This window comes from Myodes glareolus, chromosome 19 (assembly GCF_982192425.1).
Source record: "Myodes glareolus chromosome 19, mMyoGla1.1, whole genome shotgun sequence".
Taxonomy (NCBI): Eukaryota; Metazoa; Chordata; class Mammalia; order Rodentia; family Cricetidae; genus Myodes; species Myodes glareolus.
This window is the reverse complement of record NC_142044.1, coordinates 17812264-17884352: the sequence shown is the minus strand read 5'-3', so window position 1 is coordinate 17884352 and position 72089 is coordinate 17812264. Positions and strand designations below refer to the sequence as shown.

At 40.8% G+C, this 72089-nt stretch overlaps 1 protein-coding gene and 1 pseudogene across 1 annotated transcript; both read left to right on the top strand.

Moving 5' to 3' along the window:
* Positions 1 to 4446: 4446 nt before the first annotated feature.
* Positions 4447 to 4636, top strand: LOC148118900 (Nuclear RNase P; annotated as a pseudogene).
* Positions 4637 to 43862: 39226 nt separating this feature from the next.
* On the top strand, positions 43863 to 71631 carry Tnfrsf11b (TNF receptor superfamily member 11b). The gene is made up of 5 exons (XM_048457344.3): positions 43863 to 44288; positions 62313 to 62679; positions 66254 to 66445; positions 67958 to 68182; positions 69880 to 71631. Exons 1-5 carry the CDS (start codon positions 44256 to 44258, stop codon positions 70266 to 70268), a joined length of 1206 nt encoding a protein of 401 aa, XP_048313301.3. The 5' UTR covers positions 43863 to 44255; the 3' UTR covers positions 70269 to 71631.
* Positions 71632 to 72089: the final 458 nt, after the last annotated feature.

Below are 72089 nucleotides of genomic sequence, written 5' to 3'. Positions count from 1 at the left end.
ATCCAGAGTATCTCCAGCAGTGTTTATATTGCACTCCACAGCCTTGTTTCTGAACACAAACTATGAGCATCAGAAACTCTGCTTGTTACCATGGCAACAAGGCCAACGAGCACTGCCTGGGTTACACTGGCTCACAGCCAAGACTCGGGGTGTATTTACTATACCTTCAAGGTGTGTCTGCTTGGGGCTGGGAAAATGGATGCGTTAGCACGAGCTCCTGCTCTACAACCGTGGGGACCAGGTTCAGATCCTCAGCATTCATGTAAAAAACCTATCATGTAAAAAATGGCCTGAGAAGCCTGCATTCCTAGGGCAGAGTGGTCCTGGAGTTGGGAAGATTTGTTCAACCGGTTTGCTGGGGGCTTGGTGGTCATCAATCAAAGCTTACAGAGTGACAGGTACAATGGCAGGCCTGATGCAAGAGAATCAACTGAGGCCACTAGAAACCATCTGAAGGACTCTGGCCTCCAAGTATATGCATGGACATGCATATCTGTCCACACATTTGTAAACACCATACATACATACACAGTTAATAGACAGTCACAAAGTGTTCTGCTCTTATAGAAACATAGTGGCTTAGCTATAGAAAACAAAGACTTTTTTTCTATTTTCCTATCCTCATTCCTTAGCATAAAAGTATCAAATTTGTATGTATTTGGATTGTATTGTACTAGAGTCTTGATTTAAAGGTGCTGTTTAAGTGGATGACTTGAGTTTCTTCAAATCATTAAAGAATATTGGTTTGAGATTAAAGCTAAATTCCTGTCAATCTCTGAAGTGGCCCAAACACATGTTTGCCATGTTGTATTATATACATATGTTAAGAAAAGCAGCTTCAGGGCTAATGATTATAAAATCAAAATGTCAAATAAAAGTATCAAGCATGCAGTCAAGTCTGGATTCTTTATATAAAAGGAAGAAGTATACATACCTTAGTCATTTGCAAATTTGGTTTTTTCTTTAATATTAAGTAAAATTATGTGTGTGCCAAAGCATTGTTTTTAGGGATTTATCTTCACAATTTATTATCAATAAATATGTGATTTGTGTTCCACTTTTATGCTTCACTTGCCTGGGATTGCATTCAAATTTCTTGAAGGAAAAGGAATTGCGGGCAGGAGTCGGTTCTAGGCAACATCTATTGAAGAATGTTAGCATCATCTACCTGAGACTTTGGGAAAGGGTTAAATGGACATGTACCTTGTCTTGGCACCCAGCCAGAGTGCTCAGCAGATGTTTCCCAAGTGTGTTATAAATGTCATTTAATAGCACATGTCACATGTACCTTGGTACTGAATTGAGCTATTCAAAAAAGCCAAAAGTAAAAGAAAAATCACCTTGTTTTCTCAGGCCTTGTGTCCAAATAGAGAGTCATTAAAAAACATGAAAAGTTTACAAAACATGTATTTTAGTGGGTTCATAGACCAGGTATTTGAGAGTCAAATCCCAGTGAATTGCATTTTGTTTTTGTCCTTTCCACATGTAATCTGCCAGACAGTGACTAATCACTGTCTCTCTTCAGAGACTCAATAGCATTGTCCATAGGAGAGATCCTAATTCATGGGGTTGATTTTTTTCAGTGGCTGCTGTCTGTGCTACCCTGTAGTAGGAAGGTCTGTGAGAGATCTATTTATGGTATCTTAGTCAGTCTTCAGAACTTGGAAAAATGAGCATGGCCATCTGCTTTAGAGTTGAGGTGGTCAACACCAAGGAAGAAAATATATGACAAATGTCATGTGGACAGAGAATGGTTAGTTGTGATTTCATACGTGGCAGAATAGCTTCATAGTGGCTGCTCTCTCTCTTGTCTGTCCTCTTTCTCTCTCTCTCTCTCTCTCTCTCTCTTTCTCTCTCTCTCTCTCTTTCCCCCCTCCCTCTCTTTCTCTCATTATCCCTCTCTCAAAATTAATTTTCTGTAATACAGTCCCCCACTTCCACCAATTAAACAGTTGAGTTTTCTTCATTTGGAGAAATTCCAGGGGTCAGCAGAATGTAATAGGTAAAACACTGGAAAAACACCTCTATAGTTATGCTGTTTTTCCTGCTGAGTGTGCTTGTGTGTGTGTGTGTGTGTGTGTGTGTGCATGTATGTTTACGTATGTGCATATATGTATTTAAATTTATTCATTGAACATTCCATACACAAATGATTGTGTCTTAAGCTTATCCATTCTCCGCTTTCTGCATCCTCCTGATCATGAGTCCCCTAATTTCACATTCCCCCTTTTAAAATAACCCACTGAGTCCGATCAGTATATACACTTGAGTGTAGGGCTGTTTACTTGAACTTGGAAAATCTTTTATTTGTCATGTGTCCAAAAAAAATTAATTTTACACCCCAAAGTCATTAACTGCCACTCGCTCCTCATCTAGGTTGGGGACTCAGGAGCGCTTCCTCCATACATGGTATGCTTTTTAATTTTTAATTTAGTTTAATCTTTACCAACTCAAGGTTTCTCTGAGCAGCCCTGGCTCTCCTGGAACTTACTCTGTAGACCAGACTGGCCTTAAACTGAGAAATCCACTTGTCTCCGCCTCCCAAGTGCTCCAATTAAAATGTGTGCCATCATCACCTGGTAATGCTAGGTTTTTTAACTGGCTTGATCTTCTGCAGACCATACCGACACCATATCCAAAAGACAGCGTTTTCCGTACCCCTTCCTGTCCTCTGCTCTTGCATTCTTTCTACCTCTTCCTCTTCCTCAGTGTTCCTGAGCTTTGCTGTAGGAACGACGGGGATGGCCCAAATAATTCCTTTTTAGTATTTTGGACAGTTATATGTCTCTGCATTAAATACTACCCATGGTAAAAAAGGAGCTTTTCCAACCAAGATGGAGAACCTGTTTAAATCTCAGTTATAAATACAGATATTTAGAAGGCAGTTTGATGACATGAACATTTCATAAAACAGAAGGGAGGGCCTATGACAGGCTAGCCAGGTGTTTTTGACAAGGTTTAAAGCAACTGGCATAAATTCTTTCCTGTTACTTTCCTTAAATCCAATCAGAAATAAATTTGTGACTTTTAACAGCCATGCCACCAGTGTGCCAGCGGACACATCTTTTCCGTATTGCAGCCTTCAAGGTCCACGACTGGGTATGACCTGTTGGGAGCCACCTGGAGGCACAGGTGGTCCTGCAGTTTGGAGGTAGCCACGTGGGGCTGAGCAACCCTGCCTGCACCCTTGCCTGCACATGCTCAGACCAGCAGGATGGCATTAACCAATCAGGACAGTGTTCAAGCCGCTCCACCGTTTAAAAGCAGCTGCCTCGGGGCCCAACGCTCTCTCTCTAAGCTTTCTCTCGTCCCTGCTCTATCGTCCCTTCCCCCAATTTTCCTCAAGGGAATGCTCCAAATAAAGATGTGACCAGAGAAGGAATTCTCGTTTTTGGTGGGGTTCATTCCTGCTGGACAGGATGGCGCCCCGCAACTGGTGCTCGAAACTCCGGGACGCTGAGGGACCCTGACAACTACGCCGGGGGACCCTGAGAAGGAAGCGCCCAACAACGCGCTGAAAGCCCAAGATCAGACACCAGCACAGAGAGCCTTGAATTTCAGAACTCTGAGAACATGGAGCGGTGAGTGACGTCGGTTGAAATCCCCAGAAAGGGGAGGAAAAGAAATGTAAAAAGGAATTTCAAAGGATAGGCCTAAATAGAAAAGAAAATACAAAAAAAAAAAAAAAAATCAAAGTTAAGGTATCTGAAAGAAGGTACAGAAAGCAACGGGGAAGAAAAATCCCTTAAGTTCAGTGCAGGAGGAATGTAAACAGCAGCAAAAAAGGCGAGGTAACTAAGGCGGGACTTTGAGGACGATGGGGTACGGGAGACCGCGGCTTCCGCTCCCTCTCCGTCCACCTGCGTACTCGCTGTTAGAGACTGGAGGCAACAGTCTCGTAGGGAGGCGAGCTTGATCACTGCCTTCCCTGTTCTTAAAGAGCCACAGAGCTTTTGGAGGTGATTTTCGCCTAATTTTGATAAGAGAGCTCAGTCTCTGGCTCTCACGTACAAAAAACTTTAATTTTTGACTGAGAAAGACAAGCTGCTTGATCGTGCTGAGAGTGCTGGCGGCAGCCGGCCCGCCTTTGAGCGGTAATGCCTGATTAAAAACACGGAAGTGGGCCAGGCACGGTGGTGCACACCTGTAATCCCAGCTACTCAGGAGGGAGACGCAAAATTGCACTCTCCAGTGCTAGCTCGTTCGGGAGGCATGGCCATGCTAACCAGTTGCTGGCGGGAAATTTGCTGGAGTCCGCAGAGGCCTGCGAATAGCCAGGTCGCGGGCAGGCTAAAGTCCGTGTGACATCAGAGGCTATATGTCCCGGCCTTCTGGCGGGGCTATGGTTTTTGGAGGACTTTTTCAGCACCTGAGCGGACTCGCCTGACTGAGGCGGAAGCTGCGTGGTGAGCAGCGGCGCCATAGAAAGCAGAGAGGAGCTGAATCGGCTCTGCGGAAAAACTGTGTTTCTATAGCAACATGGGCGAGCGGGGAGGTGAGTTCCCAGAGAACGGGGCTCTGCGCGCGGGCGGACCGGGCAGGAGAAGCCCCTCCACGGGTGGGCGGATGCCCCCCCTCGCCGGAGCTTGAAAAAGACTCACAGCCGGTGGTGCGAGTTCATTGCCTGAGGTGAAACGGCGAGCCCGCGCACGGCCCGGGGCGGGGCCATGCGGAGCGCGCCACATTGGGCTTCAGAGGCGGAGCTGTGGCAGCCGCCGTCCGCTGCTGCCGCCGCCCTCAGCCAAGGTCGCCAAGAATTCAGTCAGATAAAAACATTTGTCGCCAAGAATTCAGTCAGATAAAAACATTTATCCCCCAAACATCGCCCCTTTGTCAGCAGGAAGTAGCCAGATGATCGACGTCCATTCTCCCTCAAAGAACTGGTCCTAATTATCATAATAAAGGCGCGGCAACCTGGTTATCATTACCTATTGCCCCTGGCAACGGGTGAAATAAAAAATGCTACCTAGAGGTTTTTTCCATCTGAATGGGGGAGCTGGAGAGATGGCTCAGAGGTTAAGAGCACTGACTGCTCTTCCAAAGGTCCTGAGTTCAATTCCCAGTGACAACTGCTTTGGTTTTTAAACAATAGAGGGGGACTACACTACCAGTGACAGCTTCCCCCAGAGAAAGGATTTCTCTTGCATTCTTTACACTTAATTTTAATTCAAAATTTTGCTGGTACAGGCAAACAAGATTTGCTTTTTGAAGCAGAGACCTGCAGATCTCTAAGTTCAAAACCAGCCTACTTCCAGTACTGATTGTGCTGAATTTTTACACTGAGAGTTTTTAGTACTCTTAAATGTTAATTTGGGAGGAGAGTTTTGTTTATGTTTTTCTAGGAATGCTGACATACATCTGGATGCCAGCGAGACCGACCAGAGAGATAAAGAAGACGACCCAGTGGATGCTGAGTGTCCTGCTGTGGAAGATTCGTGCGGAGGCAGCAGAGATGACCTTCTGGGCAGTGCCAAGAGCAGCTGTTTCACAACATCGACTTGAGCAACACCCTGTGCAACCTCTTATCTCTTAACAATTTTCTGACTGACTCTATTTTGCCTTTTCCCTCCTTGGGGATGGGTGGGAGCAGATATCCTTGGCATGCTGCGTCTAGGTGGGGACCAGATTGGAAAATAGTTTTGCCTTATTGCTCTTAAAGACAATAATTAGGGGGAGATGTTGGGAGCCACCTGGAGGCACAGGTGGTCCTGCAGTTTGGAGGTAGCCATGTGGGGCTGAGCACCCCTGCCTGCACCCTTGCTTGCACATGCTCAGACCAGCAGAATGGCATTAACCAATCAGGACAGCGTTCAAGCCGCTCCACCGTTTAAAAGCAGCTGCCTCGGGGCCCAACGCTCTCTCTCTAAGCTTTCTCTCGTCCCTGCTCTATCGTCCCTTCCCCCAATTTTCCTCAAGGGAATGCTCCAAATAAAGATGTGACCAGAGAAGGAATTCTCGTTTTTGGTGGGGTTCATTCCTGCTGGACAGGATGGCGCCCCGCATCAGGTCAAGAACTGAGTTTGGCTCCTAATACCTATGCTGTGCAGCTTGCAGCCTGCAACTCCAGCTGGAGAAGAATACAACTCTCCTACCCTGTTTGGGTACTTTCACGCATGTGCATATACCTACAGACAGACAGACAGACACATAGATACACATAATTAAAAACAAACATTTTAAAAGAGGTATCTCACATACCTCTCTTCCTGCTTCCTGGAGATCTGAATGTGGACGATCCCCAACATTTCTCCAGCACCACGTCTGTCTGTGTGTCACCAAGCTCCCTACTGTGAAGATAATGGATTGAACTTCTGAAACTGCAAGGAAGCCCCAATTAAATGCTTTCACTTATAAAAGTCCCCATGGTGGAACTGAAGAGATGGCTCGGCTTTTAAAGGCTGGGCTCATAACCAAACATGGAAGAGTTCCCATGGTCATCGTTTCTCTTCACAGCAACGGACAGTGAGTAAGACAGTAATTTTGAAAAAGCTCTTAGACACTGACTCTGACATACCATGAGAGTAAGTGTTCTGCTCCCTGGGGAGATATGAACAAATGTGTGTTAGCAAACATCGCAAAACACTACTGACCAGCATGGCAGGACTCCCTGACAAGGTACACGGAGCACAAGGAAACCATGTCAGTAGGAGTGACAATAGCAAGGATGGGTCAAGAATCTGAAATATCTCATGCCCACAGCTACAACAAGCATTAAATAAAATCTCCATCTAGGCAAATTTACAGTCAGGTGGAAGGACCATTTCCTTCAGTTCCTATTGCCCATTGTGGTAAATCACAACACAGGTCAAAGGATGTGGGAACGGGAAATAGAGACAAGTTTGTAGAGACAAAGCGATTATGAGAACCAGACACAAATGTAATGCAGATAATTGATTATCAGGCAAGGAATTTAAAATAGCTACAAGTCACGTGCTAAAAGTGCCCATGCAGAAAAGCGGAGCGGATGGGTGGTGGAAGCAGATAGCTACTCTGAGGAGAAATACCAGAGCTAGAAGGGTAGAGACACAACACACACACACACACACACACACACACACACACACGCACACACACGCACACACACATCTGGAGCACAGCATATGAAAAATTATATTGACAAAGACAAAGATAATATTTTGAAAGGACAAAAAAATAGTCTGTAAAATAGCTGGGTTGCATCAGTGTGGCTAAAAGTGTGTGATACAGGGAGGAAGGCAGGCGATTTTGTTTTTGTTTTCTTTTTTGAGTAGTTTTTATACATATGGGTTAAACCTATACTACAGGAAATTCTCTCTCTCTCTCTCTCTCTCTCTCTCTCTCTCTCTCTGTCTCTCTCTCTGTGTGTGTGTCTGTCTGTCTGTCTGTCTGTTCTGCCTCTCTTTATCTCTTTCTCTGTCTCTCTTTCCCCTTCTCCTTTCCTCTCATTCTCCCTATGTGGATCCATACTATATGCAACAAAACAATAAGGGTAACCATGGGATTTGAAATTTAAAATAAGGTATGGAGTTTCTGAATCACTGTATGAACAAAGACAAAAAATTTAAAAAAATATTGTTGCTTACACTGATGATTTAGGTCATTAAAAACAAGTTAGATATATTTTCAATAAAATCACATTTTTCTCATAGTGTCTAGGATAAACAAAATATGTATATTTCTATATAAAACATATGTACATTTAAATGCATCGTAAAATGTGCCTCTAGCAAAAGGAAATGAGTTGAAAAGAGAAGACAGAGAAACATTTTCCTACCTATATTATTTGAATGGATACTCACAAAGAGCTGGTGTAATTTGAAAAATGATTTTTTGTGAAATCCCTGGCTTCCCCTAAATAGATTTTACTTTAATATTCAAAACAATGTGATTGATCTGAATTTCTCACTTTCCACTGTACATGTAAGGACACAGTTAATGTTAATACAAAAATCCAAATTATCTTTCCTCACAAAAACCTTCAAATGTCACATTAGGAGACAACGCTTTCAAGTAAAATAATTTGTTCTTGGAACACAATTTTTCATTTAAATCCAATCTTCGTTTTGAAGTGGAAACAAACGGGTCCAATGTGACCCCGCTGGCCTTGTGTCCACACGTGAACCATGAGCGCCATATCCAACTATGAAAGGAACCACATCAAAGCAGGTTAGGCCACTGGGAACTTCAAGGCAACTGCCCCAGCCACATGTGACTTCTCTGTGGACCTTTTAGGTGCAAGTAGAGTATTACAGAACTAACAAGAAAAAATCAAGTTAGAAGCCATCTCTTTTGAAAGGACATGAAGGAGCAGAACTTTGAAAAGCCCAGACATGCCACCAATTCCATTTTCTTTTTGGAAAATTTCTTTCCGTGAATTAAAACCAACATAAAGACCTGCCCATTATAATTCACGGCATTATCCTCGCAAGCTGGGAAACCTTTTGTGTTCACATTTCAATAAAAATAACTCCGTCTCCACTTTTGATCATTATTAATAAGATAATAGTTACATTAACTTGAATGTTTAAAGATACATACTTTATAATCTAGAAGTTAGTGTTCTGACAAATGTTAAGACACCGTAAAATTAGTCAGAATGAAGAGTTTGTGAAGAGTTGTATGGAAATCTATGATTTTGCAGCTCAAGTAAAGAAATATAAGAAGAGATATATGAATGTTATATTAAAGAATACTGGGGGGATACCAGGAATTAAAGGTGTAAGTGGGGTGGAAGCAGGAAGAGTGAGGTAAAGGAGAGGTGGAGACAAGTTAACCAAAATTTAGGATGTATGTGGATGTTTTATGAAAACCCACTAGCTTGTAAGTTAATTTAAAAAGAAAACAAAGATGTCTAAACAGATGTACTCTGCATGGGTGGACAATGCTGCTCCCAGAAGATATGAGTTATTAAATGAAAGACTCTGGCCAGTACCATTCAACTCCTTAAACGTTATTGGCCAAGGAGGCCCTAGAAGTACACGAAACAATAGGGTTATTGCCTGTTCTTGGTTGTCCACCACAACTGGATGATAAGACCAGTTCAGATAGCTAAACATAAACACACTTTAGACAGAAAAATCAACCCAGAACAACCCAGAGAATCTCCCTGGGATGGCTGCTATTCATGTGTTGTGCCTTATACGTGCGGCTGGAGCAGGAAACACTAAAGGTCATTGCGGGGCGCCATCCTGTCCAGCAGGAATGAACCCCACCAAGGTCCCTGGTTCGATCCCGGGTTTCAGCACCAGTTGCGGGGCGCCATCCTGTCCAGCAGGAATGAACCCCACCAAAAACGAGAATTCCTTCTCTGGTCACATCTTTATTTGGAGCATTCCCTTGAGGAAAATTGGGGGAAGGGACGATAGAGCAGGGACGAGAGAAAGCTTAGAGAGAGAGCGTTGGGCCCCGAGGCAGCTGCTTTTAAACGGTGGAGCGGCTTGAACGCTGTCCTGATTGGTTAATGCCATTCTGCTGGTCTGAGCATGTGCAAGCAAGGGTGCAGGCAGGGGTGCTCAGCCCCACATGGCTACCTCCAAACTGCAGGACCACCTGTGCCTCCAGGTGGCTCCCAACAACCTGACTCATGTTCTTGACTGTGATTGCTTACCTTCTTGAACTCAGTTATTTACAGAAAGAAGTTTGCCATTTCTTGCTTCTGTCTGAGTTATTCACTTGTAAGTTTTTAGAGTTTTTTCTTTATGAACAAAATTCTAAAATCCCACTTCAAACTATGGTGAGTTCTGTTTTGTTTTTTATTTCACTTTCTAGAAATCGAAGCCCAAATAATAAAAACTCAGAGACAGACATTGGAGTTCAACTTGAAGATCAGGAAAGCAAAGTAGGCAGCCATTGACTCTTACCTCGACTTCAACCTGAAAATGGCAATCCTGCCCCCCCCCCCAGGAAACCTCAGAATGAGACTGAAAGTGAGAACTATCTCCTCTCATCTTGTAATCATCTCTAGTTTTGGGACTAAGGGTGTGCATTACTACTGCCGGTTTCTATGGCAGTGGTGTGGATATTAAGATTAAAGGTGTGTGTCATTGTGGTTACTGGGATACAAGGTGTGTGTCATTGCCGCCTGGTCTGGAAGGCTGACCAATGGTAGTTGTTTTACTTCTCTGATCCTAAGGCAATCCTTACTTATTAAAATACAAATGAAATGACACTATAAGAAATAGTTTCATGTGAAACTCTGCAAATGTCTCAGGGATGGGATGTAATAGTCTTATGTTCTCCTATTCTTCTAAATTAAGGGGGCAGTGGCAGAGCACTTGACTAGTGTGTATGAGGGTTTGGTCAAAACTAAAAAACAAGAAGACAATAATGACTGACTTGAAATAAACCAATGTTAAGACATATAGTTCAGCAATACTAAGCAGGCTTGCTACATCATGTTGCTGGATCATCCATATACTTCCAAACATGTTCGTCACTCTAAAAGAGAATCCTATGTTATCCTATTTTGGGTTGGTAGGATAGAATACTAGGGACTATGCAGTTTTAAGGAAGCACATTAATGTCCCAGAGTTCTGGAGATAAGGCAGTCTAATGCTGAGAGGGCAATATCTGATGAAGGCTTTTTTTTTTTCCAGAAAGCAAAATAGCAGGTCAGTATGAGAGAAGGTGAGAGCAGGCCAAAGTGAGTAGTATAACAAGCCTTCTCTTATAATTAATAACTCAAACCATAGTCATGACACTAATGTTTTCATGTGGCAAAGCTTTTATGACCTAAGTATGACCTAAGTACCCACACTCCAATACAGTTCCACTTAAGATTAAGTTTCAAATGCATGAACTATGAGGAACCCATATTCAAATCACAGAAAGACTTAATACAGCAGCATCTGGAAAGGAATAATTGAATTTTTTTAAGGCCAGCACCACCACCACCTGGCTTTTTTTTAATATTTATTTATTTGTTATGTACCATGTTCTGCCTGCATGCATGCCTGCAGGCCAAAAGAGGGCACCAGATCTCATTGGCAATGGTTGTGAGCCACCCTGTGGTTGCTGGGAATTGAACTCTGAACCTCAAAAAGAGCAGTCAGTGCTTAATCACTGAGCCGTTTGTCCAGTCCCCAATAATTGGATTTTTGCCCACATGGATTTACCTATTTTAAATATCTTGTGTAAATATTGAATCATTAAAATATGTGGTCTTATTAATGTTGATGTCTTTAATCCATTTGGACCTGAGTTTTGTGCATGGTGATAGATATGGATCTATTTTCATTCTTCTATAGGTTGACATCCAGTTATGCCAGCACCATTTGTTAAAGATGCTTTCCTTCTTCCATTGTATACCTTTAGCTCCCTTGTCAAATATCAGGTGTTCATACGTTTGTGGGTTAATACCCGGGTCTTCTATTCGATTCCATAGGTCGACTTCTCTGTTCTTATGCCAATACCAAGCTGTTTTCAATACTGTTGCTCTGTAATAGAGTTTGAAGTCAGGGATGGTAATGCCTCCAGAAGTTCCTTTATTGTATAAGATTGTTTTGGCTATCCTGGGTTTTTTTGTTTTTCCATATAAACTTGATTATCGTTCCGACCACTTTGAAAAACCTGAAAGAAGAGAAAGTGGGAAGTAGTCTACAAGATATAGGCACAGGAGACCACTTCCTAAGCAGAACCCCAGGAGCGCAGACAATAAGAGAAACAATGAATAAATGGGACCTACTGAAACTGAGAAGCTTCTGCAAAGCAAAGGACACTGTCAGTAAGACAAAAAGGCTACTTTCCGACTGGGAGAAGATCTTCACCAACCCCTCATCAGACAAAGGTCTGATCTCCAAAATATACAAAGAACTCAAGAAACTAGACACTAAAACTCTAATTAACCCAATTAAAAAATGGGGTACTGAACTGAACAGAGAATTCACAACAGATGAACTTCGAATGGCCAAAAGGCACTTAAGGTCATGCTCAACCTCCTTAGCGATCAGGGAAATGCAAATCAAAACAACTTTGAGATATCATCTTACACCTGTCAGAATAGCCAAACTCAAAAACACCAATGATAGCCTATGCTGGAGAGGATGTGGAATGAGGGGAACACTCATCCATGGTTGGTGGGAATGCAAACTTGTGCAGCCACTGTGGAAATCAGTGTGGCGGTTTCTCAGGAAACTGGGAGTCAACCTCCCTCAAGACCCAGCAATTCCACTCTTGGGAATATACCCAAGAGATGCCCTAACATACTACAAAAGCATTTGTTCAACAATGTTCATAGCAGCACTATTTGTAATAGCCAGAACCTGGAAACAACCTAGGTGCCCCTCAATAGAAGAATGGTTAAAAAAGGTGTGGAACATATACACATTAGAGTTTTACTCAGCGGTAAAAAACAAACAATGACATCTTGAATTTTGCATGCAAATGGGTGGAAATAGAAAACGCTTTACTGAGTGAGGTAAGCCAGACCCAAAAAGAGGAACATGGTATGTATTCACTCATAAGTGGATTCTAACCATAATTAAAGGTCTTTGAGCCTATTATTCGTGATCCTAGAGAAGCTAAATAAGAAGGTGAACCTGATGAAAATCATGTAGCTATCCGCCTGGAGATTGGAAATAAACAAGAGTCCCAGAACCTTCATCCGACGATGGATGGCGATACAGACGGAGACCCACATTGGAGCACCGGACTGAGCCCCCCAAGGTCCAAATGAGGAGCAGAAGGATGAAGAAAATGAAAAAGGAAATAAGGACTGCGAGGGGTGCGATCACCCACTGATACAAGGGAACGGATCTAATGAGAGTTTACCAAGGCCAGTTGGACTGGGACTGAACGAGGACGCGATCCAGCCAGATTCTCTGAATGTGGCCGGATCCTCTGAATGTGGCTGGCCCGGAGTCTTTCTGAAAAGCCATTGACAATGGCACTGGGACTTGTTTCCTCTGCATATACTGGATTTTGGGGATCCAGTCCATCTGGACACTCACCTTCCTGGACCTGGAGGGAGGGGGGAGGAGCTTGAACTTCCCACAGGGCAGGAAACCCTGACTGCTCTTAGGGATGGAGAGGGAGGAGGAGAGGGAGTCGGGGGAGTGGGGGGGTGGAAGGAGGGGCGGAAATGGAAACTTTTATAATTTAATAAAATTACTTTCAAAAAAAACCAAACACAAATAAAATATGTGGTCTTTTGTGTGCAGCTTACGTCACACACTAGGTTTCTAAGGTTTGTGTTTTTATTGTAGCATTGGTTAATTAGTGCTCCATTCTTTTCTGTAGCATTCAGATTAGTTTGGGTCTTTTTTATTTATATTTTCACATTTGGTCATTACATTCAGTTCTATTATCTTTCTTTATTATTTAGTCCATGAAATTATTTCTCTGCTTTTTGTTTATTTATTTATTTATTTATTTTTGAAGACAGGCTTCCTCGGTGTAGCCCTAACTGTTGTGGAACTTGCTTTGTAGACCAGGCTAGCCTTGAACTCATAGAGATCCACCTGCCTCTGACTCCCTAGTGCTGGAATTAGAGGTGTGTGTCACCACACTTAGCTTCTCTGATGATTTTTTAAAAATATTTCCTTCCACTTTGTGTTCTCCCGAAAGTGTAATTAGCTCACTGTCACTCCGAGATTTGGGGATTTCTCCTCCCTCCTCCCTCCTCCATCATATTGTTCCCCTTTTCTAAGCATAGAAAATACACAACTCGATTTCCAGTTAGTCAAAGACTTAGCAGTTGTTTGCGTTCATCTTTTTTTGCTCACACGATCGACTGAATTGTTTTTATAAATTATAGAAGCAAATCGTGACTTCGAATCTATCCATTTGCTGTTTATAGACACCTCTTTTCTCCACATCTTACTGGCCATAAACTCCTTTAAAAGTTGGATCAGCATTCAGCTTCTTCTCTGTCTTCTCAAATGATGAATTAGAAGAAGATTGATCTTAAGAAATATAAGTAAAAATTATCCCCCCTCTAATTGGGAATCTGTTGAGTTTGATATTTGAGATCTTATTAAATTTGTGTTTCTAACTTCTCTGACTTGAAGAAATGAAGTTCTGTAATAAATTGGGGGTTTGATACTATGTCAATTTATTATAATCATTTTATTGCAAATTATGTGGATAAAACCAGATATGATATTATTTCTCTCCCCCAACAACTATCTGAATAATGGAAGTTAAAATTGTTCTGGCCAGCTAGTGGTGGCACTTGCCTTTAATTCCAGCACTCGGGAGGCAGACACAGGTGGATCTTTTTGAGTTCGAGGCCAGCCTGGTCTACAAGAGCTAGTTCCAGGACAGGAACCAAAGCCACAGAGAAACCCTGTCTCAAAATACCAAAAAAAAAAAAAAGTTCTGAAATATGCATTAGAATACTTGGGCCATGAGTTTCATTCTTTATTTGGCTCTGTGCTGAGATGTATTTGGAATGAGACAACTCTATATTGAAATCTGCTAAATCAAGGCATGGATTGTAGTTTTTTAGGTGCCTCTCTTTCTTAAAACTTTTTGTCAAGTACCTTAACTTGAGACTAGAACTTTTTATTTGACCCTAGAAGCATTTCAAGGGCCATAAGAGGGCAGTATTCAATTTACAAGACTGCCTGCATCATTTCCTGTAGATCTTCAGTGCACTGAAGTTGCAGGATTCTGAGATTGACACAGCATTTGCTAGCATTAGCAACCTGAGGGCCATGCCAGGAAAAGCAATTTGTCTCTTTTAAGTATAGGAATATAAATGTATTCCAACTGTAATCAAAGGAGAGTCGCTTTACTGTTTGCATGACTGTCAAGTCTACATTCATTTGAAGCAAGAGGCTCTTGTTAATCCCATCCATACTGTGGCATGTGAGAACAAACTTGTCAACTGAACGAAGCAACAGCACCCAGGAAGATTGGCAAAGTGGTAAACTTGAAAAGAGGCATTTTAAAAAGCATTATAAAAAAAAAACAAAAAACAACCAAGTATAGGCCTACAACTTAATGCTGAACAATTGCTGCAGGGTAATCCTTCTGTATGCTGTGAATATGTATTACTCTCATTAGTTAGTAATAAAGCTGTGTGCCCTTTAGCAAGTCAGGATAAAGTCAGGTAGGACAATCAAACTGAGAACTCTGATGAAGATGGGTGAAGTCAGAAGAGATGCAAGTGAGTTGCCCAAGAAGGAAGATACCAGAGGACCGGTAAAGCCGTGGGTCATGCAGCAATACCTAGATTAATAGAAATATGTTAATTTAAAAGTAAGAGACAATTAATAATAAGCCCGAATTATTGACAAGGCATTTTGTAATTAGTATAAGCTTTTGTGTGTTTATTTGGGACTGGGCAGTTGGGACAGAGAAGCCCCAGCTCCATTTACAAGCAACTCATGGTTTTCTACATCAGAAATGCATTTTAGTATCAATAGGTAAGAATGGAAAATAAAATAAGAAAGAGAATTATCATTATAAAATACATTACTTGGGTTCTATATAGTAATCAATGTATTTTGATGGTAAAGGAAGAGTTAGAAATTGTGAATATGTTTAGGACAACTGAAATAACTAGTTGTATATATATATATATATATGTACATATATACATATACATATATATATTTGCAACTCAGAAGATAATGAAAGATGGGTTCTTTTGCAAACATAGAATGCAAAGTTTTTGAATCAGTGTTTCTATTGTTAGCTACCTTATCAGCCCTATAAGCCCGTCATTTGTCAATAACAGAAAGTCATAGAAACTTGGCAAGCTCTAGATTACAATATGAAATTTATAATTTTCTGAATTGACTATCTTCTTCTTCCCCCTTCTGTCTGCAAACAGTGGCCTCAGTCCTTCCTCTACCTGGGGGTTAAAAAGTTCTCCTTTTTCTCGTCTTGGTGCTCAATTCTTCCTTCTTCATACAATGTCCAAGAGTCTTATTGTTCTCTCAGGAAATTACCTTCATTGTACATAATAAAAGGGGGGGGTGTGTATCATAGGTTGGAAAGAAGAGTGTAAGCCACTGGGAAATTTGGAAAACTTTACTGGTGATAGGCAGTTGTCCATATTTGTAAGACAATCTGTCACTTTTTAACCTTCATAAGGATGTTAAAAAGAATTCTGTTGCATCGCTTCAAATGACTGGGTTTATTTAATTCATGGCCATATATGGGATCTCACAACAATGGTTTGCATGCACAGATACCTTCTCTTCAGAAAAAACATATACAGTGGAAATAAACAGACTTAAGATAGTATCTGAGAGAAGGCATAGCTGAACTGAGGAGCAGAAGGGACTTACAAGTGCTGTGTAAGTTTGGACCTTACTCTGAAGCTAGAGCAAAAAAGAAAGAAAAAGGCATTTGATTACAAACCCTCTTCTAATTATGCACAGACTCTATTTTAATCTTTAAGATCTATTCTGATGTAGTGCTGAGATGTTAATAAAAAGCAAATTGCTTTCATCTTGACCTTCTGTTTTATTGTTTCTTCCCCGGATTTATTATAGAACTATTATTGCTGTGGAAAATGTTAGCTTCCTGTTTGTGTTTCTGGAACCCTGAAGGGTATGGAAGTTGGCCAGTGTAGGCTCTATTAGGGAGCTGCCAGAAGAAGAAAAAACATTTCAGCACGTTTGTTTTATGTTGATACAGTTCGCCAGAGGAAAGTCTATTCATTAAAAGTAAACTTGGAAGGTCAATACTCAGAAAAAAGCTAACTTCAGGCTAATTTATGTTAATTTCAAGAACCCGCAATGACTGCGTCTAAATAAATATGAATTTGAATGATCTCAGTGAAAGAAAGGAGCAAAGAAACAGGGCGGGGAGCTGGGAAGAAGCACTGAGGAAGAGGGTGATTGAAAATAAAATTTATCACCACATATATATGAAGTGCCATAATAAAACCTGATTTTACATGCTGACTTAAAAATTAATCTAAACATCTCACACTTCCCCAAATCACTAAATTCCCCCAAAGAGAATGTCTTAAAAAAGAACTGCATCAAATCATTCTCCAAACATTAGTGCCTCTCAACAATACTAGATGTCCATGATGGACAATTTCAAATATTTGCTGGATGCATTTGTTTGTGTACTGCCAATTCTTGGAGAAAAGGTAAGAGCAGATATGGCTTTTAAACTATAAATTTAGCCTATAATTTTGATTCTATAAGTTTATCTAATGTAAAAGGAGACTGCACTTTAGTCTCCCAGCTGTCCAGACCCAGATAATCACACAGAAACTATATTAATTACAACACTGTTGAGTCAATGGCTAAGGTGTCTTTCTAACTAGCTCTTAGATCTTAAGTTAACCCATTTCTATTAATCTGTATATCACCATGAGACTGTGGCTTACTCCTAAGGTTCTGGCATCTTTTGTTTTCGACAGCTACATGGTGTCTCCCTGACTCTGCCCACTCTCTTTATAGTTCTCTGTTTGTATTTCCTGCCTGGCTATATTCTGCCCTGCCATAGGCCAAAGCAGCTTCTTTATTGACCAATGGTAATAAAGCATATTCACAGTATACAGAGGGGAAGCCCACATCAATCTAAGGTTAATCAGACTCTGATACAAGCTTAGAGACCTGAATTTTACCTTAATTAATTCTAAGAGAGATTTAAGAATGGACATTTCTAATGACCAAATCCCCCATGCCCAGTAGCTCACCACTCAAAGACACTCTTTCAAGGTATTGATAGAGGCAGCAAAGGGAGCTGAATGTCTTTGTGGGAAGTTTGATCTAAGTTAAGTTCAGATATGCCCCTCTGAATGGTCAGAACACTGTCCTGGGTCTGCTTGCCTAGATGACTACAGGGGAAGGAAGAAACCTACAACTGCAGCATCCTTGTGTTTATCCTACCAGATTTCCCCTTTATTTTACCAAATAGGTCACTGTGTATTTCATGAATGAAATAGGACATCATAGCTCCATGAAGCCTTCCTTTAAGAGCTAAATAGGGATGACTGTGTATGGTATATAATGTTTCACAAGGTTAAAAATGAACACAAAGAGTACAAAGTGGCAAGGGTTAGGAGGCCTCCAGAGAACAATGTTCACATAGTGTGGTCCAGAAAAGCTTCTCTGGAAGGAAAACATGAGGGCAGAGTCTGAATTCAGTGGAAAGTAAGACAGGATATATCTGGAGAAAGGGGGTCTGAGCAGAGTGAATTGCAAGGAAGCCCTGAAGTGCGACAGGTTCTTCTGGGTGACATAAAGAAGGAAGACAGTCCCAGCATACAATTCAGAGTAAGTATAGGAAGCAAGGTACCAAATTGGACAAGACTACAAGTGAGGCATATGGAGTCTATTATGACCTAAATAGGAGACGGTTGGAAAATTTCAGAAGTGGTATGACATGCACTGCCTCTGATTTTGAAGGATTTCTGCCCCCACTGCATACAAATAACCTAGGGACCATAGTAGACAGTGTTCCAAATGGCATTCAATAATTTCTGCTCTCATTAATCCACTGCAAGTAACTCTTAGCAGACTGTAGCTTGCGTTTTAGCCAAGAGAATCCAGTGAAGATGATAGGGTATTGCGTCTGTGCTTAGGGTGCAAGACTAAGCCTTCATTTTGTTCTTGTCTTGACTTTGAAACTATGTTGGAGACCTTCACAGAGAAAAGAGCCGAGGGCAGCAGAAGTGAGTGCTAGCAGACGACCAAGATTGAAGCCCTCTGTTCAACGACTCTTGAGGAACTGAAAGTTTGTTTACATCAACGATGCGGGCTGGAAAGTGACGCTTTTCCAGATGTGATTTCAGGTGCGATTATAACCCTGGAACCGACCTGGATTCCAGTCTCAGGAAATCTTGATGAGGAAGACTCAGATAAGATCGCCCAGACTTGCGGCCCATAGAAGCTACAATAGAATAAAAGTGCACAGGCTACAATATAATGCAAACACTCCCTTTCAACAAAGCAATGTGATGGCTTGCTATTTGTCAACCCGTGATTAGCACAGACAGTAAGGACAGATGGTGGGAGAATAGTCATCTAACACTATAATCAATGAGGCAGACATCACTGACTTGGAGAAAGCATACAGAAATGATTATGCTGGAAAAAAGATGGATTATAAACTCAGAGCTCATATTTTACTAATATATAAAATGTAAACTGTGCAAGAAAGAGAGAAGTGTATGATGGTTGCAAGATTTATGGCTAAACCACCTCAAGATACTTTCTACTGACCTGTGGAGGACAAAGAGAGAAGTAAGAATATTGTTTCTTCTGCTTTTTTTTTTTGAAGCAATTTATTGGGAGGTACGGCGGCAGATTGGAATCGACTGGAAACACATGTTCTATCTTGGATGTGCCATGTTTCAGATGTCGACCTTTCCAAGGAGATATTCTGGCTAGAATCCAGGGAGAAAATGCAGGTTGGCTATACAAGCATGGTGCTTACATACCCTATTCTCACCCTTCCCACTGTGAAATGGTAGGCGTAGGTACATTTCATCCTCCAGGACCAAGGAGAAAGTAAAACAGGAAGGGAGAATTCACACAAATCCCTTAGAATCAAGAGGGAGGTTAGTGAGGAGTCACAGAGAAGACCTCCAGGCCATTGCCGAGGCCAATTGTTCCTTCCAGGGAGGGCAGAAAAGAAGAAAGTGAAAAAGTGCAGCCTCAGGAATTTGCTTCTAATGCATTCTCTTATTTGAGGAGAACAAAGCTACTGATGGATAGATAAAAAGTGTTACATCATGCCTGACATCAGTCTGTAAAGAGACATGTAAATAAATGGTATTAGCAATAAGCTCACGGCTTTATCGTGAGCCTAGAGTGGGTGTGGGAGGCAGCAAAGTACTAAGTCTGAGATGACAGGTTGGATGCCTGGGGTTGGGTGATGGTGTGGATCAGAGTTTCCAGAAGCTCCAGATGTACTACCAGGAAATCAATTTTCGCCTGAAACAGAGGGATAGGCTGCTGTTATCTTGTAGAAGCTAGAACCAGGAGCTTCCCCGGAAGGGCTCCATTTATTTCTCTGGTAAAAGTCCCGAGGAGGAGCTGAATACAGGAACATAAAAGATGTTTCAGAGCAGCAATGAGAGGTGTTCCTCGTTCTGTGAAGCAATTGTGCATGATCATTGCCATACTAATGACAGGCCTGAAGCCTCCACTTCATAGTAAAGGAATGTTGTGTGGTCCTCTATAAAAACTCAGAGGACTTTTGTGCTTTGATTTACTTTCATGTGGGTTGGGTAGTTGCCTCATCCCTGAACATCCATCTGCAGGAATGCTTTTATGGGCACATATTAACTCATTTCATTCTTAGAATGACTCAGTAGAGCTTTGTTTTGCTTTGTTTGTTGTTGTGTCTGCCTAGGGTTGAATGAAAGACTGCACATTCTGGGCAAGGAACCTGTCCATTGGGCAGGTAGAGTTTTAGTAGATGAAGCTGAAAGGAAAAGAAGTTAAGCAAATTAGGATCACACTGTTGTCAAGTGGTAGAGCTGAGATTTCTAACCGAGATGAACGGACTCCAATATTTCTCACTGTGTGATAGTCTACTGCTTCACTTGAGCTCTTTATGAAGGAGGTCACACACTCATCTGAGCACTAACTGAACTTCCCCAGTTAAATCTGAAAATGTCTAGGGATGGTCTTAGACCAAATGTTTCTAATGGCGGTAAGGCTAGGAAGACTGGTAGACATTTTAGTCTGGTTTAGGATATGGCCATTACAGAGTCATATTCCAAGAAACTTTCAACATTACTGGACTGTAACTTCACTTACGACAAGCATCATCTTTATTTTCACTGAGCAAAGTAATTACTTTCTTCGAGTTTTAGTCTCTTTACTTGTAAAACAGACACACTTATACCACTTAAAAAATTGTGAAGAAGACAAAAAAGAGAGATGTTCGGAAGGATGCACCATTCAGAGTGATAACTCTTTCTGATGATCTCCCCCAAGTATAAAAACAAAGAAAGAAGCTTCCTCATATCTTCTTTTGAGGAAAGGAACATTGAGAGGATACCATGCTCCAGACACAGTTATATGCTCAGCATATGTCACTCATTCAATCTTCTGAGTGCCACCAAAACAAAAACAAAAACAAAAAAACAAAACAAAACAAAAAAAACAACCAAAAACCCAGATATTGATGTTACCATTTACAGTTAAGAAAATATAGATCAAACGTTTCACCCAGGGTCATGTTTTCTGCTAGCTGACAGGCAGGCATTCTCACAGAAACACTGTGATTCCCACCAGTGTTTTTCCATCTCAAGCATCCTGTTTCACGATGCATTCATTTCACAGCAAGAACACAAAAAGACTGAGCATTTGATGTCAGGCTGTTTTTCATAACAGAGAAGAGGCTCATTCCTTAGCAGTTAGAATTCTTCACTCCTCTTCCCAATGAAATGCTGCAAAGAAACTCCTAGACTCCCAGAGCCGAGGGCTAGGCAATACTTACATGACACATGCTGAATCCAATATGAAAAGGTATTCATTCCACTTTAGTTGTCAAAACCCAGCATTTGTGAAAGCAGAGAGGCCCACAAATGATGGGGTTAGAGAAAGCATGCCAGAGAGCTCAGGTCTTAGCCAGGAGACTTATTAGGATCCTCACCAAGAATCCCCGAAGTTGTTTTTTTTCTTTTCCAGAAAGGAAGGAAGTAAATGACCTTCATGTACATTGCATCTCAACCTCTCTGATTGCATTTTGTTGCTATTAGGATTTGGCAAAGTTGGTGACGAGGCGACATGGTAGAACTTTAAGGATATCTGAGTCTAGAGTTGCCAAGGTTTGTGTTTGGAACTTTTCAGTTCAGTCCCAGATGATCTGTGCTCTTACAGGCAATGCCTCACTTGTCCATTGTACTCTTCCTCTCTTTACTGGAAAAACTTGTGACTATTTAAGTAGGGCAGGGCCTTCTTAATTAAATTGGGATCCATCTAGTGGCAACCTAGCACCCATCCCATGGCCACTGCTAACAGATCCCCAACAAATTTACCTTTCTTATTTGCTGATAATAGAGAATATTCATAGACATTATTACAGACTTTGTATTCATAACAAAGCTATTTTCTCCGTAACAACTTTTAGCATCTCAGTCACCTGAGATGCAAATTCATTTGCTGGCTCACACTCTACTTTCAACATAGATGAGTAAAGTGTTTCCCAAATTCTAACATAAAAAATGTGCAGTTAGCCTGTGGAAGATGAAGCCCACTTTTCTAAATGGAAGGTAAACAGTACAGCCCCAGGGGTTGGATATACCATCAAGATTCAAACAAAGCAGCAGTCCACATGTTGAGAACCACTAATTTAGATTGATACCTATAAGGGCTGACTTCTTTTGGAGCTACCAGTGGAGAATCCATTCTGTATTTCTCCAAGCTTCTTTCTAGAGGCTTCTGGCATTCCTTGACTTAGGGTTCTATCTATGATTCTATTTCATAATTCCTTCTACTGACTTGTGCTCTTGCTTTGATCCTCTAAAATTTCTGCTTATTAGATTTGGCTCACTAGCTAATCCAAAATTGTAGCTCTAATACATGACATTGGTTTTGAACAAGCCTGCCAAATCTTTTTAACCATAACAACCAGTACATCCAGCAGTTGAATATTTGGAAGTGAATGTCCATGGGAACCACAATTAAGCTTTGCCTAAGATCCTTGAAATTCTGTCACTCTGAAATGCTCCCATTATTGATGCTGAGATTGGTCACCCAAACAGACAGCTATTTTGGATGGGAGGGGGTCTATGGAAATTATATTCCATTATAAGCAATGCTGAAAACAAACTATTCCATAAAATCAGTTACTGAGAGAAAACGTATGTGTTAGGGGATTTATGTCTGTTTTATGAACCAGAAGATTCATGTCAAGAATCATTTCAAGAGAACAAGAGCTTTATTTATAGAGTTTCTATTAACTTCACCTTCAAAATGGCAGCGCTGCAAGAGAACACTGTCTAAGAAAGATGGTTAGGAAGAACTCAAACTCTGATGAGAACCATTACAAATCCCAAGCCCTAAGAGTATTATGTCTCCCTCTGTCTCATTTGTAAGTAAGAACCACAACATGGATCTACAAGATGGTCCAGCAGGTAAGGCCTTGCTGTCAAGCCCAACAACATGATTTTGTTCCCCAGAATCCATATGGTGAACCCACAAATTGTTCTCTGATTTCTACATGTCATTGTGACACCCTCCCAACCCCCAGCCCCTCCCCCAGAACAAGAATTAAAACAAAACATGTCTAGAGCTCAGCAAATATTAAAGGCTACAATAGATATTTCATATTTTCTTTAAAAAAAACATAAAATGTTCATTTAGTTCATGGAAGAAGTGCAGTGGGCATGGCTGTAACTGCCTGCCAGGCATCTATTCAAAATAGAATTAATGTCCTTTATAAATACTTACCTGAAATATCTTCTGGTTGCAATAAATGCTGGAATCCAGCACCAAATATTTCTAGCCTACACAAACAAACAACAGACAAACATCAACATGAACAGCCTTTCTTCTCACATCTGTAATTTCTGAATGTCATTTATGATACCTTAGTGCTTCACTGATGTCATTGAAGACGACTGTTGTATTCTCAATACTAATACACAAAATTTAAACATGAATACAGGGTCAGGAGAGATGGCTTAGTAGTTAAAGGTTCTTATTGTTCTTTCGGAGGCCTCAACTTTGATTCCCAGCACACACATTAGAAAGCTCACAACTGCCCATAATTATAGCTCCAGGGTGTCCAATATCCTTTTCAGGCCTCTATGACCACCGCCCCTCCCCCAAATACAAAAATATATACAAAATACAATGAAATCTTAAAAGGAAGAAATACAAACCCAACATTTATAGCACTAAGGACCTAAAACAAAACCCTTAGAAATCACAAATTTAAACAGTACTGTGGTGCAGGGAACATTTAAAGATGAGCCAGCATCCTCCAATCCTGCATGGTCCTGCTGAATCTGTAACAATAAGCCTATGCATTCATGAGAAGAAAGACAGGGCAGAAGGGTGCCAAGAATAAAACTCTAGGTAAAGTAACCACGGAAAATGCATTATAATTGAAGTTAAATAGTCCCAGCCATTAACAAATGGACAGTTGCATCCAAAGAAGAACAGCAGTAAGTCACCTGATGCTCCTCGCTTATGTTTTTCACTTTCTGGGCAAGTTCTCACAGTTCTGCAAAAGGACTTGACAGGCTCAAAAGATTCAGAGAAAAGTCGGTTTAAAGGATCAGTAGGCTGTGACAACATACTGATTTCCAACCCCGCCCCCGCATGACTTCACAGAAGCTATAGTATAGAGTCCAATGAATTCACCCCTCCTAGAGGGTTGGCCCATTTCTTCTGTTAGCCTATATGTGACCTTCTTTGTGTTGTTGGTATAGTCTACAAACAGCCTTTTTGTTTGTAGTTGTAGAAAAGCAAAGGGAGAAATTTAAAATCTTCTGAATGTTTGCTTGTCAAAGTCGTTGATGTTTAAAACCAGACTAAATTGCCGTCCTCTTCTGCTCCTTGTTTTGAACTTCCATGTGCAATCATCAGACAGTGAGTGCCCTATGAGGGTTTATTAAACCTTTCCCACATCCCAAGAGTCATCATACCATCCGTTGTTTTCATTAAAGCACACACACGATCTTTTCAGCAAACTTCCTTTTTCTTAAGATCTGGTCATTTTCCATTTAACTCAGCTTTCTCCCTCATTTGATTTTAGATTATATAACTGTTGCCAAATTAGACATGGTTTTTTTTTTTAAAAAAAAAAAAAGGAAAAAAAGTCACACTGCTTCTTATGATGTTGAATTAGTTTATTTCAGTTCGAGCCACCCACTGGAAATATCAATAGTCACTCATTCAAGTGACAAAATTAAATTTAGTTTTTCTTCTGACCGTGGCATGGAAAGAATAGCTGATTTCACCACTCATTTGCCTGGCCTTATATAGATTTTCTATTTCCATGATAAAGATTCCAGAATCACAGAATATGAACTGAGTTTCTGTAATGCAGAAAGCAGAGCCCTGCCAGGTTCTGAGCATTTGATCAATGAAAGATGGTGTTGGAGACCCACCCAGTAATCAGGCCATGTTTCTCCATACACAGGCTTCCTCCTAGTGAACAGCCCCTGCAAAAATGCCAAGTGAATCCCTTTCCGGCCTCGCTTGCACTTAGCACATGGGTATGTGGCCCAGCTCTTTTACTAGGCACAGGGAAATCTGCTGAGAAATGGATGAGAAGTGGGGAAGCAGAGGAAGAGGGAGCAAAGTTCTCTTTGGTAGAGAGAATTTGGAGAAAGCTGTTCCCCTTTTGGGTGTGTGTAGAGCTGTATAAAAAATACTATGCTGAGTTCATACTTTTCCTTTGCTTATCAGCTGGGTAAAATTCCATTGTTCATTTTTGCCACATGCTGAGAAATGAATGGGAGAATGTGAGGGAAAGAAGGAGACTGGGGAAGTTGTGGGGAAAGAAAGAACAAAAACAATTTTTGTTTGGAAAATGCCATGATGAGTCTTAATTCTATGTAAACTGATAACAAATAAATACCTTTAAAAAAGGCTATGCCAAAAGATTTGTCAGTCATCTTTCAATCACAAAGGAAAAGGCTTCAGAAGAAAAGCCAACAAAAGGGGGTTAGAAAGAACCTGATTCTCAATGGGATTTTGAGCCCTTGGAATCCCATTTGAGGTGGGAACTTTTTTGCCTCAGTGGAAATACAGTTGCAGCTTCAGAGTTCACCTTTGCTTAAGAAGTTTGTGCCTCTGCCGTGGAAGGCATCTCATGGGATGGAACCTCCTAGTCTTCCCTTTCCTTTGTAGTGTAGTTACGATACCAGTGCTTCACTGTGTCTCTCTCCTAGATCCTGTGATGTATCCCACATCAGTCACGTCACATCTGAACTCAAGAACAACCAAGTATACCTTTCTTTCAAGTTTCCATGGTCTTGTGACTTATAACTGCCCTCCTGCTCCTTGCAAAGCAAAACCAACAAACCCTTGGGTTTTCAGATCTCTATCTCATTTCTCTAAGAGATGTTCAGTGGAACATCATCTACTTGGTGTAATCACTTTTGCCACATATTAGAAACTAATGGGTTTGTCTGTTCTTTTTTGTAAAAATAGGTGGGCACCGGGCCTGGTTCTTGTTTTAAAAGGTGATGTTAGTAGTGGAAGAAGGGATGATTTTACTTCATATGACACTGAGGTCACCAGATATCATTCTTCTTTTCAATATCTTTAATTATGTAACTGAATGGATTGTGGTTTTTTCTTTCTGAATTTCTTCTACAACCTGTAGACTGTTTAGTGACCTAGTACCTGATAGCTCTACAATAACTGCTCACTAAAGGCAATGATAAATATTGTATTTAAGCATTAAATCTCAATATCTTAAGATATTAAATATCATCTTTGATATCTGTAGATGTTTTCCCAATTAAACGGGTAAAGATGCTGAGGATTAGGAAAATTATACAACCGTCAGAATTTATACATCAGGAACAAAGCCAGATGCATCACTCCGGGCTGCTGTCTCCTAGTATATTGTTTCTTTTCAGTTTACTGCTTGCAGTCTGCACATTTGCAATCTAGTCAATATAAGGGATCCCTGAAAATAAGCCAGTATAGACAGTTAATGGCATATTGCTCTACCCACTAAGCAGAGCATTGTTCAACCCCCATCAGCCAAGAGTGAGAAACTTTGGAACAGTCACCTTTAAGTGGGATGTCTTTATGAAATCCCTCCCCTCAAGGCTCAGGGACCCATGTGGAAGAGGAGGCAGAAGGATAAAGGGGGCCAGAGGTGATGGATGAGTCTAAGGAGACAGCTTCTTCCACACACAATGGATTGAAACACAAAAGAACTCAAAGAGACCTACAGAGGTTCACTAGACAAAGTCTCATCACTGAAAAGTTGAATGTACCTTACCATTTCATGGTTACTCTTAACCACGAAACTATTTGCCATTGGTATTTGCTGGGAAAGAGAAATCAGTTTTCTCCAGTGAAGAGTCATTGAGCACATCAACTACACTGCAAGGTGGGCCCAGGAGTAACTGGCAGTGCAAAACAGACTCCATGTTTCTTTTGTGTGTATTTTCTGTTTTGTTTTGGTGTTTTTTCCTCATGTTGATTTCCATTTTTATTATTTTTCCTATGTTTTTCTGGGAAAGAGACATGGAGTTGCGTGGGTAGGGAGGTGGGAAGGATCTGAAAGGAGTTGAGGAAGGGGAAATAATATGATCAAAATACACTGTGTGAAAAAAATAAAGTTAAAAGATAACAGTATGAGTGTATACAGATACAAATGTCCTACTTTGATCTGAGAGACAATGTTTTGGATTATGATAGTCAAGACTGCCTAGGGTGTCTTGCAGCCTATAGCCAAGATACCCAGATTTATGATCTTTATTTGTCAGATGCGAGTTTTGTTATCTCTTTAGAGAGTTCCTCCCTGACTTTCAAATCCAAATTTGGAAAGCACTCCAGCCCTGTTTATTTTCTTCACATCCCTTTCAATATTTTCACTCCTCTCAACTCCCCATAGAAAATTACACATTTGTTGGCTGGAAATGTACTCCAGGGGTAGAACATTGACCCTTTGATTCCAGTGCCACAAGACAAAATTACATGTTTGCTTTGTGGGTTTTTTTTCCCAATTTGTTTGTATCTCTTCCCAGAGGGCAAATCTGTCTATTCTATTCCCCACCCTCGCTCTAAATTCAGCACTTCAAATGACTTTCAACACACAGTAGGTGTACAATTCCTATTCAGCCATCAGCTAGCTACAGAATATTTCAAATAACAGCATATGGAAAGGTGAAAAAAATCAAGCAAAAATAATGCCCTTTGGGGGCTTCTAATTCACTATGAGAAAATAAAAGCAATATATGCATAGATAAAACAATATATATGTGAGGACTATCAGAAGCTACCATTTCAAAGATGCACTGTAGACTTTACATTAAACAATGAAAATAGTAGTTCGGTTCTGTCCTGATGTTGCTATTGATATTCTGATGCATACTAAATCTTGAGACAGGAAAAACACAATAAAAGGGCATCTAAAAATTGATGAAATGCAGCGGAATGCATGTTAAATGGTGACAAGCAGTAATGAGAAATATACCGTAGGCAGTATTTATCAAGTATGTATGTGCCTTGCCTTGATGAATGAATTATATATAGAAGTGAGTCATCAGAAAAAAAAATTAGATATATTGAGCAGGAACTAACCCTTTATTCACAAGGCACATTGTGACTTCAATGGCAGATACAGCCTAACACTGGCTGTGACAATTCTTATTCTACGGACTTGAACAATTTTGTGAGTCTCTGTTTGTGAATCGGCAATATTTACCAAAGTCAATGAAATTAAAAGATGTTCTGTATATGGATATTTTAACTATTTGTATAATTTTATTGAATAATTTCAGAAATGGAAACTCATTTACTTTCTTTACAAATTAAAACAATTAAAATATGAATCCATTATTTCTTCCTTTCCTTCGTTTTTCTTTTTCCTTTCCTTTCTTTTCTTTATTTTCCTTTCCTTTTCTTTCTTCAAATGCTCCCATATCCTCCTCAACTCTTTCTCAAATGGATGACTTCTTTTTTTTTGATTACTATTGTTAAACACACACTATATGTATACACACACACACACACACACACACACACACGTAAACACACACATATATACGACCTGTTAAATTTCCTTAGCATTGTTGTGTATATGATTTTAGGGCAGACTACTTAATAGTAAATACCAGTTAGTGGGCACACACCTCTGAAAAATGAATTCTCACTCTTTAAACAGTGATTAGCAGCCATTGGTTCTTTGTCTGGAGGAAGGGTTTCATGAGGTTTCCCTCTTTCGCTTTAGCATGTGTTTCCAGGTCTTGCTTAGGTGGCTATTATTGATGAAGCGTCACGGGTATACATATGAAACATTTTCATTACTGCCTTTGAGATGAGTAGAGGCATCCATTCATCCACTCAACTGAAGCCTCACTTGAGAGCTAATGGCAATAGATTTAAAGGAAAACATTACTGTTTTCTGGAACACACAGCAAAATCCTATGGAGTACATACATACTGGGCTTTCCTCATCCTTCCCACAGGGAGTGACTCTTCCCGGCATTGAGCTGTCTATCTCAGCAGCCCACAATGAGTGGCTAACCTTACACAGTTCTAACGAGATGGAGATGATGCTTCATGCTCTTGTAAGAGAGCCAGAGCTCGTATCCTCCACCCTACCACAGTGTCTACTTCTTAGGTAATGCAAAACAACATAGGGATGACGAGTTTCCAAGCCTTATTTAGATGAACATGGCTCATGGAGCATGAGCTCAGCCCCAGGCCCGCTAGCTGACATGCCAATTTGCTCAGTGCTCCTCTAAAAATGACTTAGCTAGTTTTTTTTTTCTATCTTAGGAATTGAGTAGAACATTTAAAAAAAAAAAAAACAAACAAAATATGCCAAACTCAAATTCTTGTTGAAATCTTGAAGTCTCTCTCTAAGCAAAAATAACCTTCTTCTGGATTCAGAGGTCAAAAACGCTGTTAGAAAAAAAAGTACTAACTGTTGAAGGAGAATTCCAGTTCAGCCAGCCATGTGCCAAAATCAACACCTCGTTGACGCAGATGTGGTGCTGCCAGAGGAGAGCTCCAGCATCAGACATCCCTGGCTCTGCTAGTCTGAGTGGGAAGAGCGGAAGATGGGAAGAGAAGAAAACAGGTCAAGAAATCAACAAGGTGCAGCGTGTCTCTCAGCCAAGTTCCTAATTCATAGCCTTCAATGCTGTTGACCGGTTCCTCTTGAGTCAATAAGACATTTGTGGTCTCACACCCACAGGCTACAGGCAAATCAGGATTTTAAACATAGACAAAACTACTCTTTAGCTGACAAATCCAAGAGCTTACTTACAAATAATAGAAAACGATTTTAATGAAGTTTTGTGAAAACAACCGTCGGATTTGACAGACCACAGAAGTTTTGAAAGAAATCTAGGGTTCAGACTGTCTTCAGTTCAGGGTTCATCTGTTTTTAACTGTGGCATCTTGTACTAGCCATTCATCCTCTGTGTATTTATTTGGTCCTTATTTTTATCCTTGTTTTAACCTTACTATGTACCCACCTGATATCATATTGGCCATGTTTGAACTTGTCAACGTCTTATTTTATTGGGAAGGTCAAGTGATTAAGTAATCACATGATATTTATCAATATATAGGGGTTATAGAAATGTTATCTTTTGCCTTTTAATTTAGATGACAAATTGATACCATGCGTGTAAAGATACAATTATAAAATAATACTTTATGAATAGGTATATCATTTTTAAATCTCTGTGTGTTTATCAATGTGTATATGTCTGTGTGTGTGTGTGTGTGTGTGTGTGTGTGTGTGTGTGTGTGTTTGTGTCTGCAGGCATACATATGCTACAGCATGCCTAGAGGTTATGGACAGCTGCAGTGTTAATATTCACCTTCCATCTTGTTTGAGAGAGCTTTGGTTTGCAGCTAGACTCTAGGCTCGGTTGCCTGTAAGCTTCTGCAGATTCTCCTCTATTCACTTCCCAGCCTGTTTTAGGAGTGCGGGGATTCGAGATGAGCCTGATGCCATGTCCAACTTTTACATGATTCTGGGGATCTGACCTCATGTCTTCATATCTACACGGCAAATATTTTACTCCCTGAGCCATTTCTCTAGCTAGGTGAGCATTTCTCCCATTCAAGTGCTAACTAGGGCTGACCCTCCTTAGCTTCCTAGATCAGAAGGGGCCTGCCTTCGTGAGAGTGTGTGACTCCAGACTAGAAACCCAGTCTAATTTCAAACATGCTGTTTTGCAGAATGGAAGAACCCTTATTCACAATTATCAAGACTGTTCGGTATCATCCACCCCTGGCCCTTCCTCTTCAATGACGCAAACTCTTTGTCTTTCTATCCTAAGAGCAATGGGTATGAATGACATCCGTAGGTAAAATGAGGTACATGTGTGATTTAGCTATCACACAGTCTTGTTACCAGGAAAAAACAATATAAAGTATGGTAGAAGGAAAGATTAGTTTGCAAATGGTGTTTTAAGCTGATCTCTGTGGTCAAAACCTTTGAACCCCTATTGCCCAAAGAACAATAGCAGCTATTGTTAATGCTGTGGTCTTTCCCTACAGCCTTGCTTCTTTCTCTACAACATGAAATGCCAGTGATTACAGTCTCTTTCAGTCTTCTTTGTTTGCCCTTCTATGGAACCAAATTCCCCCAAGTACCTGTCCCTTTGTTACTTGTTATCCACACACCCCAAACCCATCCACTCCTGGACCGTGAGTAACCTTTCTCTTATCTGGGGTGCCTTCCCTTCTTGTGCATCCCACTCAAAACTGGTAGCTCCTCAAAACAGCTGTTCCTCATGAAGCCTTCTTTGCAGATGCCATTCCCCTTCCATTTCAAGGATGCCCATCTTGCCTTCTAAACCAAACTCGTTATATGAGTTCTATGTTTATGCCGTCTGTCCATTGCAGAAAGGGAGGGTGGCTCTCCTGGAGTCAGTACGGGCCACACCCAGACGCCAAATTTCCAGGTCAAATGAGATTTATTACCCTGGAAGGGCAAGCAGAGGGTGGAGGGGACTGGGGGGGGGGAGCTGGAGGGGGGATGGGGGAGTTACAAAGGCAAACAGCAAACACCAAGCAGATGGTTTTATTTTTTGTTTTTTGTTTTGTTTTGTTTTTAGGAGTGAGTTTTTAAGGAGAAAAAGGGTGAGTCTGTGCTAGGGTGAGTTGGTAAATCCTGATTGGACATTATTAGACAAATAATGAATTATACTTGTTAGACCTTGGTATTTTGTCTCAGTAATGAGTCATTGCCCAAGTAAGGGAATGGAACTTGGGGCCTGTCTTTAGGAATGTGACAGATTTTAGCAAGGGAGAGGGAAAGGGATAAAGAGGCCAAACCTGTCGGCACTATGTTCTCTATGCTTGGGCCTGCTAGAGAGTCCTTCAACTACGTTTCTGAATCTTTTTGGAAAGCATGTAAGGGCTAGAGGAAACTCTGAGGAAGAGATCAGATAAGAGGAAATGAACATACATAGTCATCTAATACAGTCTAACCCAGTGGCAAGTGATAGGCTTCTGCCATGCAGGCACTTGAGGACACGTGTGCCCTAAGTGACTTGACTTTCAGGGTCCTCAAATAATTTATGTTTTCTAAATCGAGTTGTTTTTTTTTTTCCGTTATGCAGGTGGGAATTGTAGAATGACTCTTCTCTACAATTATAAAATTCACCTGGGCAATGACCTTGGCAGCTGTGTTGACATAACACCGAGTACAACCATTCTCTAATAACTCAGCGAGAAATTTTTATTGAAGATGGGGTACCTAAGGTTTTACAGACATCATTTTAAGTGCTTCATGCGTTTGAATTCCTTTCCCTTTTGCCAAGAAGTTACGAAAGGTGAGTACTGACCTTCTCTTCTCCATTTTTCAAGATGGAGAAATGGAAGCCCAAAGAAATAGGATGGAGCTATTGGACAAGTGAGCTAAGATGCAAAAGCAAGCAGTCTAGCTCCAGGGCCTGAACTCATGAGCACTGCGCCCTACTGTCCTTCGTCTCCAAAGTCTCCATATAGCCTGATTCTCTAGGCTGCTGAACTGCCAGCTCTCTGCCCCATTTTGTCCAGGTCTTTCTTCTACCTATTGGTTTAGGGGAAAAAATGTAAAAGGTCGCATGCATTAAAAAATAAAATTCCCTCTTCCACACTTCCCCATGGGCTTGCTGTTGGGACTTCTGCTTTTGTTTTTCTTTCATCTCCCCTACAGCTAACAGCCACTATTGCAAGGGCACAGCTTCCTTTCAACACAAACACTGGTAAGTACCAAGCTGTTAGGAATCCAAACAGCTCCTGAATCAGTCACTGTGTGCTGCTTCCTCTCACAAATATCTCTTTGAGATTCAGGAGTGATTCAGTCACACATCCCACACCTGCCGGGCAGAAATCAGCCGTCCAATCTCTGAGCTGCCAGGAAGCACACAAGTTTAAAGGGTGAAAACCAACTCCAGACCAACCTAGAGTCATGATGTACTTGGGAGTAGACCACAACCCTCATGTGGCAAATTCAGTAGCCTGGAGGGGAACCCTGGAAAGATAAATATTGAAGGAGAAATAATGACACAACAATGTTGCTGTTAACCAACATAAAAACATTTCTAAAAGAATAGCAAGGGGCTGGAGAGATGGAGAGATAGCTCAGTGGTTAAGGATGCGTCCTGGTCTTCCATAAGTTCCGCCTTCTGCCCCCACCACCCCTGTCAGGTCCCTCACAACTGCCTGGATAACTAACTCTACTGCCAGGATATCTGATACCCTTGACCTCCTCCAGCACCCACACACACATGGCACCCATTCATATAGACATACACCTGTATGCCTACATAAAAATTAATGAGAAAAAAAGGAGAAACTCCACAGAAGAGGTGATGGAAAGATTGCAGAAGCCAGAGTTGCTGTTCCACAGGAACAGCGTCTTCCAAGCCCAACAGGGCTGGTACACATTTGAACTCACGAATCTAAGGGATCACGCAAGACCTGAGCATGTACAAACCAGCCCTGGAAAGCAGAAGTGCACACACAGACATACCCCTAATCAAGAAGCTCTTTGCCATTGATAGCCCTTGGGAATGGGAAAATCCATTTTCTACGGTGGAACGTCGCTGCGTGTATCAGCCACACTCCAGGGCAGACCTAATGCCTAGGAGTAATCAATAAATGCAAAACAATATCCATGGTTTTTTCAGTAATTTTTTTGTTTTGTTTTGTTATTATTTTTTGTCTTACTGATATTTTTGTTTGTTTTTTCTTCTGAGACAGAGGAAGAGAGAACATAACATTGGGTGACTAAGGAGGTGGAGAAGACCTAGGGAAGCGTGGGGAAAGAACGCGATCAAAGTAGTTTGTATGGTTTTTTTCTTTTAAATAAAAAGTACATTATATGGATCTATAAATTTCCCAATTAGCTAAAAAAAATAAAGAAAAATTTAAGTCCCCCCTCCAAGACCTCTATACAGCAAACATTCTCATCCCATTCCAAATCAATTTCTTCTCTGGATCACAGGCCATGAACCTTCTGAAACTGAATGAGAAGTTGGTATGAACTTACATACATGTTTGTTTTTTGTTTTGTTTTTCTTTTTTTCTGGGCAGAAAACCTCTCATTTTCAGACTTTATCTTGCTAAGAAAACATTTTTGTCACAAGCTGAAGTTGAAACAAATACTTTATCCATTGTGAGCCCAGCTTTTGGTTTCTCTGTGCAAAATGCTCCCAGGTGGCTTAGAAGTTCAAATATCCCTTTGCCTTTTTTTTTTTGGAACCCATCCCAGCAAGAGAAGCAATGTGTCTTTTGAAAGAAGAAAGCAGCCAAGCCCGGATAGCACCTACCAAACACCAGGAGGTGACCTTGACTCGCCTCAGGTTTCCCTCTCCTCCCATTCCTAGTCCTCCAGCAGTGCCTTGTGGTACCCAGGGTAACATGAACTGTCAGAGGTGATTGTATTGGCACTGAGGAGGAATGACCACGGTAGAAGTTGGTTTGCCTTATTTTTGTACATTGCTTGTTGTCATCCAGAGTCAACCCCCGTCTTCCTCTCCTTCTCAGAGTCTAGTCTTGGCTATTTTTTTTTTGCCCACAAATCTCTTCTTGCTCACTTCTCAGTTGCCCCCGATTCTTCCTTCTGTCCTCTTCCCCCACCCTCTCCCTGTCTTTCCTATGTAGTCCATGTTGGTCTGGAAATTGGAATTGTTCTGCCAAAGCCTCCAGAGTGCTGGAATTACGGGCTTGTGCCACCATGCTCAGCTTGGTTTATGTGACTGTAACAGATTTTAAAATTCTCGATTATAAACACTCTGACCTTGTGTGCACTCCAGTCTTGTTGAGCTACCCGCTGCAAGGATAACATTTGATTTATTTGTAATGTCTACTCCTCAGGGAAGAAACTACAAGTCCGAAAGCCAGTTAGTCAGTCTTGCAACACCAGCTGCTTTGCTTTTTAATGATACGAACTGGGTCAATGTCAAAACTATGCATATTGAATTATACATTGTAAAGGGGGAAATACTGTCTGCAAGAGACAGAAGTTGATGCTTGAGTTAAGGAAGGCTAAAAACCAGTTGGAGACCACCCCCTGACTGCTGTGACAAGGAAGGAGCATCTGAGCCTGGCAAATCTTAGTCCCTAGTATTTAAGTGTCCCAAGTTCTACCAACCAAGCTAACTGGGCAGCCTACTCCTTAGCTTCTATTGTAGTAAATTAAATTAATGTTTTCTTCTGTGCAGGTAATAGCAGCCAAAAATTGTGGTAAACACTTGCTTAAAGCACTTTCAGATTTCCTAAGCCTTTGTCTAAATACAGAATGCACCCCCCCCTTTATTTTTAAAACGACTCCTTCAGGCTTGATTTTCAGCTGTCCTGGATTCCATTCTGATTCTAGAACTACTGGTTTGTTGGGCAGAACCGCTGCAGTTTGCACTCTTCTGGGTCCTGTGACATGTGAGTCACTTTTGCAAGTGGTGCTCATAACTTCATCAAAGTTATTAATTCATACTGGGTCACAATTTGGGAACAGATTGCTAATAAGTATATGTGAATATGCCCATTTCTCTAAGAAGAGAAGCTAATCTTTACTTGCTTCTAACTCTTGGGGGCTCTGAAGACATCTGAAACATTTTGCAATTCTGCAGAATGAAATTAATTGAATTTCAGCTTCAGAAAAACCAGTCCATCTAGGAAAGGCAGCGGAGATAATTAGAAACATAGACTCGGAAATTAGACTCTGTGACCCCAAATCTAGCTGTTGATGGTCTGTAAGTTAGGTAATTGCTCTCATCACAGAAACGCAAACAACAGTATCCATGTCAGTGTGTTACATGTGAAATCATCATGCAGCATTAACAGACTGTGGAGCACTCAAGATACTGTTATTATTTGGGAAAATAATATATATATATAATATTAATATTTTAAAAACTTACAAATCTTCACATCTGTACCTGGCAAAAATGCTTCCCTGTGTGTATCTTCTTATTATTTTGCTTTGTTTAACTGAGCTGGTTTGTTTGTTGTGTTGGGAGCAGAACTGAAAGCCGTGTGAACGTGAAGTAAATGCTTTACTGCTGAGCTATATCACCAACCTGTCTTGGTGTTTTCTCTTTTGATTGACAAGTAAAAATTATACATATTTATATTGTACCATATAATGCCTTACATATAAATGCCAACATGTTTTTTTATTGTATGATAGTCAACACAAACTAAGCTTGTGTATCTCTTCAAACATATTTATTTCTTGGGTATGAAAACATTTAAATTACTTTCTAATAAGACTGAAATAGACCATACATTAGCTGCTCACTTTTATATTGGGTTTTTAAAGGCCTTTTTGTCCATTTTGAGTGTTAATAAAAGGAGGATCAAGGAAGTTAACTGTCAAGGACAGCTAGAGAAACTTAGACTGCTTTAGGACTCATAAACTCGTACATGATTTGGTACTGATAGAATCCTGGTTCTAGCAGCATGTACAGAATTATTCAATGAATTCATAAACCAAACCTCAGAGGCTGGAAACACAAAGAGACACACAGTGACTTCGCCAAAGTCATTTTGACTGCAAGTGATGCAGCTGAGACTCGTTTTTCCAACTCTCAGAACCTGAGGGTTTAATGAGGTCAGTCCTGGTGTTAGCTACTCAGGGGTCTTTCTGCTCCTCACATTTCCATCACAGGAAGGAATCCTTGTGCCTGGGCATCAAACTACTTCACTCATGGTTAAGATGTACCAGTAACTTTCCACTGTCTCTGGAAACAGTGGCCAAAGTTGGAGTGGAGAGACAGGCTTTTGAATATCCAGTAGATACTAAGGTAAGCATTTTTCTGGATAAGATGATAGAATTTTTAAGCTTAGATAGACTTTATCCCCTGTTTATTTATGGTGTCTATTCACTAAATATTACATGACTTTGTTCCCATCTTCTACCAGTTTCTCTTCTCATTCCTTTGGCAAGATACTTGATAAAAAGCAATTTAAGAAAGGGAAGATTCGTGGTAGCTCACAGTTTGAAGACACCATCTATCATGGGCAGGAAGTCTTGATAGTTGGAATGAGACAGCTGAGCACATTGTGTCCATAATCAGGAAGCAAAGAGAGCTCAATGCTCAGCTCAGTTTCTCTTCTGTATCTCGTCAGAGATCCTAATACATGAGACGCTGTACTCACATTAATGGTAGGCTTTTCTCCTCAGGTAAACCTTTCTGGGAATATCTTCATAGATATATCAGATACAGGTAGTTTCCACGGTAATTCTGAACCCAGTCAGAGGAAAAATATCCACCATACTTCTTTAACTCAGTATTTACATGAAGGTGTTCCTTTAGGTTCAAGATTTTATAGAAAAGCCTTTGTTTCAGAGAAGCAATTCAGAATTATAGATTAATTTTTCTAAGAACTATTTCATCCTCTGTTTCAAGCCTCTGTTTCCCAAGGTTAGATTTTAGTTAAAGAAAGTTCTTTCCCAGATAGAAGCAACCAACTGTCCCTTAACAAAGTAGTTCTAAGGATTCCCATCTATCTTGTCTCTATTAGGTAAGAGCACAAACAAATTTCACAGAAGTTTTCAGACAATAAGAATTGGTGAATTAATATGGAGCAATGACCAGATCTCCACAATTATGTTGGAAGGAACCCTGGATAAGCTTGTTTCTTTAACATGATGTTAGGAATATTTGTCTGTTCAGAATGAATGTTTGGCTGAATGTTTCTTTGAAAAGCATGCCACTGTGTAATTAAGATACCTATTCTTGAGACTAGAGTAGATATCTGGATTTCAAGAAACTCCAGTTGAAGTAATTGCAGTGACTGGCAGTAAAGATCACATGGTGTGTCAGCAAGAAGTCAGGCCTCTTTAGCTGACTGGAACAAAGCCTTGTGTTAAGGGCTGCTGACATTTTTTGTCTGCTGATATATTTTTGGTGCTAGTTCCATAATATGCATCTGCAGAGACACCATAAATTTGGCAAATGATTTGTAACTTAACCATGCTTCTTCTTATGTGTCTGTGCCAGGATGTCTGGTCCTCAGACTTTGGCAGGGGGAGATACAGAAAAGTTTAACCAACAGAAACTATTATGGCCATGTCAAGCTCTTACAGGTTGAATGTCATATCTTCTTTCCAAATTCCTATTTTGAATCTGACCACCCCCCAATGGAGTGATATTAGAAAGAGGTGGCAGAGGTGAGGATGGGAAATCAGGAGGAGAGAATCCACAGATCCATAGGTTTTAGAGTTAGCCAGAAATACGCTTAAGCTATTGGCCAAACAGTATTGCAAATAATATGGTTTCTGTGTGATTATCACGAGACTGGGCAGGACAGAAGCCTCCTACAACAAATTGGTGCAAGAACCTGAGAAAGTTTGGGAAAGAATTCTAGGCAAAACAAAAACAAAAACAAAAACAAAAACAAAAACAAAAACAAAAACACAGTGAAGCACCGCTTAACGCCATGGATCCTTTAAGAGGGGTTTTCCAGATTCAGCGGTAGTAGAAAAAATGTTATGCAGTTTTGAAGCAGCAGCTTTCTGGGCTGTGCTGCCTGTGTGAACTACTGACTCTTTCAGGAGACTAAGCATTTAAATGGGTTTTGTGGGCAGTGTGTTGCAAGTTACTTGGTGACAGCATGGGCCAACTGGTTATCAGAGTTGAGGTGGTGAGGACGGTTCCCACCCACAGTCTCAGAGGCAATAAACTGTCGGACTGAGCAGAAGAAGCAGGCAAGGCCATATTTGCCCTAGCAATGCCATCATTTAGGTTTTTAAGAAGCACTTAGCATTTTAAGACGCAGTCCTGGTCAGAAAAGGATTGAAGATACACAATAAAGACTAATTCAGATGGGGAAAAAACCTCTAAATGGACCACAGTGACGAATAAATGTACAAAGGCCTGGGAGAGAGAAGAAAAAGAATACAGACAGTTATAAAAGTAATTAAATGATTCATAAAAAAGTAAAGTCTTTAAAGAGACAAAGTACAGGCAGTCAAAGATTAAAGAAATAAAAATAAGCCATGTAAAGATGGAAAGTACACAGAGAGTCTGTATTATGAATATTATTGTGTTTGATTTGAATTTTTTTTTTTTACTACGAATGAGCTAAATACAAAGAGACATTTCATTGTATGGGCTGTTAAGCTAAACATTAAAGGTATCTTGACTCCAGAATTTGGGTCTAAGGATTTGTTGTTTTGAAAAAGAGGTTCTTCTTTTGTTTCCACAGAAGATGAGAACCTGTGGATTCATTCCAGGCTAATGTGGTTTGATGGCCCAAGACCACTGAAAGGTTGCTGTGAATACCCACAAAATACTTCTCCCATCAAAAAGCAGGAAGCAGTTTGGAAAGAACTACACTCATATTTCCAAATATTGTTTAAAAATGTTATTTACATTTAAAGGGGAATATTATGCTACAGAGATTTGCATTGGTATGGATCTTGGTTTATTGATATAAATAATTATTTCAATAAAAATATAAATTGACCTTAATTTAAGGTCAATTTTGTAATACTGTATATATTTCTGATCTTGATTAAGGTATTATATTTGTGCAGCTCATTTTTAAATGTAATGTATAATTAAGAAATATAGGTTAATAGATAATCATTTATAATAGTCAAGCTTGTAGTGATATTAGTTAGCTTTTCGAGATATATAGAGATATATTTAAGCTAGATAAGTATTCTTCAAACCTTTCATACATCTTCAGAATATGGCATTCAAAATATTTTCAGAAGTTAAGACTTTTCATGACAATGAGACACATTTGCTCCTGACAATACCAATAACTTCAAGAGAAGATGGGCACCAAAGAGGCTCCTTATGGAGTTTGTTAGCCATTGGGCAAGAAACTACTCTTGCCTGGACTGTTTGATGAACTGAACAAGCAGGACCCACAGAAAAATGTCTGCTGAACTTGTCTAAAGGTGAGACTGTCCTTTAGGGTTCCTGCTTCATGAAAGAGTCTGCAAGACATTCTGCAGGTCACAAAAGAAAGTGGCTGACAAACTGCCACTATAGGTGGAACTGTCTTTGAAATTTCCTGCTATGTGGAAAGTCTGTCAGATACTATGGGCCTGTAGACTGAAGATGGATGCCCTAATAGTACAGGAGAACTTTGGGTGACTGTCCAGGCAGCAAGATGTATCTGTCAGTTCTAGAGTTTTGGAACTTTCTTACAATGAACTTCCTGTTTACTTAGGTAATATTATATCCTTCTGGAGTCTTTCATGAGTTGAAGAATATATAGTTATAGTTTTCCTTAGTTATGATAAAAGATAAAGTAGATATAAATATTATAACTATAATTCTTGTTTGATACCTTTTTTGTTATATGCAGTTTTACTATGTTAAAGTTAAAACCTTCCTTTTTATTTAAACAGAAAGGGGAGGTAATGTGGGATTCCCCTCTGTACGCTGTGAATACCACTGGTTAATAAAGAAGCTGTTTTGGCTCTGTCTCTGTGACCTTCATGGCCTTTCTTACCACCTGACAACAAGCTCAATTTTCAGACCTCAACTGTAAAGTCACTCGAGGTCAAAGGTCCTTTTTGCAATATATTTCTTTCCACTTGACACATAGCCATGGTTATATTTTTCTGTGACTGACTGATTAAATTTAATTTTTAATAAAAGCATTATTTTGCTGTAAAAGTCACATAAACTTTGAACAATGCCAAGGCAATAGCTACTTATCTATAACCCAACACTTTAGAACAAAGCCTAGATCAACTAGAGACCAATTCCATCCAAAAGAACTTCAGTTGAAGTTTCCTTTTCGTATAATGCTTTGTATAGAAATGAATAACAAAGCCAAACAAACAAAGCTCCCACCCAACTACAACCTACTACACAACACCTTTAGAGTCAGAAAATTGAAGCTTAAAATATTGTCAATGAAGATACTCGCAAACATGAATGAAAAGATGAGATTGGTAGCCTGTCGGCACTGTGGTTTTCTTTTTGCAACTCTGTTTTGGAATGAAGATAGTTTTTGGTAACAGGGAAATAACAAGGAATGTATTATTATTCTCTAAGCTAATGATATTTTCTACACATACATACAAAATGAGTACTTTTGATTTTCAGGGGAGGAAGTTTCAACAGACAATGACAATTGATCGGTCACCTCAGAGTCCTTGTTACCCCGGAGCATGACTTCTCCCTCAGATCACCCAAATCAATCGCTGTCTGGGTTTCAGCTCTTCCGATTATGGTGATAGTTATAAATGACCTTCAGTAGCAGGCGCTGAGCTGCTGTGCTAAAAAGATGAATTGCTTCCCCCATGGGAAGGACCCAGGATTCAGGCACCATTTTTCTCAGTGTTAGAAATAACTGGTATGGAGGGCGAAGGGATGGGCAGAGCTGTTGGGGGTAATCAGCAACACGGGCAGAGGAAATGTTTTAATATAGGACTTGATTTAACGATCTCAGGAGAGAGAATCTATGGTATGTATGAAGAGGTCCTGCCTAGAATGCTAGCATCTTGTACCACTGGTGCCCAGAAACAGAGCTTACATTTACAGGACTCTGATTACTATACCAGTGGCCTCTACTTGCAAGGGACCTTTCTGTCACAGGAAGATGAATGTAGTCTTCCAGGTTACTGTTCAAATGTGTCCCCTTGGGATGAGTGCATACCTCCAGGTCCATTCCAATTAATCCTTGAGATGAACTGTAGCTCCAAGTGTTCAGGACCTGCTGTCCACAGTGGAAGCTCACTTGGGAACATCCAGGGGGTCCGTCAGATTGGTCTAGGAACATAACAAATGAAATGACCGATAACTCACAGTCTCTGTCCATTTCCTGCTGGCAAGTGATTAATGAACAGCCCACAGTCAAAGTCCGAGATACCTAGTCAATACCTGGCCTATTTTGTGATTCAAGATAAATGATGCTTCGATTTGTGTCAAGTGGCAAATGATAACCAAATTAGGATCACCATCTCATTTCAGCTAATTACCTTATTCCCACAGCCACCACTATCATGCTTATCATCATGGTTTTTTGTGTTTTGTTTTTTTGTTTTTTTGTTTTTTCTGAGTAGTTACAGGGTGCCAGAGGCCAAGCTATAAACTTCAGGGAATACCACAGGAAAATACACGGTTTCTGCCCTCAGAAGCATCAATTCACCTTGCGCTCCTACAAGTTTCCTAGGGACCTCAAATAATGGTAATTACCAAACCAGAAGTTGACACAAGGCTGTGATTCCATCACTAAGGATGTAGAGGCAATAGGATCCAGAGTTCAGGGCTAGTCCGTGCCTATGTAGAAAGTTCAAGACAATCTGTACTACAGAAGACTGTAGTAGAGTCTACAGTACTACTAAAATTAAATATGTAATACACATACATGAGTTAATAGACATAAAAAGTTAACGTAAACTGTGTGATACACACACACACACACATCATAGAACATCACAGCACAAACCCTGACTTTTGTAAATATTTCCTTATAAGCACTAATTTACTTTGCATCCATCTTTTTATTTAATGATTATAACTAAGTGAATGTGAGCATATATTTACTATGATTTAAAATGACTTGAATCTTTGAGTAGTTGAAATTTAAGAATGTAATTCTTTTTGGAGAGTAAGGGGGCAATAAGGGAGTTCCCTTCTATTTATAACTCCAGGTTATAACATATCATTGTGGAAACGCCAGGGCAGGAACTTCAAATTATGGATGTCAACTATACAAAGATTCATGTGTTTCTAAGCCTGTGTCTACTTTCACAACAACAACAAACCCCTGGTATCAGAGAAGAAGACAGCAACTAGAAACTCACAATATTGCTGCCATTAACACAGGGCTTGCAAGTTAACCTTTGGATTTACATGGATCTTACAATAAGTCTTAAAGTTTGCTCTATCCCGGTTTCAGAAGTAGAAACTAAAGCACTGGGGTCTGGTGTAGAATCATGCCTTCCTCCATGGTGTGTTAACAAAGTGAACTACCGCACTTAAGAAACCAGGAACTTGTGTGTTTTTGCCAGGAATTAGTTGTTTGGTCTGTGGATCTGTTTTGAACTCATGGTAGGAGAGGATCCATCCTGCTGGGAAGAGGTGGACGCCCTGATTCTTGTTGACAGAAGAATTTGCTCTACTAAGGAGATGTCTTACTAACCCTGTCCCTGATAAGGAAGCCAGTTCTTCAGGGACTTTGCCAGTCGTTGCTGTAACCAGCGTTGTGTACCCACCTACAGCTGACTTGCGAGCTGCCTGTGACACCTTGGAATGAGAATTCAATTTGGAAACAATCATAAACAACTTCCAAACAGGCAGTGGGAGAACTGGCAGGCAGGACAAGAACCTTGTTTGCAAATCTTTAAATGTGCCAACAGCAGAGGGCAGTGAAGAGGCGGCTTAATCTTTGAGGAGGGATGAGAGTAGAAGCCCAGTGGTTAGGACTCTTAGGCATCAATAGCCCTTTAGGGAGGAGGTTGCTGGAAAGCGAAGTGTTGCTTGTAAGGCTTTTATACTCCAGGTACTAAGAATTTATTTTTCTGGTTCTCCCTAGCTCTTGATAACCTCGGGCAAATATAACTTAAAAAAAAAAAAAAAAAAGAAAAAGCCTTCTTCGCGGGGGGGGGGGGGGTGTCACTTTGCACAAACTCTCCCTACAGAGCCGCGGACAATGCCATGCCTTTAAGAGGGGTTGTTTGGGGGACTCCAAGAAAGTCTGGGAAGGGGTTGAAACAATAGGCCAAACAAAAACTCCAGACTTCTCCCAGCAAGAGAACAGTATCTGCTACATTCGGCAAGCATTTGCTGTAGTTGAAACCTGGGGTGGAAGATCCCCCGCCCTGAGGCTGCCCCGAGGCTCCCCTGGGAGTATCCAGTCTCTCACAGCAGGTCTTAGCTGCCCCGAGGCTGGCCGCCGGCGGGAAGAGGCCAGGAAACAGACGCAGCGGGACAGCTGCCGCCTGATCCACAGCGTGGAGGTGGCTTTTCCCTTCGTTTCTTCTTCTTTTTATCCCCCTACAGAAATCAGCCACCCACTCTCTTTGACCCACGCAGGATCCTCCCACTCCGGCGCCTAAAGCGTTAACCCCGAAGCGTCCGGCATCCCCACTAGAGTCCAGGGTTCCTAAAAAGGAAAGGTACAAGGTTGGTTCAGATGAGAGACTTCATAGATCAAAGGCAGGCAGGGCATACTTCCTGTTGCCCAGACCTTATATAAAAACGTCATGATCGCTTTGGCTGCAGAGACGCACCTAGCACTGACCCAGCGGCTGCAGCCTGAGGTTTTCTGAGGACCACAATGAACAAGTGGCTGTGCTGTGCACTTCTGGTGGTAAGTCGTGGGCAGGAGGCTGCTGGCCACCTGGGTTCGGGACCTCCCCTCCGGCTGATGGAGACCAAGCCGGGCTCTCTCCAAAACCCGAGGAGCCTTTTTCTAGCCATACCAGGCTGGTCTGAAGGGTGAGTGGCTTTTCCCTGAAAAGTTCCCGCGGAGTTTATGCGGAGGGGAGAGAGACGCAGTGAGAGGTTACTTAGACTCTTTGCTTGATGTTAGATGTTTTATTGACCTTATGTGTTTACTTACTTAGGCTTTATGTGGTGCACCTTGCCTTTCCTTGACCTGACTTTTTTATGACTGCAGGTGAAGCGGACTGTAGGTTAGAGAGGGCAGACTTTTTGAAACTTGTGTAGAAGAGTTTGGATCGGAGGGTGGGGGCGGGGGTACAGCCTGGTGCATCATTAAGCTGACTTTACATACGTGTTTTAGGCATTAGAGAAAACATTCTTCCATTTAACTGTGCAAGGTCATATTTTAATAAAATTTTACGATCCTAGTTTGCAACATCATTCTAGTATAAAAAGTATTAATAGACTGATAAATGTGTTCTAGAACATACTTAAACAACCAGGTCAAGTTCAACACTAAATAGGGCTGCATTCTGCTTTGAAATGCTGTCTGAAAAATAAAGGAATCTCTTTAACATAACATACGTCCTTCCTTCCCTTTCTTCTTTCAAACACTTTTTAGCTTAGGCTTTGGGGAAATTGTTGTTAACGTCTCTGTAGAAGTTTCTCTCTGCCAAAATCTTTTTTTCCGTTATATCAGCGGCATGTGAGACTCATGCAGTTACAACTCAAACAGAGAAGTCTGTCTTTCAGCAATATTTGTGTCTGGGATGCGTTAGAGTCAATGGCTTCCAACCTCCAACTGAGAATGGAAAGCTATGTAACCTTTTCCTTAGCTCCAGGAACACAGAAACATCCATGTGCAATAGCAAAGCCACTCAGGAAAAGGTGGGCAGGAGACTACACACGAGTCTGTTAACTGCATGTGTACATAAGCAGATAAGCAGATGTCCATGCACATGTAACGCATACATCCACTACTATGGATACATGGAGAATTTTGAAAATTTTATTTATTTTTAGGTATATGTGTGTCTTGCTTGTGTGTTTGTCTCTGTGCACCATGCGTGTGCCTGGGGCTGGATGGGGCCAGAAGAGGGCATCATATACTCTAGGACTCGAGTTACAGACATTTACGGGCTGCTACGTGGGTGCTGGGAATAGAATCCAGGTCTTCTGGAGGAGCAGTCGGTGCTCTCAAGTGCTGAGCCATCTCTCCAGTTACACTTGGAAGACCATTTTAGAAAGGGAACTTTTTGGGAGGCAGTGAGATGACTCAGTGAGTCAAGGCCACTGACAACCTAGCAATGTGAATTTGAGCCCTGGGTTGCTGTGCGGAAGAAGAGAACCGATTCCCGAAAGATGTCCTCTGGTCTCCGCTCCCATTCCCTGACACATGTGCACCTGCGCGTGTGCGCGTGCACACACACACTCACACCCACAATAAACGGAAGCATCAAAACAACACTAGAATTGTACAAGTGATAGTGCCTAAATATATTTCTTAAATTGAGCACTTGGAGTTGGCAGAAAGATCTACAAATACAGTATCAGCACCTTAAAAAGGTCCTTATATCCCCCCTCTAACTACTACATTCATATTCAGTCTAATCAACAGCAGAAGTTGGTTTTGTCTCTATTTAAACTTTATATATTAACTTTACATATTTTTCACTTTGACTCCCTTCAACGATCTGCCCAGAGATTCGTCACTGAATTATTTCTTCGAATAATTCTTCCCAAATAGTAGAAAGGTAATTATTTTATAGGTGGTCTATATAAAGAGATATGTACATAGGTAACAATAACTTTCAATAATACAACATTATAAGAAGAGAAAAGCCTTGAGTGCTTCTTGAATATATAAATGAATAAGAAGGGTCTTGCTCTTTCTTTGGTCTCTGACTTTTTTTTTTTTTAATGAATGGTGAGAAATGGCCATACTGCCCTTACATGTAAAGGGGCCCCTTAGTAAAAAGAGATGAAAGGTTGTAGCAACCAGAAGCAGTACAGATATTTGGTTCTTTGTATAAAGCACTCCACTAGATATTGGGAACAAAGTGAGTAGCCAGGTAGGTATCATTGCTGCCTTCTGGACCTAACAGACTATTGGAAGAGGCAGAATGTGGGCCAAGTATTGCACATGTAATAACGGTTTCCAAAGAGGAAGCCCCAGATACTTGAAGAATTGAAAAATAAAACAAAAGCAGCCTCCCGTGAGCTCATAAGGGAAGTTGCAGCACAGTGGTTCTCCGCTAGACCCAGCTCAGGTGCCCACACACCACTTGCCCGCGGAACAACAGTGACTGCATTTTTCCCCTCTGGAGTTCCTGTCTTCTCTCACCTGGGATGAGCATACATTGATTCCACCATTTTGAAGTCTCTGCTTCTCATTAGCTCCACCTGTGTGATAACAGACACCCAGAGGGGGACCCGGAACCAGCTATATACAGGAAATACTGACGACACACAGAGGAGGAAGGGATGGCCTCTTAACCTCACCCTGAGGAAACCATGGGGTACGCTACATCCTAGCGAGAGATGGTGAGCCTTGTCGCAAAGTATATTCCATGTTCTTTTCTGAGAGCGGCAGCCGGGTAGTTCGATAGTGAAGGGAGAGGAGAGCCGTCCTCAGGAGAGGTCCGTGGTCATGGGCATTCCTAGAATGCTCACTAGCACAGTCAAGCAGAGAGCTGTTCTGCAAGGAGAGGCTGCCCTTCATACAAGTCACTTCCCTCTTGGTTGCTATGTGTTACTAGGAGAGCAGAGACTATCAACACGCCTGGCTTAGGTCTAGGCTTTAGCTGTGGTTGGAACTTCCCATCATCCATCATGCATTGTCAGAACCCACCCTGAACTTCGCAAAGCCAAGCTCTGAATTCATCCTTTCATGACAGAAGGGAGTGGAAGGAAAGAGAGGGGAGGCAGCTGCTCTTGGCTCAGGAAAACTGCCCCCTTGTTCTGGCTTCCTTTAGGATAACAACACTCTTGGAGTTTCTGACTTTTGGTTTGTATTTATTTTCCCGCCCATTTCCCCGGTGGCTAAGGTCCTGAGCTTGTCTAGCATTTTTTTTTTTTTTTGAGAATGTAGATGCTCTGATGGTTTCTAGAATTATCCGCTATACACCCAACTTCACTCAGGCAGCCCTGCCCAGTCGTCTGCCGGGTGTCCATAGCAACCTTCCTGGCCTTGGTCACCTAGCAATCTTCAGCATAATTCCTAATTTCAATATGGTTTTAAATTTTACTTAGGTTAAAAACCACAGTTGCGGAATACCATTGGTGGACGAAGAAGGCCGTGCCAAACATTTTATTCAGAGCGTTCTAGAAGTCATGGCCATGTTTTCCAAAGGGACCCTAAGCTCACAGTCTGCTGCTCTTGTTTACCAGTTCACTACCTTACCTTCTGGGTTTTGCTCTTAACAGCGCCCAGCCTATGTGCTTCCTCTGCATAAAGGCTTTCTGTTAAAAAAGAAAAATCCTATTTTCCTTAGCATGACATTAACCAAGAGAATTTCCTTCAACCTTAATTTCTACTTTGCAGCCAGGGTTAGGGGTGCGTAAGGTACATAAAAACAGAATAAAATAAAACAAACAAAAAAGGCTTTATGTGTTTCAAGGCCTGGACTAACGGTGTTTGGCTACCCCTTACGTTGCTCTGATGGAGCAAAGCTGCCAAAATTATCAGTGTTTTACTGAAAATGTCTTGCGTTTATTCCATAGATCAGCGTTCTCAATTATATTTCACTTTCTCGTGTACACACTTTCATAGCAAATCCTTTGAAACAACCTTCACGTCTCTTGAAATGAAATCCAGTGTACATGTATTTTGCCTACACATATAACTCTTATAAAAATCAATATCCTGGCACAACTATACCGTAAAATAGTAATAAAAGGAAAGTGGTTTATAATAAAACAAGCTTCAGAAGAAGATATAATGAGGTCATGATATGTTGCTCTTTTAATGGGGTGTTGTCACCTCGGACACACAGCTAGGAACGAAAAGGGGGTGGAACAGGTTTATTTCAGTGGTGACCCAAAAGCTTGATCAGGCTTTGCTTTGGTGCTGTGAATTTCTAAATTGGTGAGCCGATCCTGCTGGGCATTTTAACCTCATTTCATTTCTTATGAAAGCTTGAGTTACTAAATTCCCAGAAAATTCATTGTGGACAACAATGATAAACAAAAAGCACTTCCTGTATGAAGAAAATGGGATTCTGATATAGCTCTGGACGATGGCCTTCATTTGATTTCTATGGCTGTGATCAAATGCCTTGGCAAAAAGCAACGCTGAGAAAAAGAATGATGTCAAGTGCACACTTAAAGCTAAATCATAATGATGTGTGTGTGTGTGTGTGTGTGTGTGTGTGCGTTTTATTTGGTTTGTTATTCATCAGCTGCCAACAGGACATTTGAAAGCTTGAAGGGCATAAAATCAATCTTGTTGTTCTGTATTCCTAATGGTAACTGTCACTTCTAGACTTTTCCAAGGAAAAGAGTGATAAACAAAACATGGGCTCATTGCAAACACAGATTCTCTTCTTTCTCATTTGTCCCCTCAAGGCTTCCACCATCGTGGTGCATGTGTTTGCTGAGGGAAATGTAATATGGTGACTTTTTTTTTTTTTTAAAGCACTGGGCAATCTATCAGAAATCTCCATGGATGTTCCGAGAGGATTTACCTACCTAATGTGTGACTGTGATTTAACCTCCTATGGTTGGCTTGACTACCCTTCCAAATATTAATCTAACCTTCTACTTATCTGGTCGATACTTTAAACATCACTGTATACATTTCTGCTATGGAAAAGCAGAACCTTCAAGAAAGTTCTTTCTTAGGGGAGCAACAAAAAATATGTGGATGTAGCATAGGGGCCAGCTTGTTGGGGTATCTGTTCCGCCCGGTACCCCACATCCGGCAACTCCCAAGGAAAATCACACACAAGACTCCATAAAATTATAAACTGACTGGCCCATTAGGTCAGGCTTCTTATTAGCCCTTGTAACTTATATTAACCCATTATTCTGATCTACATTAGCTCATGGCTCAGTACCTTTTTCAGCTGGGCAGGTTACATGCTGTCTCTTAGGTGGTCTGCACAGGAATGGCAGAGGAACCCCTGCTTCCCAGAATTCTCCTGTTCTCATTGCATCACTTCTACTTCCTGTCTGTTTTTCCCGCCTATTCTGCCTGCCTGGCCAATCAGCGTTTTATTAAAATATGATTGACAGAATACAGACAATTCTCCCACACCATGTGGATTCACATATTAACTCTTGGCTATACAGTGTGAACAGAGCTGGATGCTGTTCTCAGTTCCCCACATTGCTAAAGCGTTGCTATCTACTGACTAGAGAACATAGCCCTGTGTTATTTATTCAATTGGATCATCAGACAGTTGGATTTTCCCTGATCAATTTTAAGTGTTTGAGAAAAGATTCAAAAAGAGTTTCTAAGTCTTAGACTCAAGAAATTTCAGCCCCCAGAAGAAGCCTGGACTTGAGATAAAAATATTATTAACAACCCAGGTCATTCGCCTAGAGAGCCGTAGAGAAAGCTGATTTCATGTCAAGAAAGGGAAGGGTGAAGGCACCATTCAGACTCATTTCTAATATGGAGAGTCTTGCAAACAGAATGTAAACAAACGCAGCAGTAGCAACCATGTTTAGAAAAGAAAACAAAAATCAAAACAAAATTTAGCAAGCCACAATAGCAGGAACTAGTGAATCGGAAATCCTAGCAACAGCTGTAAACTGTCTGTGCGAGAAGAAAGAGCGAGGTCCGGCCAACTTGAAATAGATACAAGAAGAGCATTTTTATATGACATATAATTAGCTTTTGGAACTCATTGCCACAGAATATTTTAGAATAACTGCCATAGAAAGTCTAAAAACGGAATACGTTTAGACAGTTGTAAGGGATAAGAATAGTGTTACAACACATTAGGTAAGAAGCTGTGTGGTACCCTGTCCCACCACCCCCACAGACACACACACAGACACACACACAGACACACACACAGACACACACACAGACACACACACACACACACACTCATTTGGCCTCTGAAAGGGATGTGCACTCTATAGGCATAGTAAAATATTTCATCACAAATATAAGGTGACATGATATCCAAGGGCTTGGGTAGATACATTTTTCATGAAATTTCTCACAAGTGTCTCAGCCTGCAGACAGCTGATAGGGAATGTAAAATGAGGGAGATATCTCAGTAAGGAAAGTGCTTGCCGCAAAAGCACAAGGATCGGAGTCTGTATCCCCAGAGCCTGGTGACATGTAGGTGTGGTGCCCACGTGTAATTTCTGGGTTCATAAGGTGGAGATGGGATCCTCAGAACAAGTTGGCTAGCCAGAGAAGCCAAGACACCAAGCTGCAAATTAAGCTGAAAGACTGCAGCGTTGGATAACAAGGAGAGCTACCAAGGAAAACATCCAACTTCAATGCTGGGCCTCTGCATATATGTATACATACATGCATATGCACACACATGTGTGTCTGTACACATACAAATACAGATACATCTGGACATATATACGCATGAAAAAAGTAAGAAAAACATACATAAAAATGAGAGAGAATGCAGCTAGTTTCTAAGCAAAAGTCAGTTAATATGTCCATCTGTCCATCTGCTCTCAAAAGCACTTTTGTGTTCGAGAACATGTAGGAACTACTGTCTGAACAAGTTTCAAATACACAGTGCAGCACTGTTATTTATCCATTATAGAGATTGCTAGATTGTACTCAACCTGATTGAAAGCTGAGCTCTCTGGATTGGAGCCCCACTCTGTTTTGCCCCTGGTAATTAACATTCTACTCACGGTGGGAGTGCACCACCATCTTTGAAAATCAAGCCTAGCCCCCAGGCCTTCACTTCAACTCATTCTGGGCCTTGGCAACACTCTGGAAATATTTCCTCAGTAACCATCAATAAAGCAGAGAAATGGGTGAGAAGACTAATTAAGACTTAGGGTAAGGCAGCTGCTGCTCTGAGAATGCTCACTGCCTTTGGTGATTGACTTTCCTGTTAAAGTTTTTGATATAAAAAAAAAAGTCTTAGTTGTCATGCTTCTTGTTAAGTGGCTGCTCCTTCAGCTGTTGTCCCGTGTCCTTGATCATTCTTTGCTTCCTGTTTTCCTCTTATGTTTGTTCTTGTGGTTTTGTTCTGTCCTTACGCTTTTCTTGGTCTCTGTCTTTCTCTTCCTCATAGTCTGTACTTCCTCATGCTCCAGGTCCTGATTTTGCCCTTGAAGTCTCTGCTTTTTCAGTCTTGCTCTTTGCACCATCTTGGGCTTCCACTCAGTCTCATTATTTTCTTGCTCAAATGCAAGTTCTTCTTTTTATTCCTTTCTTGTTACAAGCGTATATATTTTATCCTTAGAAAATGTTGATAGCCAGAGCCTGTTCCTTACAATATCCCCTCCCCATCAATTTGCATCAACACTCCCAAAAGCAGCAGCGCATCTGGGAGACAGATGCAGAGCAGAATAACAACACTGAACAGTAGGACAGGCAGGACTCAAGGGCCCCGATTTCCTGCTTCTGCCTTACCTTTAAGGTTTAATCAGTGACCTCCATTCGTGCCTCTGCTAAATAGAGGAGCTGAGCCAGGTGATCTGTGGACCATCTGCTATAATTTCAAAGTTTTGTCATCTGAGACTTGTTTGTAAAGAATCAAGCATAGGGGCTGGAGAAATGGCTCAGCGGTTAAGAGCACTGGCTGCTCTTCTGGAGGACCAGGGCTCAATTCCCAACACTCACATGTCAGTTCTCAATTGTCTGTAACGCCAGAGGATCCGACACCTTCACAACAATGCACATAAATTAAATTTAAATAAAAAAGAAAGAAAAGAATCGATTATCTATTATTGCATATCTCAAAAATAAAAAACCAAGTAGACTCAGTTACCTATGAAACATTACCAGAATTTTTTTGCTATAATCTCTTTTGTTATGATTGTTACAAGTTTCTTTTGCTCTGTTGGTCATACATAAGAAATCAAGAAATTCTGCTCAAGTCAGGGAAGTCCCCCAAGAAGCAGCTTTTGAAACGTTATCTAACTTTTTAGAAAGCATCACTTACTCTGGAGGGTCACAACTTATTCTTTTAAACCCAAACCTTTCCCATTTCCTCATTCTTGTCATCAGCTGGTACACATAGAAATTGGCAATGTGGGCTTCTTTTTTTTTTTCATCCTCCATTTAGTTAAAAGCCAAGTTCAAGACATTCCCCTAGGACTTACGGAAGAGGTGTAATTATGGTCACAAAGCCATCTCTTTAGAGTCATTGAGCAAAATTTTTCTTTGAATCTATATTCACAAAGAAGTACTTGACAACTGCACACTGCTCTTTGGAATAAATGTCAACGCTTCAGGCATTCTAAACATGGTAATAGGCAGCCTGGCAAGACCATTAAATGTACACTTGACTAATCCACCAGCTGACAGACAGCAGAACTCTACCCTCACCCTCTGTTTCTTGTCTCTTCTTTTAACATCTAGTAAAGAGGAAGAAATAAGAAATAACTGGTCTGTGAAGATGTGAGTGGTGTTGATTGTGTGATGGTATAGTCATTAGTAATCACTAGTGTTCTGTATTCTTTATTTTTTAAACAGAGATTCTCAGTTCTTCCTTCCGAAGCATGATAGGAAGGGGTTCCTGTCTAGTGAGGAACGAATAGGAGGGATATGGGCGCTTCAGGTGAATTAAAATGACCTCTTCACTTCCACACCAAGCATCTCATTGCCAGTGTTGCTCACAAAATTTTCTGTTGATTTTAGTTGTTTGATTTTTCTCCTCATACTTCCACACACATAAACGGTTTCCAAATATTACTTACTAGACAAGAATCTTTGCTTGACTGTTGACAGACCAACCAGGCATGGCAGCACAAGTGAAAAGTGTCCCTTGGAGTGTTGATGAGAGCCATTGAGATTGTGAAGTTGCTTATTTGCACAGTCTAACTCAATCAGTGTGCTGATTGGCTCATCACCCAACACCCCAATATGTGCGAAGCCTGAGACACAGTCACGGTGAAGGGTGTCACCAACAAAGCCAATAGTTACAAGGATTCACAAATAAGGAGATCTTTATTTGGCTGAAAATTAAAAGCTCTAGGCAACAAACATTATCGAAAGTCTGCAAACTAGAGCAGTTATTGGATGTTTAGTAGCAGACTGAATTAGACACCTGACTCTGGAGCATCACCAAGCAGACTATGCTTGGTCTCCTTTATTACTTCCAGCTGACATTTCCTCTTTGAAGTTTCATTCATCTACATTAGCAACCTACTTAAATGCCTGCAAAGGGTGCAACTATAAAACAGAAAGACATTGGTACTGTTTACAGAAATGATCACATCTACATGTCACATTCTACATAGTCTTTTATTAAAAAGAAATAAAACGCCTAGGGTGCAGAGATTCACAGACTAGAAGTTGGAGAACTCAGAGAAGTTGTGTAGTTTTCACGACTTTCAATTTTTCCTAAGATAACCCAGATGAGGACTTTTTTTTTCTGCTATAGAGCATGCTAATATCTAGTCACCAAGTCCAGTGGAAAAATACTAGCAAATCAGAAGAAGACTTTTTTGTACTTTCACCTCAGAACATTCAGCTGGTGTGAAGGATAAATAGAATCGGGCCCCCAGGGCCAAATCCTTAAAAAAAAAGTGGTTACATATACTTTCTTTCTTTCATGGACCCATTTAGCTTTTAACTTAAGGAGGATGCTGTTTTATTTTTGCAATGATCCTTCTACTTGATGTGAATGTAAGCCCAAATTCTCTAAGTAACTGAGTGTAAGGCAAGAAGCTTATGGCTTATCAGACAGTGAAAGCATGGAGATGAAAGATCAAGCATGCAATGGGAAGGATGAGAAAGGGAAGAGGGTCAATGCTTAGAGATGCACTACTAAGAATCTACTGTTTGGCATACGATGCATTAATTTTCCAGTCTCACAGGCCTTTCTGCTGGAGCCTCATGTCAGCTGCTTCAGTGGCAAATGGGAGAATTCCTGCATCAACTTGAGTGAATACACTGATGGATGGTTGAGATACAATTAATTCAGTAGATGAGTAGATAGACAAGTGGTAGATTATATTGTATTTTACATCGGTATTACAGTTACTTCCATGTCTGTCTTGTTCATAAGACTAGAAAGCTTATTCCTAAGACTATAGTCAGAAGACTCAGTTGTTAAAGGGTTAGTTTCTAGCAAGTTTGGGTTTGAAGGTATGGAATTTTTGCCATTTCTGTCTAATCACTCAACTCTCTATGACTCAATTCTTCATGTTTAAAATGGAGATAATCATGTCCCCTTGTAGGTGGACGAAGGACAGTAGCGTGTGAAGAATAGGTTTCAGCTACAGACTGCTATATAGTGATATTATAAAATGAAATGCTGTTATTTTCCATACCACATAGGATGTAGAGTGTGATTCCTCAGACAACAAAGGCAGACAGTAAATGGCTACATATTAACTCAGATATTGTTTGAGTCCCCTTGTCCTTCAAGCTTCTGTTTCCCTTAGTTGCTTTTGTTGCTTGCAGAACTTTTCCTACATTTCTCCTAACAGTGGCCCATGGTCTTATGTCAATTAAGCAACCACAGGTTTTATTAGTCAGCAAAAGGATCTATTGGGTGTTGTCAGAAATACGTTATCTTCCAAGGAAAGGACCATAAAGAGAAAATTTAATCTTAAAATTCTATTCAGAAGTAGCAATGTACCAAAATACACCACCACTTCACAGGCTCTGACATCAGGAACTGTAGCTAGAGAGCCTTCAAGGCCTAATATCGCTTGCAGATTAACAAGGTAGGCTGAATATCAGGAACCAGTCAAAAATGCAGCCAGTACTATGGTGAAGTTATTTTCCAGAGCTGATATTATGTCTCCAATAAGGTTATTATCATAAGACTAAGCAAAGAAATATTAGGATCTAGAAACCTAAACTATGTGAGATTTCTATGTATCCTTTGTATTAAGCTGTAACTTGAGCTCATTTTTTTTTTCTTCCTGAATGTTAACTTTTCATTTGGACTTTTTTTTCTTTTATATATTGGTTAATCAGTAAAATGTTAGCCACTTGTAATACTTTTCCATTATAGCACAAGTCTCATAAGCAAATCTGTTTTGTTCATTCTGGCTGGGTCTAAGCACAAGCAAAACCTTGCTAATTAATGTAAATACCTTCAGAATTTACATTAATTCAGAAAACTAATATAAACTTCTGAAGTGAACAAAAATTACATTGAAAGTTAAATTTTGCCTGGAGGTTGCTCTTCAGCCTCAGGGGAAGCAAGTTCAAGACAAATTTGGCCCAGTGATTCATCTAATAAATCATAGTTGCTCGTGTTTCCATTCCCCCATTTGCCTGGGAGAGCGGTTGGCAGCAGAGCACAGATGTAGAGATGAACAGATTCAATTCATTTGCTTTTACTTCCTTACCTGAAGACATAACCCTGAGCCAAATAACTGGTTAGTGGGGAAATTACTAGGCAGGCTGCTCCTCAGGAAGGGACCTGGCAGCAGCAGATAAACCTCTCCAATGAGCTAACTGCCTTTGTTCATAGAGGCTAAGTACAAAAGAAATGGTGCTTACACAACTCCATGCAAATGAAAGATGCATAAAAAAAAACCCTCTAAGCAAATCTTTCACCCTTGTCATTCTACAGACAAGAAAATGCAGGCTGTGTTCTTGTCCTTGCCAATGTATCCTTTACATGCTGCATAGTCAGTCATCTGTGCTGTGTAACTCCCAATTATTTGAGTCTTATATAGAAAGCATTAAACCTCTGTACTAGATTGAGATACATCGGTTAGATACATTGAAGACTTGTTATCTGTACAAACTCATATCAAATATTCAAGGAATATGGAGATAAACTCTTTACTATCTAAGTCTTCCAGGAGAAAAATAAACAACAATAAAATATTGACCAGTCTTTAATCCCTTGGCAGAATCAAGAAAGTAACACTATTTGAAAGACACTGAAATAATTTTATTACATGATGTATATATGTTATATATATTATTATTATATACATATCTATTTAGAAACAGAGTCCATGACCTCCAAACTGGCCTTGACCTATATAATGTAAAGACAAGTATGATCATAAAGCTTTGTTATTCTTACCACTGCCTACCAACTGCTTGAATTACAAGACATACCGCAACACCCAGGTTGAACACAGGGATTTGTTTATGCTTACTAGACACTCTACCGAGTGAGCTATAATCCCAACATGAAACCAATTTCACTAGCAAGTCAAAGAGACATTTTTGAGATCATTAACTAAAGGATAGATAGACAATTAATTGGAAGGCACATGTTAAGTGTGCAACTCACTTTTGACCATGAAATACAAAATATCTCCAGTAATAGATCTGATTCAAAATGCTTCATTTCCTACTATCTGTATCATCAGCACACATAGCTATGCCACATGGTTATCTGAGTCTTATATTCTTTATATTGAATGAGAAAAGAATGTATTTTTAGTAAAAGGAGAAATGAAATAAGCATAAAAAATAAATTTTCTGGGGAGATGCCCCAACATTGTTCTAGGGTTCATTTACCCAATCATATAAAACAGAAAGTTATGGTGTGAAGATGCAAAGTGATTTTGATTAGTTAGCCCGTAATCCCTGCCACAAACCCGAAAGTTTGTGCAAGATTAGAGATGGAGCTGAGGGTCTAGCCTGTGGGCATAAGTGAATAAAAACTGATGTTGACCATTAAAAGAGAAGTTTCTATATTCCTAATGATTTGAAAATGAATATTTGGGGAACATAAAATTCAGAATCATTCTCATTTTAGGAATTAGGGGGCCAGGGTCACCAAAGTAGTGGGAGAACTAAGTTTGCAATCTGGTCAACATAGTCTAAATGCAGCTTCTCCAACTTTCTAGCGGAAAGAGCACACTTGTTCACATTTGGGTTGTCAGGCTGTGTGCTTTTCACAACTTAGTCATGACTCATTCCCTATGCTTCTTAAAACTGCAAACAATATCCATACACTTTTACTCTCTCTTTTCCATCTCCTTTCACAAATATTTGCAAATACTATAAGTTTGTGCAATTTCCCTCTTCTGCTTGTGTTCAGTATCCTTGGATAAAGCAGTATGTATTTCTAGCTATTTGCTTAGCATCATTACTTGCATCTCATGCAAAAAAAAAAAAAGAAAAAGAAAATCTTCCTACCTAAAATACTTCCCTTTATTCATGCCCACTCACACTTTTGCTTTCAATAATTAATAGAGACCTCAGGAAACTCAAAATCCAGCTGCTTCGTTGATCATCATCTCTTCTCGCCAAAATCAGCCAACATTCATTTGCCCTTCCCTCCCTTATCAACTCTTCATAATCTCTGACCAAATTGTCTGTTCAGTGCTTTCCTTCATCTCCAGTCTACTTTACTGCTTTCATTTTTTTTTAAAAAAATGAGTAGCTTATACATACCTTACATCAGTCTTTGTTTGTATTGAGTCCTTCATCTTGTTGCACCTCGAGAGAACAATGATTGTTTTAATCAATGTTTGGTGAATGAGCTAATTAATTAAGGAATGAAGGGGAAGTGGGGGACTGCTTAATTCCTTAATTTTGTTATAAGATAACAAAAAATTAATAAATGGAACTTATTGTGAAAAGGGTTTAATTTTAATAACTTTTGTAATTTATACTGCAAACACTCTTCATGAAAATCTCAACTGTACGCAACTTGGATGTTTCCTTGAACTGCTGAGATGAACTCAAATATGGCATGGTTTGCAAACTGACCAGACGTTTAGCTAACTCTGGACAGTCCTCAAATAGTTCTCTGTGGCAAAGATCATGACGGGGGATTACAAAAGGAACTCCCAACCCAACTGACTATTTCCAGGCTTGCGTGGGATGCTCTTAATGAATCTTCTATAAATGGAAACCCACTGGCTCATTCATGGTTCTGCAGACCAGAGAGGAAGCCCAGTAGTACGGGACTGTCTGTATTGCATAATGCAAAAATAAACCACCCAGAGGAAGTGTGTTCTTTTGTCCTTTAGGAAGTCATAAAGCCAAATAAGCCGATAGAAGGTTCTAGTCAAATCTCTTGTCGTTTGAGTGGGGATGGAAGGCATAGGTGACCATGAACCTGAAAAGCAGGCGTTGGTATAAAAAGACTCCATACCAAGAGATGGCTAGCTATATAAAAGGAGCAAAAATCTGAAGGGAAAGATACGAGGAGACTTGCTTCTTAGCTCATTACTAACTAAATTATCAAATCCAAGAACAGAGCAATGGTGAAGCTAGACAAGTCACTAGAGACTGAGTTAAATCTGCTCACCAGCATCACTCTGTTCTGTCCTCTGGAAACATCTGGTAGATAAGAAAAGATGCAGAGGCCTGGCATGGAAGATTCTTTAATGGTATAACAACATTAGCGTGGAAGCAGGAAATAAGCCTCTAGAGATAGAACTTCATTCTTTCAAGAACTATAGTATGGAAGCTTCCAGAAGAAATCCCAGACTGATGAGAAGCACTAGACTGTAGGACTTCTAGATTATTTTCGAGTACAGCTGATTGGATCAGATAATGGTTAGGTGGAGAATGGAAAGAGGGCAAAAGCAAAAATACAAAGAAACAAAAAAGTTACGCTTCATTTCTTTTACAAATCAAACACGAAACAAAGAAAAGATCTTCCCACCTATAAAAAGTGTGTTAAATCTCAGCAGACATGTGTATATGTGTCTCAGCCTCTGTAGATGTTCAGGGATATCTGGAGATTGAATTACACAGAACTTTAGTTTTAAACCCTTGTTAGGTTTGAAATCTTATCAGTAGGCAAAGGAGCGTAACTAACGTTAGGAGCACGACCCTTTCATTGCTCCAGGCAGGGCAAAAGGAAGAGAGAAAAAAATGAGGAAGAAGAGCTGTATTCATCTTGACCAACCTCTGCCCAGCCACTGAGTCCAGAAATCCTGTGTGGGGATTGGGGCTAACCAACGACTGCGGCCTAACTATCCAATTTTGACCACACAGAGTTCTGTCCTTTCACTAAAGTGGAATTTTTCTCCCGAATGAAGCACAGAAGTCCAATTGAACTCGCTGAAAACAAGCCCATCATTCTTCAAGGCCTTCTGGGTTTTAGTTCCACACAGCAGTCTTGAGGAACTTGTCTCTACTAATTACTTCCTAAATCTTAAATCCACACTTTGTCTATTCATTTGTCTCTAAATTGCTCTCCCACCCCCATTTCCCTAACTGTTAAAGAAATGATTAATTCCCATGGTATTAGTGCAGGGAAACAGCAATAATATCGTGTCAACTTCCCAGGAAAACACAAATTGTATTAGTGTTTTTTTGGTGATAAGAGTCTAATCGTGAAAGGCTCGGAGTCTGAAATATTTCAGATTCTGACTTTTAAACATGATTTAAAAATATCCGCCTATGCTTTGACAGCTGAAGCACCTGATCCCCAAATTCTAAAGCCCTAAATTTCACAAAATCTGGACATTCTTGAGCATGTACATGGTAGCTGGGAAAGTTTGGGTGTTGGAGCATTCCAGATTTTGTATTTCCTGGTTAGAAGTACTAAGCTGTTGTTGGTGTTTCCGTGCCTCTGGAGGGTAAAGCACATGAGCAGCTGTCATTGTTTTCCTGACCCTCTCCCATCTTCATCACAGTTGAGTGACAGAGTCATCATCATTACGAGGCCGATGCACGAATGAGCATCTTGACCCCTGTGCAAATGGGCACAGGGCACGCATCCTTGAGATAAACAGCCTCTCTGGATCTCTGAGTCAGACCTCCTGAAGGCAGACAGAACCCTCAAATGTGACTTTCCAGGAAACTAAGTGAACAGCAAGAGAAAAAAAAAAAAAAAAGAAAGAAAAGTGTGTCTCATTGCTTTCATATGGGTTTGTGTGTTGTGTTAGGCAAACCTCATGCCATAGCACTGGGGATTAGAGAAATACTTGAACCAGATCCTGAAAACATGTCTCATACCATATTCAAATGACCAGTCAGCCAGCCAGTCATTACTTTGCTTCTTTCAAGCCAAATAAATTGCCTCAGGGAAACGAAAGGACCAGCTTTCTTCTGAACCCCTCGAGTTAGGGAGTTAGGGGGTGCCCTGCTGAAGCAGCAAGCCTGACTTTTCACCCCTCCCCCCTCAGCATGTTGATTGGAGTGTCTCACATGGCAGTCCTCTGAAAAATCCTCTCTGCTAAAAAAAAAAAAATCCATCATCTTGGAGGAGATATTTTGTGTTGTTTTATTTTGTTTCCTTTCATTTTATCAGCTCATACGGTCTGAGATACTGGCTGTGTTCCCTTGGAAGTGAATGGAGTCACTTAGACTAAAATACTGAAGGCTTTTGAAAGGGGCTAGTCTTCACCTTGGCCACATCTGACCGAATAGGGAATGCTGTTTCTCTACCTGGGTGTGCTTTTCCCGGGTGTGTGTGGTGGTGATTGGGGGACTTTTCCTGAGCTCTACAAGCAAGAGAGTTTGGAGGGGAAAAAATGGGTTTGTTTTGCTACTTTCCCCAAACCTCTGAACAGGCAGTGTTGATGCCTGTACCAAAAACAAACTCTAAAAACCAAGCAAGCCACCATCTACACACGGACGACACTATTTCTTCTGAGAACGTGTTTTCTGTAATTAACGTGAAGTTGTTCTTCAATGTTCTCGGAAGACCTTTGGGGATGCAGAACAAGGGACAGAGTTTATGTGCGGCTGGTCCTTTAAAAAGCATCCTTGCCTGCTGGTCCTTTTCTCCTGCGTCTCAGACTTCTAGCCATGATGGATGGCAGCTTCTAAAAACGTGCCTATCCCCCAAAGTTTCCCCCAGTCAACCTAGGCAGAAGCAGTCATTCCATCTTCAACGTGTGTTTTACCTATGTGAGACAAGATTGTCAGCCCATCATCCCACAAGCCTATTGGAGAAAGTTTCAACCTTCAATTCCTAATATTCTTCCCAGTGGACTGTGAGCTTGAAGGAACTGTGCTCGTGTGTGATTCAGCAGGACATTCCTAGTTCCTGACTTCTAGGAGACATTTCATGTGGATCTATCACATTAATAAATCAATGAATGAGTGAATGCTATGAATGGTCACTGGTAATCTTGTACTGTCCCACTTCATCAATATTTTATTCCATTGCTTTTTTATCATTAAGTAGTAATTAAGGAAACTGAACGAGCCATTGTCTAGTTCCAAGTCCAGTTACTGTGACCACATTAGAAATTAAGCTCTCTGCATCTTCCATTCCATGACTCCTATCTTCTTAACCGGTTTTATTATTTATCTTTAAAATATTTCTTGATTTCTTACATTCCGTTTTATTTTACTGTATGTACTTTATTCTCTGACTGGCTCGTAAACTTCATGGTCCAGAGTTTCTGAACTATTTAACTTAGAACTATATCTGGAGTACTCAGAACAGAGTCTGGCCCACAGTGAAGGTCCAGCAACTAGCTGTCAAGTCAACAAGAAAATAACTCTTAGTTCATTCTTTCCATACATCAGAATCAGCACGTGACTTTGGCTCATTTGTATTGCTAATCCCCCAGCCAAACTCCCCACCAGTAGAACCATACTGCTTCCAAGCATGATCCATGACCCAGAGAGGATCCTGTGTTGATGATGTCTCATATGGTTGGTTACTCATTGGTGCCCCAAGTTTCACTAGTGCTCTTTTGAACTTTATTTTCTTTTTAAATTTCAGTTGTGTATGAGTATGTATCACCTTGTTTCTGTCTATCCTCTTGGAAGTTGGCATGGTTTACTGGAAGCAAAGCTGTGGCTTTAGAACCTTGTTTGTGTTGGGTCTCCTTGGAAAGGCATTACTAAGGTTAGGTAGTGAGTGATTCCTTACTCAGATGTTGCCTTTGCACAGAACTACCACCCTACTTCTATCCTAATTAACTACTGTGTCCCTTCTAGCTCCTGGACATCCCTGAATGGACCACCCAGGAACCCGTTCCTCCAAAGTATCTTCATTATGATGGAGAAACCGGGCGTCAGATCCTGTGTGACAAATGTCCTCCTGGCACCTACCTAAAGCAGCACTGTACAGCGAGAAGGAAGACACTGTGTGTCCCCTGCCCTGACCACTCTTATACAGATAGCTGGCACACCAGTGATGAGTGTGTGTACTGCAGCCCAGTGTGCAAGGAACTGCAGTCCGTGAAGCAGGAATGCAACCGCACCCACAACCGTGTGTGCGAATGTGAGGAAGGGCGCTACCTGGAGTTGGAATTCTGCGTGAAGCACAGGAGCTGCGCCCCAGGTTTCGGGGTGGTGCAGGCAGGTAGGTATCTGCTATAATACCTCACAACACCAACTAGGACCATGCAAAGCCAGACAGTAGCTAGTTTAGGGGACACTTGTCTGATAAAAGATAGCAGTACCTGTTCACAGTGTACTGTGTATATGGATTGTGTCCAAGGGAGCTTTCTCAAAGGAATACTTTGCCACTACAGTGTAATTTAGGGAGGAATCCCAAATGCAGCAAATTGCTCCCTAATGAGACGCATGATGGATTGCTCCGATGTAAAGGCCCGTTGTCTGAATCACACCACGAGTAGCTGATATATACCACCACGTCTCACTTCGGCGTGGACAGACTCAGATTGCTGGGCTTTTTGACAAACATCAGAAATGTTAATCGATACCAAGAGAGTAATTATGCTGATATTAATGAGACTCTGGAGCACTAACAATGAGCAGTTATAATTAATTATGTAAAAATGGGAATGGCTAGGGGAAATACGTTTCATTATTAAAAATGAAGCTGGTTCTCCTTTTGGCATGGGAGTTGAATGTTTGGGAGGATAAAGACAGTAGCAAACCTCCAACCAGCTTATTCTTTATCTTGGACAAAACAGATTGTCAAGCCAACAGGAAGTGCTTGTGTATAAACAAGTACTTTCTCTTCTTGCATTCCCAGCAGCACGGGCTGGGGCTAGTGTGAAACTTTGGAAAGCGAAACCCGTTTTCCTTTTCCAGCATATACACAAAGTGGCACTGTAGACTACAGCCACTTGTGGCTTAGGAAAATGAAGAGCAGCCACTTGACGGGTTCCCCGTAAATTCTGCTAACTCACTTTAAAGCAGGGTCCTCAACTCAGCACACTTGACTTAAGCTGGCTCATTCTCTGCCGTGGGAGGCTGTCCCGTGCCTCTCTAAGCCCTGTGAGGGCGAATTAGCAGCCCTGGTGTCTAGCAAGTAGTTATTAGCCGCAAGCCTCCCTTCATTGCGGGAGCCAATTTGCTCCTGGCTGAGTGGTCATAGTACGTGTTCGCCTAGTGCAAGTTCATTGCTTGTGATAAGTTTAAGTTGAGGTGACAAGTATTTTCATTTGAAGGCATTCACCGAAAGCATATATACAATTAAAGTCAGGCCTAGCAGCAAAGGCCTGGGGACTCCCATCCCTAAAGACTCAGCAGGATGGTGACAAGGTTGAGGCTAGCCTAGGCTATAGCCTAGGCTATGGAGTGAGACCATGTCTCAAGCTAGGCAACAAGCAAACAAAATCCCAAACAAAATTTTGGAATCTATTTCATCTCTTTTGTAATGAATCTTTAAAGGAGTGTGTGCTATAGGAGAACCCCTGTAACACTGCTGGATAAAGCATTTGAATGAGAAGGAACTGCTATGTCCTACTTTTATTGAGTGACACTTTGGGACTCAATACTATACCAACCAACAGCAAGAAAAACTCAAGCAAGCCTCTTTACTCCTGTGCAGTGAGCTGTGTTGATGCAGATTCAGAAATTAAGCATGGACTATGTAGCTCCAAGAGCTGAAATTTGTGGAAATACCAGAAATAATAAGGTTGTTGCCCTCACAAACATGAACTAGGAGAACTAAGGGATAGTTAGGAGACTTAGAGCAGAGGACATACTGGAGTTTATTCAACTTTTCCTCTCCCAAGACCTGCAAGGTGGTTCTGCCTGGAAAATATGAGGCTTCTAGGCCAAAGGGAAGCAAGAATGGTATGGTGTTATTCTACAAAATATCTGATAATTATTTTTGTTGTTTTGAAATGAAGCCAAGATTGCTTCATCTTCTCTTTCTGTCTGCCTGCTGACCTGCCCTCTCCTTCCTGTTGAGTTACTTAGGGCTGTCGTAGTGACTCGCAATCCATCTTCTCATTGTCGCAGTTCATGTTTTGCCTGCCAGACGAGACGCTTGTTATTTCTATTGATACTAACAAGGCAAAAATCACTATTTAGACGATTTCATTGTTTTAGGCGCAAAGTTGTTGCCCGTTTTAAAAGAAGCCCTATTCAGAGAGATTATGAGGGGAAGCCTCCAACGATAAACTTTGTATCTGTCTTTCTTGGGTTCCAATTAACGAATTGGAAAGGCCAGTTTGCCTAAGAAACTGTTTTCTCCATATGGCCTTCTTGTTCGGTGACATCAGAAAGCTCAAGCCAGAAACATGTACCTGAAGAACGACAAATTCCCTTGCTGTGTAGATAACGTGACAGTTGGCAAATGGAGTTTTGGATCCATACACTCGAGTCATTTATTCTCAGCCAGCTGGCAGAGGCTGGATGCCTAAATAAGTAGAACTTAGTGTGCAGTAGGGTTCCGCTTAAGGAGAGGAATGTAAGAGGGTACGCTGAAAACCAAACAATAAGTGAATTCCTTTTTGTTTTGTGAGGGTGGTTCTTAAGACAATGTCACTGCAGTGCCGCAAATAGCATTGGCGTGAGCCTTTAGGCCTGTGGTTTCTCCTCCTCCTTGCCCGCGCTAGTCCTTTGTCATTTTTACAGGTCAATGAATCATCAATCTTTTTATAAAGGAAGAGGCAGGAGGCAAGACTAGAACCAACCTGTTTCGCTGCTTTCTTTCTAGGATGGGTAAAAGACATAAGGAAATGGGAGGTGGGGCTTTCTAATAAAGGAAATTTAATAACTTTTGGGAGCTTTCATTTGTCTCCTTTGTGTTTGTTATCTTGCATGAGCCAGAGTTGGCCTGTGCAATCTACATTTGAATACTGAGGCCTGAATCTGTTCAGCCAGCTTACACTAGATGGAGATATTTTCATATGCAAATACACTATAATGTGTGCTGTGTCCATGCATAATAGAGTCCAGGGTTTGAATATATTTATTTTCAATGGCAGCTCTATTGAAAGTCTCTGGGTTAGAGTTTTGAAACCAATAATGTCTTCAAAGGTATTAAATGCCATAAAAGCATGAAGTAAAATACCCTTGTAGCTACCCTTCCTAAAGATTTAACCGCGCTCCTTCCTCCAAACTGTAAACAAATGCTATATCATCGTCTGTTTATTATCTAGCTCAATGTCAGGCTTACATTTGTGTGTCAGCCGTCAACTTTACCAGCACCTTCAAGAATTTGCTATAAAGAGCTCTTCCCAAGGTTAGCAAGTTTTACAATTAGGAGCTGGGAGAGAAAGAACTTCTGTAAGAAATGATTGGAATTTAATGATGCAACCTTCAATGGGTGCTGATTTCAATGAGCGACAGTAAAGCAGACACACAGCCGTTATCTTGATGATTTTTTTTTTTTCAGAAGCAATTGTGCAAAGAATACGGTTGACAATCCTTACTGGCACTTCATCAGAGACAGGACTAATGAGTACCCCACCCTCCTCTCTTTCCATCTCCCATTTCAGGAGCGTTTTGTAGGTAACAGCACTACAAACTTGCGTGGGTATTGCAAGAAGGGGAAAGAGCCGGAGGGGCTGACTGTTGATGGTTTGTTATCTCTGTCTAATGGAGTGGAAACTGAAGATTCGGAAAGTTTCCCGCAATACGTGGTAGCAGTGAAAACTCGGTTCAGGACTGTGCTTATCTGCAGAGAAAGGGTTGGGGAAGAAGGCGCTAAATTGCTGGGTATTTTTCCACAGGTACCCCGGAGCGAAACACAGTTTGCAAAAGATGTCCAGATGGGTTCTTCTCAAATGAGACGTCATCGAAAGCCCCCTGTAGGAAGCACACGAACTGCAGTGCACTTGGCCTTTTGCTAATTCAGAGAGGAAATGCATCCCATGACAACATATGTTCTGGAAACAGAGAAGCAACACAAAAATGTGGAATAGGTAATTATACCCCAGACCACATTGCCTTCTTACCGTGCCAGCGTATCTTCCTTCTCTGAGAGCAACACAAACTCACGTTGTGTCTTTCTTGACTCTTAACTTGCCTAACAGTTGCTGAAAGCTCAAACTCAAAAGAAATAGAAAAATCTGCACCTCCTCATGGATCACAAGGGCATCTCAAGCCCCAGACCCTCCCCACTGCTTTCTTCCATACTAAAATTAAGTAGAGTCAATTGGTGGTATCTAGCTGATGGCTTGTGCCCAAACCAATTTCAAATTGTGAAACTAATTTACACATTTTTATTATGACGAAGAACATCTATTTTAGCTGGAGAATAAGTTGGCAACTAATAAGTAACATGAAGTAAACTGATGAGAAATTAGAAGTGAAAACTTGGCTTCATTACCAATCGTATCCATAGCTTCATTGCATGGGAGCTCCAGGATGCTTTAGCTGTGTTAAGTTCTTTGTCTGTAGTCCCCGCATATAGTGCAAACCACTCCCTGTTGGTTATGGGATTGGTATATTCTCTCTCCCTGTCCCCATGCCCCCACCACAATGACTTCAACAAGGGGCTGTGAGACTCACACACCAGTGCTTTGTGTTTTCACATAGCAAGCCAACGTGACCTTCTCCAAAGGTCTTTCTCTACAACACAGAAGCATGAAATTCAGGAATAGACACGGGCATCTTTTACAGCCCCGAACACTCCACTGTTCCACTGAGATATCAGATATCTTAGCTAATTTATACTTTATCTTCTCTTACCTAAAATGTAACATGAGTGAAGGAAGGGTGTGGGAAAGAGCTAATTTCAGCCTTAACATTGCTTTGTTTCAGCTTGCATTTTACTTTTGCAATTAAGTGAGTATTTAGTATATGTCAAGTCCTTCACTGTATATACTTTGATATTTATGAAAAACTGAAATTTGCTTAGGATAAATGTAGATGGCTAATGACTTAACATTCATCTATATGTCCCCTGCTTCTTTCTACTGATAAGACACACGTTTGCCACATATACATAAAATAATATGCTATTGTGATTGCACATAAAATAATACACTTTTGTTATTGTTTAAGTTCCTTCTAGGCACTGATTTTGTGTTTTGGTTTTTCTTTGACCCTGACCTTGTGTTACTTAGTCGTCACTAAGCAAACTTTTAGCAATTTATTAATATTTACATCAAGTCATTTAATTTTTGTCTATTATTTGTGAGTATCCATATTAAATTCTCATTAAACATCTATCAACTTACCCCTTCCCTCAAAAAAATGAGAAGGAAAGCAAAAGAGCATTAGACAACATACAAGTCCAGTTGGTCTCTTCTACTAAGAGCAACCAAAAGAAAGTTGTTTTTTCAGCCTTTCTGTTTTGGCATGTTGTCTCAGAGAAAACTCAACCCGCATGCTCATTTTGTGGTTGGTTTTACTTTGTTTATTATTTTGTAAGAAAGACTGTGGGAAATTAAAGTGTTCAGTGAATCCTGTTGTTTTCCACTTTCCCGCAGATGTCACCCTGTGCGAAGAGGCCTTCTTCAGGTTTGCTGTCCCTACCAAGTTCACGCCGAATTGGCTCAGCATCCTGGTAGACAATTTGCCCGGGACGAAAGTGAACACAGAGAGTGTCGAGAGGATAAAGCGGAGACACAGCTCGCAAGAACAAACTTTCCAGCTCCTGAAGCTATGGAAGCATCAAAACAAAGACCAAGACCTGGTGAAGAAGATCATCCAAGGTACCGGCTCCTGAAATAAAGGAGGCACTCAGCAATCAGAGACACCATCTGTCATAAAATAGGAAGGGGACTCTTTGTCTACATGGTGGGGCGGGTGCTCCCCCTCCCTGGGATCCTCGTGCAAATAACAATTTCTCACCAAGTGATAGTGTAGACAGGATTCCTGTCACAGCTAAGGAAGGTTCTGTTCTTACCTCTGCACTAATTGAAAGTAGAGGCATGAACTCTTACATGCAGGACTAAGCTGCTGGGGTGATGGGACTCTGTCCCCAGATTCCTAAGCTGTTTCCTCAGCCTCCACCATGGCGGCCTGGAAGAAAGTCCTTGGTCCCTCTGCCCTTGCTTCACTTTTTGCGCTCGGCTGTACTTGCTAATTCTCTTCAGAGGGGTACCACGTGTCCTGTAGGTAACCTCTCATCAGTCCGAACTGTAGAGCCTGCAACCAACTTACCATCTTAGTCACATCTGTGGTGATGATTAGTAAGATCCAATAAGCGTTTGAGTTTCTTAGAAGAAAGGACTGGCTAAAAGTATATACTTGAACGTGCTAGCGCTTCCTGAAGAATCTATTTTAGAAATAGCATGGAGGGTAAAAAGCAAGGCATGAGGGAAGGAAAGAAGAGACCCAAAGAGGGGAAAATCAATATTAGTCCACATGAATGAGACACTTTATGATACACAGTGGAAAGAATGCCAGCTTCAGCTATCATTTGTGAGGATGGGCCACAGAGAAGAAAAAAGATTTTTCTAATGCAGACAGCATGGAGCAGAAATTACCCTGCTACGCCCTGGTATTGACAGAGTTTCCTTATACTTCCCGTAAAGTGCATACATGGGAAGTCAGAGCAAGGATTTCATGAGAACTACTTCCCCTTTGACAGACCAGCGCCTTCACTTATGCAGAGTAAACTTTTCTTGTGTTTCTGGCAAAACAAAAATTATTCTTTGAACCTATAATTAGCCCCGAAGCAAAAATAAAAAGAAATGGAAAGTCAGGGACTGTCAGTATGTGAAGGGACCCAATTCCCTGCTTTATAAATGAGAACATTGCAGCCCAGAAAGATGAACGGAGTTGCCTTAAGGCTCACAGATAGTAAATGACTCATGTCGTTAATAGAGACATTAGTTACTCCTTCTTATGTTTATGCCCAAGCTCATTGCTGAAATGCCCTCCAGGCTGTGTGTTTGCTATTCTTGGACTCCTCTTGCTGGCTTTCCACATCTGCCACACTCTGGTGCTTCTCCGGTGCCGTGTATATTTATTAAAGACTAAAGTGTCTCTTGTCAAAGAGGGCCAAGGTTGGATACCAACTCATGAAATTTCCATTATAATATGAAGAGCCTGAGTGCTTTATTTCTGGCTTTTTTCTTCTTCCCTGAAAGGCTGTGATTTTTAAAGTTGCAGCTTTTGCTTGGAAAGCTGAGGTGATAAGTCTGTCATTTTTCATCGCTCACTGTAAAAATCAGGAGCTTCCCACAAAGACTGTTGTTGGATGCTTCTAGGGGATTGTGTGTTACCCCATTATAACATAAAACAATATCATCTTAGCAATCAGAGAAAAATAAGAGTCACTTCAGTCACCCAAGGAAGAGCAGGAGAGGCTAATCCTTAAAACGAAGTTACAAATTGCGAGAGAGCATCTGTCTGGGGCCTTAGATGAGTAAGCATGACATGAGCATCTCTTTGGTTCATACAGATATCGACCTCTGCGAAAACAGCGTTAAGCGGCACATCGGCCACGCCAACCTCTCGGCAGAGCAGCTTCAGGTTCTGATGGAAAGCTTGCCTGGGAAGAAGATTGGCCCGGAGGACATCGAGAGAACGCGGAAGACATGTAAGCCGAGCGAGCAGCTCCTCAAGATGCTCAGCTTGTGGAGGATCAAAAATGGAGACCAAGACACCTTGAAGGGCTTGATGTACGCCCTCAAGCACTTGAAAACACACCACTTTCCCAAAACGGTCACCCACAGCCTGAGGAAGACCATCAGGTTCCTGCACAGTTTCACCATGTACAGGCTGTATCAGAAGCTGTTTTTAGAAATGATAGGGAACCAGGTCCAGTCTGTGAAGATAAGCTGTTTGTAACTAGACATGGTCGCTGAGCTGTTTCTTCAGGATGGGCCAACTCTGACGGATGGAGAAGACTGTTTCTTGGGCCCTTGAAAAGGCCCAGTGATCCCTTTCACATCGACGGTGGGGAATGAAGACACCCCTAAACACTCACTTTGTATTAAGACTATTGAGGACTCTGAGTAGTGAAAGTGAGGCAGGCTATTTTGTAACTTTGCAAAGACAGTTGTCCACACAGAATGCAGCCATGCTGATTGAGAGGAGAGGGTATATTTTTTATAGCCCCAACATAGGTCCCTTTCTGCCTTTCCCTCATGGCTGAGTAACCAGAAGGTTTCTGCTTTCTTACACGTCAGCCATGTCTTATCCTTCATTCTGTACTGTTTGTCTATTGCGTTCTTTTTATTGCAATGCTTATCTGGTGCTTGGGCCTTGTCACATTTTCAGGTTCTTAGGCAAGATGACAGTTTTCCCTCTGAAGATTTAATTTGGGGTGGGGAGTTGGCTAGACAACCAGGGGTAGGCTTCCATAGTTCATTTACCAGCCTGCTACCAAGAACTGTATTTCATGTTCATCTGTAGTTGGACCTATGCTGACTCAAAGTACTTTTCTTTTGAAAATAATCACCGAAATTTATTTCCTACACCAACCATGGCTGGCTTTGTTGCAGGGCACTAAAAGAAACTAGGATATGGAGAAAGAATTGATGTCGCCCTCAATGTTCAACAAATCTCCAGTAGTTTACCCAGCTGTCATTTCTGGCCCAGTATCTACTGACTACATGTTCTCTTATTACTGCTTGCAGTAATTCAACTGGAAATAATAATAATAGTAATACAATCTAGACTCCATTGAATCTCTCTAAATATGGGAATCTCTAACTTAAAAAGCTCTGAGATTTCAGTTGTGTCAGAGGCTTTTATTAGAAAGCCAATGTTCTTCTGTAAAAGTTACTAATATATCTGTAAGACTATTACAGTATTGCTATTTATATTCATTTAGATATAAGGTTTGTACATATTATCATCCTAGAGAGAAATGGTGTAAGACTTAATTTTAGAAAGAAAAACTATTCTTGTTTATTGTTATGACAAAAGAGATAAAATATATTTTTAATAGAAACTTTGTAGGGTTTTCTAATAGATACTGCCAGTTTTCCAGTGTGGAATGTTTTTATAATATAATTTTATCTGTGTAAGATGTAATATCATTTTATAGAAAAATGCATTATATAGTCAGTTGTTTAATGTCAGAAAGTATATGGACTATAAATTATCTGAATATTAGATGCTCTGAGAAATTGAATGTACCTTATTTAAAAGATTTTATGATCATACTATATAAATAGCATCATTAAAGTTTTCAAATTATTTTTCATTTCTTTCCCTCTTGCTTTTATTTGAACGAGACAATAATGGGCTTATACACTCCCAATTTTCCTGCTCATCTTTGATCATCACAAACATCTAAGAGTTGTTTAAAATGCAAATTCTTGGACCACACTGTTCAAAACTCTAGGGACGAACAAGTGTGGTCCAGGGCTAATTCCAAAGTGGTTCTTCCCATACAAAACACTGGAGAATTTCTGAAGTCAGGATTGGGGTACACAGGGAACAGGTCACAAGTGACACTCCTGACATCAGGTGATCAAACGAAGTACTTCTGACTACAAACAAATGAAAAACGGCACTGTTTAGCTCTTTAAAAGAAAGAAGATGGGATTGTAGGGGGTTCGCAAATCCATTTATTTATACTGTAATCCTGAGAACATGTGAATGCTAGTTTATTTAGGAAAAAATACTGATGCAATCAGATTAAGGATTTTTGAGATGATG

Bases quoted from the DNA above. Each gene is read 5' to 3' on its own strand.
- Tnfrsf11b (XM_048457344.3), top strand. From the start codon at position 44,256: ATGAACAAGTGGCTGTGCTGTGCACTTCTGGTG. The intron at 62,680-66,253 runs GTAGGTATCTGC...ATTTTTCCACAG, and splicing joins TTTCGGGGTGGTGCAGGCAG to GTACCCCGGAGCGAAACACA. The intron at 68,183-69,879 runs GTACCGGCTCCT...TGGTTCATACAG, and splicing joins GGTGAAGAAGATCATCCAAG to ATATCGACCTCTGCGAAAAC.